General features: G+C 35.8%; 1 protein-coding gene across 2 annotated transcripts; it reads right to left on the bottom strand.

Annotated features, from left to right (window-relative positions):
* Positions 1-20823: 20823 nt before the first annotated feature.
* On the bottom strand, positions 20824-36485 carry LOC114103599 (protein-lysine 6-oxidase). Of its 2 annotated transcripts, XM_027949348.2 has the most exons (7): positions 35469-36485; positions 34993-35101; positions 33565-33702; positions 32163-32319; positions 28488-28583; positions 28027-28142; positions 20824-24309 (listed from the first exon to the last, which is right to left on the bottom strand). In XM_027949348.2, exons 1-7 carry the CDS (start codon positions 36097-36099, stop codon positions 24303-24305), a joined length of 1254 nt encoding a protein of 417 aa, XP_027805149.1. In that variant the 5' UTR covers positions 36100-36485; the 3' UTR covers positions 20824-24302. The 2 variants fall into 2 exon arrangements, with proteins under 2 accessions (XP_027805149.1, XP_027805150.1); XM_027949349.2 differs by lacking the exon at positions 20824-24309 and having other exon boundaries at positions 28023-28142.
* Positions 36486-72089: the final 35604 nt, after the last annotated feature.

Raw genomic sequence — 72089 nt, 5'->3', positions numbered from 1 at the left:
AGCCTCAGCAACAGAGAGGCTCTAAGCAACTCAATGAGACCCTGTCTCTAAATAAAATACAAAATAGGGGGTGGGGATGTGGCTTAGTGGTTGAGTGCCCTGAATTCAATCCCTAGTACCAAATAAATAAATGAATGAATAAATAAATGTTAATTTAAAAAGTTTACTCAGTTGTTGATAATGCTTTTTTAGAAGTTAAAATTATATTACTAAAAATAGTAATAATTTTACCTGCTCCTTTCTAATTTTATAACTTTCTCTTGCCTGATTTGAATAACTAGTAACTCCAGTAAATAAAATAATAGCATGAAAATGAACCTCCTTATGTTTTCAACTTTAATGAGAATGTTTCTAAGTGCTTCCACATACATGGATATTGACTTTTTGATTTAGATATGTATCTTTTAAGATATTAAGCTCTATTTCTCTTTCTGAGGTGTATTTTTATAACTCAAAAATGAATGTCGAGTTTTATTAAATGCCTTATAAGCCTCTCTGAAGTTAACTATATGTTCTTCCTCTTCAATTTTTAAAGATTTAGTGGAAAAACAACAAAAATCGTGCCTCGTGCATTTTGATGTATCTGCTTTTATTTCTCATTAACTTACCTGTTAGATTTTCATCTGAATTCAATTTGTATTTTTCTTAAAAAGTAATTTGTTCCATCTGTTATGTATTTTATTTATAGAACTAAACAATTTAATCTCTTTTGAAGTTATTTCTATAAATTTGAGTTATTTCACTTTTTTCTTATTTATCAAATTTGTATTTTCTTCTAGATTGTTTAACCAGTTGCTTAAGTGAGTGAAACATTTTTCTTTGTGTGCTTTTATACATATCCCATAGATTCCAATACATTGTTATTTGGGGGCCACAAATTTTTTTTTTCAATAGCACTTCAAATGATTTCTGAGTTTTCCTTCTCTGCTGTTTTGTAATTTTCTTTTATAATTGCCCTTTAAATTTTAAAATAATATGTTTTTAAAATCTAAATTAATCTCAGTAACTATGCATACATTGGCCTCAGAACTCTTTCATCATTTTTAAAATTTTGCATTTTTAATCATTTTTTAACACTTGCATTTGTGTCAAATATTTTAATTTGGCAGTTAATTTTATCTTCAAATTAGACATTGTCATTGTGGCTTTATGCAGTTAATTTTATATAGATTTATTCAACATGTTTATTGATTTCTTCATCTAATTTTGTCTTGCTTTTTCATATTGCTTTCCTACTTTCTAAAGTACATAATTTTTAATGACAGTTTGTTAATGCTAAACCCTTTCAGGTTTTATCTGTCAGAACAAGGTCTCACTCTCAAATGATAGTCTTGTTAATAATTATTTGCTTCCAATACTATGAAAACATCTATTTCCTGACTTCCTTTGTTTCCACAGAGAAGTCTGCTGTTCTTTTTGAGCACTTTTTGAGTAATTCTTTTACAACATAAAATAATATTATTTATTAAGAGGTTATCTTTATAGTTTAATTTTTATAGTATGCTTAATAGTACTCATTGTTTTAGAACAAGGGTAAGAAAGCTTTTTCCATAAGAAATGAGATGGTCAATATTCTATGTTTTTCGGATCAGAAATTCTCTGTGGCAGCTACACAACTTTGGTACTACAACAAAAAAACAGTTAAACATAATATGGAACCAAATGAGTGTGACTATATTTCAGTAAACTTTCTCCAGAATCAGGTAGAGGACCTGATTTGACCTGTGGTCCATATTTATTGACCTTTTCTTTAGACAGTATTTACTTACTGCCTTTTCTGATTAATGAATAAATTAATACATTTATTCTTTCTCTCAGCTCCCTTTCCTCCATGATTGAATATTAGTTGGTAGTATTATCTTTCTTAGATTTTTTATCTTTGCTTTCATTAATCTAAATAAATACAGGCAAATGAGTATATTTATATACTTTTGACTTCAGGTATAAAAATATGAAGAAATGGTAAACTTAACTTTTCTTTTCCTTTTTTCTAAGCACTTGTTTGTTATCCCTCTGTTTTATGAGGGCTTATAACATTTACATTCTGTACTATCACCCTAATCTTTGTGGGTCAAGTGACTTGTTAAAGGTCACATAGATGATAAGTGGTAAAGCTCAGATGTGAGTTTAGCCTGTGTTGTTAAAAATTATATCATACTGCCATTGTTTTAGCTCTTAAGGCTGCTATAACAAAATATCATAGATTGGGTGGCTTCTAAATTTTAAAAAAAATATTTCTTATAGTTCTGCAGGCTGGGTAGCCCAAAATCAAGGTACCAGCAGGTTCAAAGTCTGATGAGACCTGTTCCTCATAGATTGTGCCTTTTTGTGGAATCTTCACATAATGGAAGGAACAAATGAGATCCTTTGTTCCTCTTTTATAAGGTAATAATTGTATTCATAGGCATTCCACCCTCATGATTTCATTACCTCTTGAAGTCTCCACTTATTAAGAGGTTAGAATTTCAATACATGAATTTCAGGGTTAGTAGATTAAGATTTCAACACATGGATTTGGGGGAAGACATTCAGACAACAGCACCATATTTTTCTGACCTAGGATAATCCTTCTCCTTATATCTAATAAAGATTGTTGGAGTAGGATAAGCCAAATCATTTACAAATAAAGATGTGAAAATAGCAAAATAATGATGTAAACCAGCTTCTATACATTATTAAAAGTTGACCATAACTACCATGGTTATATTTTAGGAAGCAAATTATTTTTTATTTGTTCTTTTTAGTTACACAACAATAGAATATATTTTGACATATACATATACGAAGTATAACTTCCCATTCTTCATTGTACATAATGTGGAGTTTCACTGGTGTATATTCATATATGAACATAGGAAGGTGATATCTCATTCATTCTACTGTCTTTGTCATTCCCATCTCCCCTCCCTTCCCTACCTCCTCCCCACTCCAAATCCCAAATCTGTGAACTTCTACTCCTCCCTGCCCCCTCCCCACCTCGCTGCCTATTGTGAGTCAGCATCCGAATATCAGAGAGAACATTCTTGCCCTTTGGTATTTTGGGATTGGCTTATTTCACTTAGCATGGTAGTCTCTAGTTCTATACATTTGCCAGCAAATGCCATTATTTCATTCTTCTTTATGGCTGAGTAATGTTCCATTGTGTATATATACATTTTCTTTATCCATTCATCTGTTGAAGGGCATATAGTTTGGTTCCGTAGCTTAAGTATTATGAATTGAGATGCTGTAAACATTGATGTGGCTACATCACTGTAGTATGCTGATTTTAAATCCTTTGGGTATATGCTAAGGAGTGGGAAAACTGGGTCAAATGGTGGTACCATTCCAAGTTTCCTGAGGAATATCCATACTGCTTGCCAGAGTGGTTCCAGCAATTTGCAGTCCCACCAGCAATGAATGAGTGTGCCTTTTCCCCATATTCTTGCCAACATTTATTGTTACTTGTATTCTTGATAATTGACATTCTGACTGGAGTGAGATGAAATCTCAGTGTAGTTTTAATTTGCACTTCTTTAATTGCTAAAGATGTTGAACAATTTTTCATATATTTGTTGACTATTCATATTTCTTCTGTGAAGTGTCTGTTTAGTTCCTTTGCCCATTTATTGACTGGGTTATTTGTTTGTTTGTTTGTTTTGGTGTTTTTGCTTGTTTTTGTTTGTTTGTTTGTTTTGGTGTTTTTGCTGGACATTAATGCTCTATCTGAGGTCAGGTGGCAAAGATTTTCTCCTATTCTGTAGGCTGTCTCTTCATGTTCTTGATTGTTTCCTTTGCCAAGAAGAAGCTTTTTATTTTGAATCATTCCATTTATTTATTCTTGATTTTACTTTTGGCCCTTTAGGAGTCTTGTTATGGAAGTTGGGGACTAATCCAATGTGATGGAGATTTGGGGCTACTTTTACTTCTAGTAGGCACAGGTTCTGTGGTGTAATGCCTAAGCCCTTGATCCACTTTGAGTTGAATTTTGTGAGTTTTTATTACACATGGATTACCAGTTTTAGGAAGTGAATTTTATTAAATGCATCACTTCAGTAAAACCAATAAAAATCATTGTGAAAGTTTCTTGGATTTTTCACTTGTGGGTAGCCTGTTGTTTGACAGTCCTGGTAACCTATGAGTCAGTGGTAGAGTGCTGTAGCTCAATGGTAGAGTGCTTGCCTCACATGTCTGAGGTACTAGGTTTGATCCTCAGCACCGCATATAAATAAATGAATAAAATTAAAAAATAAAGGTCAATCAACAACTAAAAAATTTTTAAAAATAATTTTATCCCAATATAAAAATCAAGAAAGTTTTATTAATATTAAAGTTTTTCCATTTTTAAGCAAAGCACTTAAAAATCTAGGAAAAGAAAGATGGTTTCTCACATGAAAATGGGTGTCTTAAGACTAATAATATTTATTCAATGGATAAATATTGGAAGTTAAAAATATAAAAAGAGATAGCCATTACCATTTCATTTATTCTGAAAGTTAAAATTCATGCAGTTAGAAACAAAAAAAAATATGATAGGCTTAGCTAATTGGAAAAGAATAAATAAAATTGAGTCTACCACTGCCTCATTGTAGGAAAATTTCCCACTGATTTTATTTAGTTCCGATTTAATCAAGGGGTAAAGGATTTGCTGTATTCTGTTTATGCTCTCGTCTTCATAAAGGTATCCAACTCTCCTTACCCTTTTCTTCAGGTGGACTCATAGGTTACCAGGACTGTCAAACAACAGGCTACCCAAGTGAAAAATCAAAGAAACTTTCATCTTGCTTCTATAACTTCTAAGAGTTCTTGTCCTTCCTCTTTCTATCCATTCAGTTTAACTTCCCTTTCTCTTCATTCTCTGCCTCTCCGTTTTGTACACGTTTAGTTTTATTTGTCTTTTTGAAAGCAGGTGGGGGAAAAAAGCTCTATAAGACTTGAACAAGTGTTTGTTTTGCAATTTAAGGCTAAGGTTTTTGTTTTCTAAATCTATATTCTTGAATGCCTCTGATCTGGGGTAGAAAAATAACCAAGAGAATTAGTGAGAAAGAAGAAAGGATAGAAGATACCCAGAAAACAACAAAGTAAGTACTAATACCTAACCCTGCCACATTTTGCAACCAGGATCCTATACACATTACAAAGAGTTCTTTGACAAACAATCAGAAGATATTAATTACTAATTCTTGAGAAACTCATCAGGCTACCAATTAATCATTTTTAACCATTATCAATTTAGTATGGCTTTGGGTAGAATTAAACTTTTAGAGAGTTTGAAATTCAGTTTATCTACCTTGGGCTTAGAGCTACCTAATGCTTGATATTGGACATTCTGATGATATAACAATTCTCTGTAGGTGACATCTTTTCCCTAAAGGAAATTGGGTTATGAACTTCTTTTTAAAAAATAGGAAGATAAGGTGTTAGTAAAATAACAGAAGCTTTCCATCATAAGTGTAACAAGGAAAAAAATGTATATATATAAAACTATGAAAGAAGCAAGCACCTTTACAGAGAGTGAGGAAAAGTCCCTAAGTGTGCAAGGGACAAATACTTTTCTCCTAGGGAGACAATAGGACTAAAAGAAATGGCTGTCTAGTTTGACTGGAGGAAAGAATTCAAGAAAAGTGACAGGACATGAAAGCAGGGAAGTGGGCATTAGAGCCAGTTAAATGAAGACCTTGAATGTCATTTACGATACTTGAAATTTAGTTTACAGGAAATTGAGAAACCAAATTTAAAAGGAAAAAATTTGAGGAAGAAGAAAGTTATGCAAAGCATGTATTATAACCACCTCGCCAAATGTCCTTAGCTTTCTTGTCTTTCCAGTAACTACCCTCTTTGAAAATGTACTAGGTCAGAATTTTCCCATGATATTTCAAATCAACAGATCATTTGTTTAAGGTTAAAATTACACTTGACCATAATGGGAGTGGGGGACTCATGCACATGACAAAAACAGCTCCAAAAACAACATTTCGGCTCTTCTTGTGAAAGAGCACAGCACCTTTAATATCTTTGATGAGGTTCCAAAACTATCTCAAATTCTAAAAGAAAAAAAAAAGGTTTGTTATCAGGATAAACATTATTTTGTTTAATGAATGAGGTGCATTAATGAAGGAAAGAAATACTCTGTTCAAATGAAATAGCACATATTACTATTATGCAATTCACTCAGATCTTTAAAAAATCACTTACTTTGAAAATGAATCTAGTAGTAATCATTAATGACGTAAAAGGACTAGATAAAGTACTTGATTTGGAATTTTGTCATGGATGCATTAGACTGACAGCTGATCATTTTTTTTATTTTGTTCTTTTTAGATATATATGACAGAAGAGTGTATTTTGACATACATACATGGAGTGTAAATTATTCTAATTGGTATCCCATTCTTGTGGTTGTACACAATGTGGAGTTTCACTGGTGGTGTTTTCATATATGAATATAAAAAGTTATGACTGATTCATTCTACTGTCTTTCCTATTCCCATCTCCCCTCCCTTCCCTAAAAAGATAGACAGCTGGATACATGATGGGCGTCCATGTATGATACAGTTATGAAGAACGCAATCCAAGATATGAAGGACACAAAGCAAGTCATCTTAATCCTCAAAATCAAACTAAACTACTTCTGGTTGAACCTGTAGATGATGATTTTTTAAATAGTAAATGCAAAGAACAGAGAGACGTATTAAACAACACCACAGTATTATATCAGCAAAAGCTACAATGTGGATATTTATGTAGGACAAAAGACCTATTTATTTTTCACACATTAATAACAAAAATTTATAAGTGTTAAATGTATGTATTTTAGACACTTTAAACACATAATAACCAAATTCAGTGTGTAGACCTTGTTTAATCCTGATTCATACAAAAAAACCCTGAAAAAAATTACTGAGAAAACTGGTGAAATTTAAATACAAGCTAGAAAATATACTCTACTGTCATGTATAACTAAAAAGAACAAATAATAAATAAGTCCAAGCTAGATATTTGGAAATATTAAGGAACTGCTAATGTTTTAAGTGAGATAATATGGTAGTTTGTTGGAGTGATTCCTAACCTTTTAGAGATACCCACTGATGTGTACTAGATTTGCATTGAAATAATAGAATGAGGAAGAGGCTTGAGAAATAGTGGATAAAGGAATAAAAGAAACAATATTGACCATGTGCTGATAAATGCCAATGCTGGCTGATGTGTATATGGAGAGTCATCAGATGGTTCTAATTTTCTGTATGTTTGAAAGCTTCTGTTGGAGAATAATGTAGGCTATCACTGGAGAAAATTCAGAGTATGCAGGAAAAAATAGGAAGGAGAAATAAAATCTTTTACTTTCCAAGGCTTCAGAGTTAACCACTACTAAACTTTTGCTGCACTCTCTCAGTCTCATTTTTGAGGCAAATGCATCCAACATAAACATACATAAACACTTAGAATAAATCAGTTCATATTAGAACAGAGCATTTTGTAACATAAAATTTGAAACACAATCTTAAGTGATGCCTCATAATTCTTATAGTAGTATGAAAAATTAACATTTATATGGATATTTCTAACATGCTTAAAGTGCTTAAATAATGCTTCAGAAATCTTTTATCTGTGCATTTGATAATTTCAAGATAGGTTCCTCAAAGTTAATTATTGCCCAAATGGAATTATTTAAGCTTCTTTGTTTTGTTTTGTTGTTTTGGGGTACCAGCAATTGAACCAGGGGTGCTTAACCACTGAACTACATCCCCAGATCTTTTTTTATTTTCTCTTTTGAGACACAGTCTCACTAACTTGCTTAGGGCCTCACTAAATTGCTAAGGCTGACCTTGAACTTGCAATCCTCCTGCCTCAGCCTGGGATTACCACCACACCTAACTTAAGCTTTTCTTCTTCTTCTTCTTCTTCTTCTTCTTCTTCTTCTTCTTCTTCTTCTTCCTCCTCCTCCTCCTCCTCCTCCTCCTCCTCCTCCTCCTCCTCCTCCTCCTCTTCTTCTTCTTCTTCTTCTTCTTCTTCTTCTTTAGAGAGAGAGAAAGAGAGAGAGAGAGATAATTTTTTAATATTTATTTTTTAGTTTTCGGTGGACACGACATCTTTATTTTATTTTTATGTGGTGCTGAGGATCGAACCCAGAGCCCGCGAGCTACTGCTTAAGCCACATCCCAGCCCAACTTCTTGATATACACTGTCAAATTACTTCATGAAAAAAGGGATGAACTTATATTTAAATATTTTATTAAAATACTAATCTCTCAATTCCTTGATAGTATTGAAAGGTAATGTTAATTTATTAATTATAATACTCAATCTTCCCATAGAATAATTAGTATGTTTCTCTACTTATTTAACAAATATTTATATTTTCTTCCTATGAGCCCTATATCACGATTTTTCCTAGGTATATTTTAATACTTTTGAAAATTATAGCTCCTGATTATTACTAGCATAGGAGTTTTTTTTTTGTAATAGTGCCCAATTAATTTATTGGATTTAGATCAACTCTAAAGTATTTAATTGATTTTCTTGTTTTTTTATTTGGAAACATTGTAACTTTGACAGTGACTTAGTCCCTCAAAGACTTTCACTTATCTGTAAAATAAAGAAAAAAGATCTTCTCCTTCACAGTGTGAGAAAACAACAAGATGATCCATAATCCTGTCTAGAATATAGTAAGGACTCTTTCTCATAAAAGCTAATGCACTTCCTCTCAGAAACAGCCATTGTTGTCTTCTTTGAGACCGCATTTTCAGAAATCAGGCCTCTCATTTGACTTAATATTTTTAGATTAATCTCAAAATGGTGGTTAAGTGATTCAGTGAACTCACCATGAAACACTTAGGTAGCCTGGTTACCCAGTGAAAAAAGGATTATTGATGCCAACCCTCTGAAAAAAAAAAAAAAATGTCAGTGAAGCCAAGAGGTCAGTATTGATTTTGAGTGAAGATCCAAAATATTCTTATGGGGAAAATCAGCTCCTAGGTTTTTCTAAAAAATTCAACTGAGAGAAATGTTTGAGGCTAAAACACTCCCTCTGGCCATTCATTACCAGGGCACTGAGAAAGAATAAATCCCTGAGGACTCCCTGTAGCTAAACTGTGAAACTCTAGATGAGGAGTGAAAAAAGGAAAATATAATTTTTCCCTTTGTGTCTCTATTATTCAGAAGTACTCCCCTGAGAAAATGGCGAGGGACAGGAGGTCATAAGGCTGTGGGGTCCTAACTCCTGATAAGTCACCTCAAACAACAAAATAACTCCCTGTGGACTAAAAGACATCTCTGGTCAGTCTGGACCCTGGAGAATTTCTAGGTTGATCATTTTCCAGAGAGCAGATTGCCTAACTTAGTGAAGAAGCCACACCATGTGTGTTTTTCTTCCCATCCCTCTGACCTCATTCCCTCAGGTCTGTGATCTGCAAGACGAATTTTATCCAGATACTGATATTTTGGGTGCATTGTCACACCTTGTGCCACTCCAACATCACCCTAGTGCCTAGTGAAAATTTTCTATACCCCAAATTAAAAAGAATGGTGAGAGTGCATTGAGAAAATATTGGGACAGGGATAAGTACAGCTGACTACTCATTATTCTCTGTTGAGGGTCTCATTACCCCTGCAATTCCTCCAGGACATTGTTATTTTGCTGTGCTTTTCTCTAGAGTTTTTCCTTTCCCCTTATCCTAATAACTGGAGTGTATTCATTCTAAGGATCTGTGAATGTATTAAGACTACACAGTGAATAACTGGGTGAAGTGATGCATATCTGTGAGGCTGAGGCAGGAGGATCCAAAGTTAGAGGCCAGTCTGGGCAACTTAGTGAAATCCTGTCTCAAAATAAAACATAGTTTGGGGGTGTAGCTCTGTGGTTAGTGTTTGCCAGGCCCTAGGTTCCATCTCTACTCCTTTGGGAAGAAAAAAAAAGATATCATATTGTACTAATATAATTAGAGAGAGCAATGTACCCTAATGAATCCTTTCAGTGGAAGTTTCTCACTGGAAGTCAAATAAGAACAAGAAAGAAGAATGGTAGAGGAAGTCATTGGGAACAGGTAGCAATTGGAGGAGCAAAAGCTTGAAAGAATCTCTCTCCCTCTCCTCACCCCCTCCACCACCCTTGCTCATTCTTTCTCCTTTTTTCTTTGGATTGATGATCCTTTCTAGAGCTCCATTGTGACTGGTTGGATAAGAAGGAACTGTGGTCTTTCCATTGTAAGGATGGGCTTCCTTTCTGAGATGCCCTACCAGGACTTTATGAAACAGAAGATGGGGTGGGAGGGAGCAGACTATTAGACCTTCCAACAGGGGAAGGAAATGGGGAAAAGGAGAGGAAGGTGTTCCTGCTTCTTTCTGGAGGAAAATTCAGCACTTAGATACTGAGAACAGTGCAGGGTGGGGGTGGGGGGTTATCAACAGAAATTAGGTGATGAGCGAGTTGGAAGAAAACATTTGTTGTTGGATTGCGTAGATGTTATTTTATTCATCTCTTTTGCAGAACACAAAATTAAGTAATTGCTGGCCCCCAATAAAATTTTCATTGATAGTATCCCTAATAAATAACTCCCTTTCTGGGTAATCCCTTTGTCTCCATCATTCCTTACCCTCATGTGATTTGGGTGGCAGCAGCTCTTCTCTTACTTGACCCCCTCCTCCTTCACATCAGAGGCTACAAAAGGAAGAGCACTTGACTCCAGCCAGACCAGTCATAGAATTCACAAGAACTGGATCAAAGATTTACACATGATACAGAATGAGCCTAGGAAATGCCTTCCCCAAACTTTTCAAACTGTAACTATGCACTTATGCCATTTTCTTTCTGGTCAACAAGTTATATAGATGTGTAGCTAGGTGTTTAGGCAATAAGGATTCAATCTTTATGGAGAAATGAAACCAAGAGAATGGAGTAGATTCACAGATACACAAAGAAAGAAGTGGCAGAGAGATCATGGTCTTGACATTCCATTTTCTTATTCCATTGCTCCTCCAAAAAACTTCACCTTTGTCCTTTACTTGTATGAGTTTACAAATTCCTCTTTTAGTGCTAGGTATGGTGGTGCACACCTATAATTCCAGATACCCAGGTGTTGGAGGCAGGAGGATAGCAAGGTTGGAGGTCAACCTCAGTAACTTAGCAAGACATTGGATGTAGCTGTGGTAGAGTTCCCCTGAATTCAATGCCCAGCACCACAATTACTCTTTGACTAAACAAGTTTAACATATATCCCTGTCAACAAAAACCAAAGAGTCCTAAAATTAAAGTCAAATAATCACAACTATTTTTTACTCATGAATCTTAGCCCCAAGAGTAACCCAACTATAGATTTGTTTTAAAAGCCTTTTTTTCTCCCTAATGTCCTCCCTCTAAAAACAACCACTCTAACAGCAACAACAACAACAAAAAAGACTGATTCTAGTGTATCTCACTAGTTTGCAAAAACTTACTGATAATATTGGTTCCAATCTGCAAGGGATACATTCTAAAACCCACAGTGGATGCCTGAAATCCTTGATGATAATAAACCCTATGTATAGTATGTTATGTTTTCTGCATATGATACATACCTATTATAAAATTTAATTTATAAATTAGACACAGAGATTTAATAATGGCAACTGATAATAAAATAGGACAATTATAACAATACGTGATAACAAAAGTGTTGCTTTTACCTTTTTACTTCAAGGAAGCACATTATTGCTTTTCTAGCATATCTGAATCACCAACATCACTCAAAATTTATGCATTAGCTCAGTAAAAATGTGCATAATGAAGACCTGATATTTTTTTTATTCATTTTTTAAAAGGGACTATATCTTTTTTTTTTTAATTTTTTATTGTTGGTTGTTCAAAACATTACAAATTTATTGACATATCATATTCCTCACTTTGATTCAAGTGGGTTATGAACTCCCACCTTCACCCCATACACAGATTGCAGAATCACATCAGTTATACATCCATTGATTTACATATTGCCATACTAGTGTGTGTTGTGCTCCACTGCCTTTCCCATCCTCCACCATCCCCCCTCCCCACCTCTCCCCTCCCCTCCCCTCCTCTCTCTCTAACCCCTCCACTGTATAACCCTGAGGGTCTCCTTCCATTTCCATGCAATTTCCATTTTCTCTCCCTTTCCCTCCCACCTCTCATCCCTGTTAAGTGTTAATCTTCTTCTCCTGCTCTTCGTCCCTACTCTGATCTTAGTTACTCTCCTTATATCAAAGAAGACATTTGGCATTTGTTTTTTAGGGATTGGCTAGCTTCACTTAGCATAATCTGCTCTAATGCCATCCATTTCCCTGCAAATTCTATGATTTTGTCATTTTTTAATGCAGAGTAATACTCCATTGTGTATAAATGCCACATTTTTTTTATCCATTCGTCTATTGAAGGCCATCTAGGTTGGTTCCACAGTCTTGCTATTGTGAACTGTGCTGCTATGAACATCAATGTAGCAGTGTCCCTGTAGCATGCTCTTTTTAGGTCTTTAGGGAACAGACCAAGAAGGGGAATAGCTGGGTCAAATGGTGGCTCCATTCCCAGCTTTCCAAGAAATCTCCATACTGCTTTCCAAATTGGCTGCACCAATTTGCAGTCCCACCAGCAATGTACAAGTGTACCCTTTTCCCCACATCCTTGCCAGCACTTGTTGTTGTTTGACTTCATAATGGCTGCCAATCTTACTGGAGTAAGATGGTATCTTAGGGTGGTTTTGATTTGCATTTCTCTGACTGCTAGAGATGGTGAGCATTTTTTCATGTACTTATTGATTGATTGTATGTCCTCCTCTGAGAAGTGTCTGTTCAGGTCCTTGGCCCATTTGTTGATTGGGTTGTTTGTTATCTTATTGTCTAATTTTTTGAGTTCTTTGTATACTCTGGATATTAGGGCTCTATCTGAAGTGTGAGGAGTAAAGATTTGTTCCCAGGGTGTAGGCTCCCTATTTACCTCCGTTATTGTTTCTTTTGCTGAGAAAAAACTTTTTAGTTTGAGTAAGTCCCATTTGTTGATTCTAGTTATTAACTTTTGTGCTATGGGTGTCCTATTGAGGAATTTGGAGCCCCACCCCACCGAATGTAGATCGTAGCCAACTTTTTCTTCTATCAGACGGCGTGTCTCTGATTTGATATCAAGCTCCTTGATCCATTTTGAATTCACTTTTGTGCATGGCGAGAGAAAGGGATTCAGTTTCATTTTGTTGCATATGGATTTCCAGTTTTCCCAGCACCATTTGTTGAAGATGCTATCCTTCCTCCATTGCATGCTTTTAGCCCCTTTATCAAATATAAGAAAGTTGTAGTTTTGTGGATTGGTTTCTGTGTCCTCTATTCTGTACCATTGGTCCACCCGCCTGTTTTGGTACCAGTACCATGCTGTTTTTGTTACTATTGCTCTGTAGTATAGTTTGAAGTCTGATATCGCTATACCGCCTGATTCACACTTCCTGCTTAGCATTGTTTTTGCTATTCTGGGTCTTTTATTTTTCCATATGAATTTCATGATTGCTTTCTCTATTTCTGCAAGAAATGCCGTTGGGATTTTGATTGGCATTGCATTAAACCTATAGAGAACTTTTGGTAATATCGCCATTTTGATGATGTTAGTTCTGCCTATCCATGAACAGGGTATATTTTTCCATCTTCTAAGATCTTCTTCTATTTCTCTCTTTAGGGTTCTGTAGCTTTCATTGTATAAGTCTTTCACCTCTTTTGTTAGGTTGATTCCCAAGTATTTTATTTTTTTTGAAGATATTGTGAATGGAGTGGTTGTCCTCATTTCCATTTCAGAGGATTTGTCGCTGATATACAGGAATGCCTTTGATTTATGCGTGTTGATTTTATATCCTGCCACTTTGCTGAATTCATTTATTAGCTCTAATAGTTTCTTTGTAGACCCTTTTGGGTCTGCTAGGTATAGAATCATATCATCTGCAAATAGTGATAATTTAAGTTCTTCTTTTCCTATTTTTATGCCTTTAATTGCTTTCGTCTAATTGCTCTGGCCAGTGTTTCGAGAACTATGTTGAACAGAAGTGGAGAGACAGGGCATCCCTGTCTTATTCCAGATTTTAGAGGGAATGCCTTCAGTTTTTCTCCATTCAGAATGATGCTAGCCTGAGGCTTAGCATAGATTGCTTTTACAATATTGAGGTATGTTCCTGTTATCCCTAGTTTTTCTAGAGTTTTGAACATAAAGGGATGCTGTACTTTGTCGAATGCTTTTTCCGCATCTATCGAGATGATCATATGGTTCTTATTTTTAAGTCTATTGATGTCGTGAATAACATTTATTGATTTCCGTATATTGAACCAGCCTTGCATCCCAGGGATGAATCCTACTTGATCATGGTGCACAATTTTTTGATATGTTTTTGTATCCGATTCGCCAGAATTTTATTGAGGATTTTTGCATCTAGGTTCATTAGAGATATTGGTCTGTAGTTTTCTTTCTTTGAAGTGTCTTTGTCTGGTTTAGGTATCAGGGTGATGTTGGCCTCATAGAATGAATTTGGAAGTTCTCCTTCTTTTTCTATTTCCTGAAGTAGCTTGAAAAGTATTGGTATTAGTTCTTCTTTAAAGGTTTTGTAAAACTCTGCTGTATACCCATCCGGTCCTGGGCTTTTCTTAGTTGGTAGTCTTTTGATGGTTTCTTCTATTTCCTCAATTGATATTGGTCTGTTTATGTTGTCTATATCCTCCTGACTCAATCTGGGCAGATCATATGACTTAAGAAATTTATCTATGCCTTCACTATCTTCTAATTTATTGGAGTATAAGGATTCAAAATAGTTTTTGATTATCTTCTGTATTTCTGAAGTGTCTGTTGTGATATTGCCTTTTTCATCCCGTATGCTAGTAATTTGAGTTCTCTCTCTTCTTCTCTTCCCTAGCATGGCTAAGGGTCTGTCAATTTTGTTTATTTTTTCAAAGAACCAACTTTTAGTTTTGTCAATTTTTTCAATTGTTTCTTTTGTTTCGATTTCATTAATTTCAGCTCTGATTTTAATTATTTCTTGCCTTCTACTTCTTTTGCTGTTGTTTTGCTCTTCTTTTTCAAGGATTTTGAGATGAAGTATGAGATCATTTATTTGTTGGTTTTTTCTTTTTTTAAGGAATGAACTCCAAGCAATGAATTTTCCTCTTAGAACTGCTTTCAATGTGTCCCATAGATTCCGATATGTTGTGTCTGTGTTTTCATTTATCTCTAAGAATTTTTTAATTTCCTCCTTGATGTCTTCTATAACCCATTGATCATTCAGTAACCTATTGTTCATTCTCCAAGTGATATATGCTTTTTCCTTCCTTCTTTTATCATTGATTTTCAGTTTCATTCCATTATGATCAGATAAGATGCATGGTATTATCTCTACTCCTTTATATTGTCTAAGAGTTGCCCTGTGACATAATATATGATCTATTTTTGAGAAGGATCCATGTGCTGCTGAGAAAAAAGTGTAACTGCTTGATGTTGGGTGGTATATTCTATATATGTCAATTAAGTCTAGGTTATTAATTGTGTTATTGAGTTCTATAGTTTCCTTATTCAACTTTTGTTTGGAAGATCTGTCCAGTGGCAAGAGAGGTGTGTTGAAGTCTCCCATGATTATTGTATGGTGGTCTATTAGACTCTTGAACTTGAGAAGAGTTTGTTTGACGAACATAGCTGCACCATTGTTTGGGGCATAAATATTTATGATTGTTATGTCTTGTTGGTGTATGGTTCCCTTAAGCAGTATGTAGTGTCCCTCTTTATCCCTTTTGATTAACTTTGGCTTGAAATCTATTTTATTTGATATGAGTATGGACACTCCTGCTTGTTTCCGAAGTCCGTATGAGTGATATGATTTTTCCCAACCTTTCACCTTCAGCCTATGTATGTCTTTTCCTATCAAATGCGTCTCCTGTAGGCAGCATATTGTTGGGTCTTGTTTTGTGATCCATTCTACTAGCCTGTGTCTCTTAATTGGTGAGTTTAAGCCATTAACATTTAGGGTTATTATTGAGATATGGGTTGTTCTTCCAGCCATATTTGTTTATTTCTGTTACTAAACATGGTTTGTTTTCCTCTTTGATTATTTTACCCCCTTTTACTGTCCTACCTCCCACTGTTGGTTTTCATTGTTATTTTCCATTTCCTCTTCCTGTAATGTTTTGGCGAGGATGTTTTGAAGAGATGGTTTTCTAGCTGCGAATTCTTTAAACTTTTGTTTATCGTGGAAGGTTTTAATTTCATCTTCCATCCTGAAGCTTAATTTCGCTGGATACACAATTCTTGGTTGGAACCCATTTTCTTTCAGTGTTTGAAATATGTTATTCCAGGATCTTCTAGCTTTCAGAGTCTGTGTTGAAAGATCAGCTGTTATCCTGATTGGCTTACCCCTAAATGTAATCTGCTTCCTTTCTCTTGTAGCTTTTAAAATTCTCTCCTTATTCTGTATGTTGGGCATCTTCATTATAATGTTTCTAGGTGTGGATCTCTTATGATTTTGCACATTCGGCGTCCTGTAGGCTTCTAGGATTTGGGATTCTGTCTCATTCTTCAAGTCTGGGAAGTTTTCTCGTATTATTTCATTGAATAGACTGCTCATTCCTTTGGTTTGGAACTCTGTACCTTCCTGTATCCCAATGACTCTTAAGTTTGGTCTCTTAATGTTATCCCATATTTCTTGGATGTTCTGCTCATGGTTTCTTAACAGTCTTGCTGAGCTCTCTATGTTCTTTTCCAGTTGAAATACTTTGTCTTCATTGTCTGATGTTCTATCTTCTAAGTGTTCTACTCTGCTGGTAGTATTCTCCATTGAGTTTTTAAGTTGGTTTATTGCTTCCTGCATTTCTAGGATTTCTGTTTGTTTGTTTTTTATAACCTCTATCTCCCTGTATAGTTGATCCTTTGCTTCCTGGATTTGTTTGCGTAATTCATTGTCGAAGTGATCTTTCATTGTCTGATTTTGCTGTCTAATGTCTTCCTTGATACTCCAGATCATCTGAAGCATGTATATCCTGAATTCTTTATCTGACATTCCATCTGCTGCAGCTGTTACCTCTTCTAAAGTTGCGTTGACCTGCATTGCTTGTGGTCCTTTCTTTCCTTGTCTTTTCATACTGCTTGCGTATCTTTCCTGCAGGCGCAGGCGGCGGCTCTGCTCTCTCCTTATTCCAATTGGGGTGTTGTGACTACCACACCGGCAGGTCACTGGGCCTGTTCTGGGCGCTGGTGGCGGCTCTGTTCTGCCCCTACTCCAATTGGGGTGACGAGTGTACCACGCCCGGCAGGCCACCGGGCCTGATCCGCCGGTCGGTTGCAGGTTTGCCTACCCTGCAGGCGCGGGCGGCGGCTCTACTCTGCCCCTACTCCAAATGGGGTGACGTGTCTGTCGTACCGGCAGGACACTGGGCCTGTCCCACTGGTCGGTCGCAGATCTGCCCACCTTTCGGGCACGGGTGGTGGCTCTGCTCTGCCCCTACTCCAATTGGGGTGTCGTGACTACCCCGCCGGCAGGTCACTGGGCCTGTTCCTGGCACGGGCGGCGACTCTGCTCTGCCCCTACTCCAATTAGGGTGATGTGTGTACCACGCTGGCAGGCTCCTGGGCCTGATCTGCAGGTTGGTCACAGGTCTGCTCACCCTGCGGCCACGGGTGGTGGTTCCGCTCCGCCCCCACTCCAATTGGGGTCACGTGACCACCACACCGGCAGGGCCTGATCCAGGCGTGGGCGAAGGATCTGCTCTGCCCCTACTCCAGTTGGGGTGACGTGTGTACCACGCTGGCAGGCCACTGGGCCTGACCCGCGCCAGTCTGTCACAGGTCTGCTTACCTTGCAAGCGCGGGCGGCGGCTCTGGGGACTATATCTTTTATAAGGCTCTATCATTATACTTGTCTTTGGTTTCTATGATATACGATTAAGTCATGAACTCTGGTTTGTCTTTGTATATAAATAAATTAGGAATCAGCAATATGGTATTTCTAACAGAGACACATGTATTTTCCTCGTTATTGTATTTATGGTTCTCTTTTTGGTTTGTGGCTCTATTTTTTTTTCTCTCCAAAGTCAATGCTTACTTCCCATAGTTAAACAGCAAACAAATTATTGACAATAAGTTATAAATACATTAGTCCTCCTTATCTGCTGAGGATATATTCCAAGATACCCAGTGGATGCCTAAAATCTTGGATAACATGCTATAGTATGTTGTGTTTTTCCTGTACATGCATACCTATCATAAGGTTTAATTTATAAGTAAGGCACAGTAAGATATTTAGCCACAACTACTAATAATAAAATGGGACAATTATAGCAATATGTTGTAATAGAAGTGTTACTTACACCTTTTCTTTAAAGGAGGCATTTTATGGCTTCTCTTTGGCATATCCAAATTACCAACATCACTATTCTTGTACTTCAAGGTCATTTTTCAAATAAAATAAGGATTACCTGAACAAAAATTCTGTGGTGATATGACAATTGTGATGGTTCTCAGTGACCAATGAGCAGGTAGCATATACAGTGTGGATATGCAGGACAGATGAATGATGCATGTCCTCACAGGAAGGAATAGAAATACATGAGATTTTATTCTACTACTTTGAATGGTACACAATTTAAAACATATGAACTGTTTTTCTCTGGAATTTTCCATGTAATATTTTGCAATCATGGCTGACCCATGGGAACTAAAACCACAGAAAGTAAAACTGTGTATATACATGCATACACCCTTCTAAATTACTCATTCTGATCCTATTTCTCCCTGCTTCCTGTGTATAGCATCAAACTTTATTGAAACTTAAATTATAGAATTATGTATGATGTAAATAATTTTGAATGTACAAAATAAATGGTCTACAAAGAACATGATGGGTTCAATCTGAGAGTTAAAATCAAGTAAGATTTGAAAGAAAAAAGATTTTTAATAAGATTTTAATAAAAGCATTCAAGTCATTTGAGCAATAGGAAAGATCTCTCTCCTAAGATAGAAAATGCCTTAAAGGTTGGAAGGCTTTCTACTAAAAGGGTCCCATTCAACTAGTTTTTAGGAAGCAAGTCAGGTAACAAATTGGCAGGTTTTAGGTAACTTTGTGTCCTACAGCTCAAATGCTGCCACTATCATTTATTTGTTTTAAGTAATTTGCAAATTATCTCATTTCTATGAATTGGAAATTATTCCATATGACAAACACCAGAGTTTTCCAAACTCCCCCAAAAAGTTTGATTGGATAAATGCTATTAAAACCAAACCAAAACAAAAGGACTTACAACAACAACAAAAAAAAGTTTGCATAACACTGAGTAACAAAGATGAAGTGGTTTCTTTACAGTAGGACTTTGCAGAATGTTTAATATGGCAATATGTATTGGAAATCCCCACTATAGAGATAATATTTCCCATACTTACTTTGTTATGGGTGTGGTTCATGGCATCAAAGACCACTAATAACAGATATAATAATAAATAAAAAGTTTGAAATGTTATGAAATTTACCAGAGTGTGGCTCAGAGACATGAAATTAACACATGCCATTGGAAAATATAGCAATGACAGATTTGCTTGATGCAGGGCTGTCATAAACTTTCAATTTGTAAAAAAAAATATGAAATTTCTATAAAGCACAATAAAGTGAGGCACAAACAAGGTATGTCTGTATAAGTTACTTAGAGATGATTTAAAGTATATGAGATAAAGGGAATATATTGTAAGCAAATACCATGCCATTTAATATAAGGGATTCAGGCATCCTTGGATCTTGGTATCCATTGGAGTTCCTGAAACCAATCCCCCAGAGTGACTGAGAGACAACTGTATATGCTTTAGGAAATCAATATTTTCCAAGTCCTATGCAAGTACTATTTTACTTATGCAAATTTAAAAAAAGTATAGTACAAGGGTGTTGTTTAAATGAAAGTAATTTATTTAAAGTATGTTAGCTCTCTACTAATATATGTAGCAGGGATTGGAAATTTAGATAAATAAGTAACATAAAGGCAGCAAAGTTTTTCTGGCAAAAAGGAAAGATCTGCCATCTCTATCTTTGATTCATAAGCTAATAATGATACTGAATACTGATGAAACCCAGGAAACCATCTTTGGAATTAGTAACTAAACTATATTGAGATGCTCTACCTTCAGCGGGAGAGGGACACAAGAACTTATTAGTTTCAAATATCACTTATGTGATATTTGAGATCTGCAAATTTCCAGCCACAAGTTTACATCTGTTTTACTTGCAAGAGCTACTTAAGGGTGAATTGTTTTTGTGGATTCCTTTTACAGACTCTTCTCACAGTTTGGGACATGTTTGCCCTCTCAGGTTGCCAGCTCCCTGGCTAATCTGGTACAAATTTGAAGATTACTATGATAGCAATGTTTCTCTTTACATAAATAATTTTTAACTAGAATTGTGTGTCCCTTAGGTAAATATTTGTATGTCCATAGGCATTCCTTGTAAATCATAAAAGAAGAGTATGATTGTTTTTGCAGTCCCCACTCTGTGTCCTTAAAAGTAGCTGGTAATTGTGACAAAAGTTAGGACACATTCATGCATAGTATATATGATTCATGTATGATAGAATCTATTTTAAGACATCAGCTAGATTTTTGTTCATCCTAGATTAGCTTCAAGGCAAACAATCTTACTAAATAAATTATTAATTCAAAAAGCAGCTAAGCAAGACCACCAACCGCATATATAGCTTTTAATATTCTAACTAAAAATGAAATTCAGATTTTAAATTTATATGTAACAACAAATCTCCACCCCAAATCAAGGTTTGTTTGTTTAAAAAATAATAACAAATGATCACTATTGACACTTGAAATCATTTATTCAAGGCATTTTATATAATATTGCAATCATAGTATAGGCATATAATAAAAGAATATGAGAATGCAAAGAAGAATATAAAGCCAGTGTCTGGGCATTTAAAATAAAAGCTCTTCAAAAAGGTACAAAAGTTTTACAGATAGAATTCCTGAAAAATTTGGGAGAAATTAAAATTTTATTAACAATATTATAATACCAAATGACACTCACTTAGTTCCCAGCAAACAGTTTTATATTAATTGTTTATAACCCGTGAACTAAGACTTAAAGCATTTTACATTCAAGTTGAAATAAGTCAGCACCATTTTAGCTTGAAGGATAAATGAAATGTTGTTTTCAAAAATGACCCAGTACTTTGGGTGGCTGGGAATGAAATCTAAGTTGCGGGTTGCATGTATTTGATTGTGAATATGAATTTTAAAAATAAAAGATATAGAAAAGGGTACTTTTATCAATATTCTTGTTAGTATCAAAAAAAGTTATTTTTAAAAGGAAACATATCCTGACCAGGAAATAAACATTTTCATGTTGTCTCTTAAACATTAATTCTCAAGTTCCAGGAAAATTTTAGTGAACTGCTAATATCAAATATTGGGAATGTTTATAAATGTGATTGTCCTATGAGATTCCAAAGAGCAAAATAAATGTTATTACAAATAATGCCTAGTGAATAATTAGATAGAAATTGTAAATAAAATTATAGTATAAAAATATAAAGATTTTCTGGAAATAGGCAAGTTGAATATTCATATATGTTATGGCACTGTTGGGAGACTGACTCTTCACCTCAAAGGCCAAGACATCTTTAAGACAGATGTGGTCTGAATAATTATGAGAGCACTTAATAATATACGTCAGATAGTAGACTCACTAAATTATTTTCCATTTTCACAGGCTTTATTTCTGTAAAATCTAGTCTCTTCTCAGTACTCAACATTCTTTATATCATTTCTACTTCCTTTTTGTAAAAAATTTAGAGTTTAATAATAGATTGATAATTGTTACCAGCTAGTCATTATCTGTGAGTATTGATGGTTATTCAGAGACAAGACCCTGTGAGGTTAAAAAATATTGTGTGTTAAATTAAAACTTATCATTTATATGTAAATGTTGAGGGATGATGGAAAGGGGAGAAATGTTCACATAAGGAATAAGCAAGAATCTTTAGCTTCTTAATTGAAATACATTTTTTTTTTTGCAGAATCAACCAAAGAGTACATGCTATATTTAAAAGGTGGACATTTCAGGAATTCAAAACATATTTTAATTATTAGAAATATATACATTCATGTACTCATTAACTGTTAACTTATTTTTTAAAACATGGTCATGAAAAATAATAGTGCCTAAAATTGAAATGTTATAAACATGTACTGTAGGTTGTTAAAAAATGAAATAAAGCGAACCTAATGGATAATGACATTTTTCATATTTATTGAGGTTAGGGACAGTATTATTTTATGTATCAATGTCTTACATGTGAGTATCTAGCTTATTAGGTCCTCAAAGGGCAATGGATGGAGAGACAGATAAAGGGTCTCACTGAAATAATTGTAAATGTGATTTCTCTTATACATCCAAAGGTCATGATATTGGATAATTTATAATACAGGGGTAATAATCTTAATGAAACAATAGATGTTAAATCTATAGATGCCAGTCTGGCTCAGTATTAATACTGACAGTAGTTTTTGTTATTTAATAAAGCAAGTATATTAAAATATCTCTATTAGAAAAGATTACAATTGGAAAGGATCATTCTACCATCTTAAGACTAAAAAGCAATTTAAGGAAAAAAGAGGTACATCACAGAACCTATCTCATAGCTCAAATACTACCTCAATGAAAATTCTGTCTGTATTTGCTTTGTGTGCTCTGACAAACAAGGACAATGCATACCACTGTATCTGTCCCTTGATGACTGTCCACCTCTCATCCCTTTTACCATGCTGTGTACCCAGTGAGCGCAGAATGATTATTCGTAATTGGTGTTGACTTTACAACTCTATGACATATATGACAGGATGCCAACTCACTTTTAAAACTCTACCTAACATAGTCTAGTACTGGAAACATCTTACTTGAGATTTTAACACTGCTTAATATAGGAAAAACTTCTCCTAAAGCACCATTAACTTAAAAGTCTAACTTGATTTCTTCCTGCACTTTTTGAATTTAAGAAAAAGACAGATTTTCCAAATTCTGTTGTTGCACACAGTTTCACAGTTTAAAATAAAAATCACAGCTGTCTCATTATGGAGTATTCCTTGGTTTTGCAGAAAGTACTTTCTTTTCCCTTATCCACACCTCAAATATATAGTGCTATGTGCCTTGTTAATCTGGACTATATTTAAGACACACAAAAACATGTATGACCAATTCTGAATAACCTAGCATGATTTTCCCATAGTGCACACATACTATATCGTCTGTTCTGGATAATTTAAAGATATTTAGCATTACTCTTTTTAATAGCTGAAAATTTAAGACATGCAGAAAAGTTGAAAATCCTAACATGTTTTTCATCATTCTTTTTTTTTTTTTTATATTTGAGAGACAGTGTGGTTTTTGAGACTTTTTGTATGATTTTTATATCAGCAAGGAAATTTTAATTTGGCTTACACTTCAATATGCTTAAATGTATATCATGTCTGGATGTATCCTAGCTATCATCAGAATGACTTCCGAGTTACACAGATGTCCTATGTAGATCAGTCCTCAGAATGGTAATTTTAAGAATGCCACTTAAAATGTCTCTGCCTATAGAAAAACTAAGAGTGGAGAGGAGCATCAACAAATAACAGACAGGAATCGGGCAGCTCAATTACCTAATTCATTCCAAAACAAAAGTTGACTCAAATCAGAATGAAATTGTGCCCTTGACAGAAAGAAAGTTACCTACTAATTTAAAAACTGTAAACATAATTTTTATATAGGGATGTAACTATCTGGATACATATATTGCCATTCCTCTGCTATATAATATTTCTTGACACCAATAGTAATGTGTTTGTTCCTTCCACAGCACCAAATGTGTCCATATCTGTTTAAATAGTAGGATCATCATTTCTAAATTAATCTACACTAAAACACCTACAAGCGTATTACCATTATGTTTCACTCAAGTTCCAGCACTTTAGAGGATAATCAGTTCAAAGCAATTTTGGCTCATTCTTCAAAATATTATTTTCCCTTTTGTATCAGAATTTCAAAAGGAACATAAGACATTTGTATTTCTTTGAAAGAGCCAATTGTGCAACTATGGAATTGAAACATTGTGTTAACTCACAAGTACTGTGAAGAAGTATTTTAAATCTTTCTAAATAATTCCAACTTAAATGTTCAAATCCAGTTATTTGTTTTGTTGTAAAACAGTCCAAACAAAAATTCCTTTTTTTGTTTTCTGTTCTCTTTTTTTTCAAAATATGTAGACCCTACTGAAGCTAATCTATTTTTTCCCACTTCAGAACACCAGGCACTGATTTATCCATTGGGAGTTGAGCTTGCTTTCTAATACCTAGATTAAGAAAACAAAATAGGAGAAGTTATGAACTGGTTACAATATCATGAATGAATACAATAGATACATTTAAAGTCAACTTTAAAAATATCTATGTAGCCATTTCCCTCCACCTGAGCAATAATTATTTTGTGAAATTACCATTAATACATTATTTTAACAATTATTTGATGAAAGCATTTATATCAAGAGCAGAGAATGTATGCTGATGCCTACAGTCTGGACATCTAACATAAAAGATATAACCCCTGAAACAATCAAAAGTGAAGCAGAACTCATGAGACCCACACCCTAACCAGGCAAGTTTGTTCCATGGAACGAGAGTGGCACTCCACCAAGAAGCAGTCATGGCCTCTCACCATCTTGCATTCATCCTTATCCACATGGCTTTGAATGTTGAATGATGCATTAACAGGCAGAGACTGGCTAAGTACAGTCTATCCTATTCTTTTATTCAAATGGTTATCATACATCATCATTTAAAGAGGTAAAAATGCACTTAAATCCAAACCATAAACTATCAATTTCCAAACAGTAAGTCTTGTAAGAAGAGAACTTAATCATTAGTATATTAGAACCAAAAGTTGTCTGGAGTCACCAGGTCCTTACATTTTGTTTTTAATGAGAAAATGAGGTGGGGGGTGGCACCTTCGTGGCACATACTCACTTACTGGCTGCTTTTTACATCAAACAGAATGCCCTCAAGTATGTGCTTGGCATAAATAACAACCAGTGAACTGACAGTGATATGTAATTAAATTTTAAAAAATAGTACAATAATGCCAGCATGGGAATGACACACACAAAGCCACCAGGCTGACCACATGGCTTTAGGCAAATTCTACCTTTTGCTCAAAAAGTTCAAAAATTCCCCCATGGCCTCCAGAAAATAAAGTTCAAACTTCTTGCTCTCAGTGTTCCCTTTGATCTCGTCCCAAGTGATGTTTTTATCCTTTTTACCCAACTCTTAACTCCATGACACTTATGCTCAGCCAAACTAGAAGACTTGCTTTTTGTAAATATGCCCTTCATCGTCCTCCCGCCATGTAGCTGCCCGTAACTGGGCCTCCTCCCAAATGCTCTTCCTTATCTCCCCTGAGTGTGGTCTTCAGGCTTCAAGGCCCAATTAGAATACAGACCTAAAGCCACTACTGAATCTCAGCCCAAAGAAATCTCCCCTTCCTCTGAACTCTGATCTCTAGCAAAGGAGGCCTGAGATGAAAGTAAAAATATAGAAGAGGCAACATCATTCTCCTGAAGGGGACAGATTTTTCTCAACTCAAAAAGGCTACATTTTCCTGATTTCCCACTCATACAGGAAGTATGAGCTTATATTTTACTATGAGTCACTAACCATGGGTTATTTCAATTCTTCATATTTTCCTCTGATCAATATTACTTATTAAAATTCTACCTCAACTACCTCCTCTTGCATTTTAGTTGTAGTCAGAGATCATTGGTGAATTAAAAATAACTAAGCAGGTGGCCACAGGAGGAATACCTCTTATAGAGTCACAATATTGCTGGAGCAATATAACAGTTTCCATTTGTTTCAGATATTTGAAAATACTAAATGGATTCTACTGACTTAAAGCAAAGACACATCCTATGCAGTAAGAGTCTCCTCTTGGGACCTGCACTTACTGGAAGGCCCATAATCATAACGAGTCACCAAACTTCTTGTAGCAGAAGTCCTTCCAGTCTCAGTGCATATTAATTTACCTTCATGGGACTTTTTGTATTGTCTATTACATTTTTGGCGGGGGGTGGAGGTGTGTGTGTACTGGGGATTGAAAGCACAGGGAGGCACTCAACCACTAAGCCACATCCCCATTCCTTTTTTTTTTTGTATTTAGAGACAGGGTCTCATTGAGTTGCTTAGTGCCTTGCTATTGCTGAGGCTGGCTTTGAACTCCTGATCCTCCTGCCTCAGCCTTCCAAGCTGCTGGGATTACAAGAAAAATACCTGGCTCTATTACATTTTTGTGTGTATTTCTCTCACTCACTCTATTTAATTCTAAAGTCCTTGAGAGATAGGGTTATTTGTTTGATTTGTTTGTTAATTACGTATTGAGTGGGAGGCTGCAAGGTGACAGGCCTGTCCCAGGCAACAGGTAGGTATACAGTGCAAGACAGGCAGTTAGAACCTGGTCTTCATGGACTGGGGCAGGAGACAAACATTAACAAAGAGATTCATAAGTAATATACTGGAATCTCTGTAATATGTCTACAGGGAAACAGTATAGGGGCTTGGAGTTATATTTATTTATCTCTGCATTACTCTCTAATATCTACTTTGGGACCTTAACAAACACACACAGTACAATAGTGAAAGAACAAGTAAATAAGTAAATGGAGAATGAGTAAATAACTTAAGGAATGATAAAAATTAAAAGGAATTAACTAATCCACCAATTTCACCTTAAATCATTTGGGGTTAAATTACACTGATACTATGGGAATTTTGGTTATTCTATAACAAACTGCACACACAATAGGCCATAGAACCAGCATGTTCAGAAGAATATATTTGATTTTTTTTCAGTACCACTCCTTTGCTGTCATGGGCCTCATCTATCTCTAATGATGTGGTGATACTTGTAAAGCTCATGCTTACTCCTTTATGTGAATAAAGTGGCTCCTCCAGGGTGTATGCAACCCCAAATAATATTGCATTGCTCTGTGGACAGACCAAGGGCTAGTTTAGGCTCCACTTTCCTCCTGGCCAGGAGCCCAGGTGTAGGGCAAAATTGGCACAACCAGACTTCCATGGGCCTGGAAAAGCCACCAAATTACAGGTTCACGTGCAGCAAACCCCTGTCCCAACTTCCATATGAAATCATGCTATACATTTCTGCATGACTCAAAGATACCAGTACCACTCCATCAAAGCAAAGCAGATGCATGTTCAGTACCACCCTATGGGTCTTCCAATTATTTGAAGTATAAGGTAAGGGTGCATATACAGTTATGATCTATTACCCAGCAACAGTGGAACAGGCAGTATAATAGCTTGGGACAGGACAGACTGGCAAGCAGGCATCAAAATACCTCCTAGTTCACATTTGTAGATAGGATTCCTTCTATGCCTTCATTCAAAAAAGGGTTTCAGGACCAAGGGTTTCCTCTCCTTTTGTGAATATCCCTTTAATACCTGTGGTTCTAAAAATAAACCTATGAAATCTGGGTTTCCACAGACCAGGGATCTGGTCTCTTCATCTGTTCATCTGGTCTCTTCATCACTGTCTTGTACCCAAAGACAGTGATTTTCAAAATGTACTTTGAAGAACTCTAGGACTTTCTTCAAAGCTCCTTCACCGAGTATGAAGGGGCAGGAAACTCAATTGAGCTCCTATGATCTCACCTGCACTGCATTTTGAATACTTTAACATACTGAACCACACAAGCTTTCTGGGTAAACACTTTGTTCTATGTGTATGTCTTATTTTGAAAACTGAGCTTTAGGATGACTAAAACCATAGTATGTCCTCACTTTTCTGTACACACACACACACACAAAAAAAAAAAAAAATCAGTTCTAATTATGTGATAGCATTGATTCTATGTAACAATTTTGATCTTTGGTTTCTTTACAGTGAAAGCTATAGTAGTTGAAACACATGTTGTTGTATAATACCTGGCCAAAAAAAACACAAATAAATAAATAAAACTTTTTTGTAAAGAAAATTACTTAATTAGGCAAACAGGACTTACGGTGAAATCGTACAGCCTGAGGCATAAGCATGATGTCCTGTGTAGCGAATGTCACAGCGCACAACATTGTTGGTATAGTCTGATTCAGGCACCAGGTAGCTGGGGTTGACACTGACCTAGGCAACACAAACAGCATCTGTGCTAAAGATTTCATGATCATTATGTACTCATTTTCCCTTCTATTTCTGTAGAGCTACTATGTGGGAATCATTAGCAAGTGATTTAGCTAACACAAGCTGGAAAGGGAGTTTAAGATAAGCAAGTGGTTAAACTCTGCAGACATTATAGAAGAAAACAGTATAACTTCCCATGATGTTCTTTAAAATAAGAATATTTTCATATGTCTACGTTGCTTAGAAATTGTCTAACTATCTCCAAAATCATGATTTATCATCATCTGAGTCTACAGAATGGTGCCTATTAATTTCATTTAAAAATTACATATTTGCCAAGGCCTCTACCTTTAGAATGTAGTTTCCAGGTTGTACATCTGTAATGTCAATCCACTGGCAGTCAATGTCTGCAGCATAGGTATCATAGCAGCCAGGACTCAACCCCTAAAACAAACAAAACAGAACACCTAAAATGATGGTGAATGGTCAGATTGTGCTAAAGTATACGCTGTTATTTGTAAATTAAATTTTCAGTTAGTATTTATAAAGTGTTTGATATAAAACTATAGTATATATTACCCGGCTTCATAGCACCTCTGGTTAAAAAAGACACAGTACTAAAATAAATAGAAATATACCTGCCTTCTTAAAAGTGTCACAACTTACCAGTGATAAATACAATCTTAAGTGACAAAATAGTCCTCCACCAAAATTCTGGAATATTACCAGAGCAGGAATAAAGGTCACTTGGCAATTAACTCAAATGTCTTATTAGTGAAACCCTCTCCCATTTTCCCCTCTTAGAAATGACCTTCTTATATTCAGAGTACCCTTGATATTTTTGTCATGGATAGTTTTTGCAATGTTATCCATTTCTTCTCTGGGTTACGATCATACTATGTAAGAATATATCTAATTTAGAGGTTGTAAGTTCCCTAAGTGTAGAATCTATGTTGCATCTTTGATTAGCTAACATTTATTATTATTATGTGCCAGAAACTATTTTAAACATGCTGCATATGTAAATTAAATTCTCATAACTATATGAAGAAGGTGCTAGTATTTTCTCTAAATTATAACTCGTAAATGATTGAGCTTGTTTAAGTAAACAGGATCCAGAGTGCCTGTCATTAACTACCATACTATACCCTATTTCACATAATCACTAAAATATTTTGTTGAATGAATGGACATACACCTAAACTAGCAAATGCCACACATTCCACTTGCTGAGATATTCAGGTTAAAAATAAATAAGTGTCTTGGATGGCCCAGGATAAAAAGAAACAAAAATTGGAATCTGGGGAATATATTATTTCTATTAGCTCTTCACAAGAAATTTTAATTCTTGTATTTTTATTTTAAGATGCTACAATCATATTAACTCAATGCTGCCATTTGATTTCAGCACGCAAAATTGCTTTGATGCTTAAAATAACTTTGGCAATCAAACAGATAGCAAAATCACCTTAGTGTGCTTCACTGACTGGTTTGGCTGTAGCTAGATTTGGGAAGAGTGTGGTGAGAACTGTGCTGTCATATAGCACGTGATAGCACAGACAAGTCAAACTCAAAAGTATCTGAACTGCAGCAGGGAAAACCACATTCCACAGTTATTGTCCGGAATCCTACCTTGGTCCATATTTCATCTATGTTGAGTAGTAAATGTCATCTATGTGGAGTAGTAAATATATAATGAAGAATTATTTTTTTTGGTGTGATACTGCACATAGTTCTGATTCTGGTACATCATACGTGTGTTAGCTGCTGCTATTGTTGCTATTACTACACTACTACATTCATGACATTATAAAGGATTCATTGGATTAGATAGCTATTGAAGACAAATTTTAATAATACTCTTTTATTTATTTTTATTTATTTATTTTTTAGTTTTAGATGGGCCCAATATCTTTATTATTTAAATTTTTTTCTATGAGAATTGAACCCAATTCCTCACACATGTGAAGCAAGTGCTCTACCACTGAGCTACAACCCCAGCCCTTAATATTAGTCATTTAAATGAACAAAACTGCTTTGAAAACAATGGAATTAGCCAGGTGTGTGGTAGACATGGAATCTCTGTAGACCTGTAATCTCTGCTACTTAGGAAGCTGAGGTGGGAGGATCTCTTGAGCTCAGGAGTTCCAGACTAGCCTGAGCAACATAGTGAGATCACATCTCAAAAATAATACAACCAGAGATATGAAAAATTGTGCTGTATACATGTAACAAAATTTGTAATGCATTCTGCTGTCATTTATTTTTTTAAAAAATCAATAAAAAATAATAAATGAATAAACAAATATAAATGCTGGAATTGGCACTCTAGGATTAGCTAGCAGAATTTAAGCATGAGCTCTGGTTTTTTGAATTGGCAAACATAAAACTGGAAATGAGACCATTAAGCATATAGGCATTTCATATATTCAAAGTCAAAATTTTAAAACAGATTAAATATGAATCCTAGCCCTGGATATCTAAATTAGATATTTGGTTTTTGCAAAACACAACTTTTTACTACATTAGGGTAAAGAGATTAAGTGACTATTTTTAGTTTTGTATATATTTACTATATAAATTGTGGTCTAAGAACAGGAATTAGTAAGAGTGTAAATATATAGAAGCTATACATAGTTTTACACTTGAATACATTTCAGAAGGTTTATAATAAAACTAATCTAAGCCAACATTTGAGGTTTGTGAGAATGTTTTTTCCTTTAAATGAAGTTCAAGGGCAAGAGACACTGATCTACTGAAAAAAAAACAAATACATAAATCATTCATAATGCCAGAGCTGGTGCACAATTGTTGAATAATACATATACAGAGGATGACTGACAAGAAAGCTACCAAATAAAATGAAGTGGGTCACTCCAAGGAATGGAAGCACTAGGAATGCTATAAATACCTACAATACCAGATTCAAATACTTCATCTCAGAGTGAGCTGTCCAAACTGTTTATTTTTCTAAAAGGGAGAATAAACTCCAGGTCCACTGCACACCAGATGCTATGGGACTTGATAAATGAATGTAAATGAAATCTATATAAACACATGTAGAGTATGTGGGTAGGTTACATCTCCTTTTGCTTGAAGAATAAGTACTATCCCCCAACCCACACACATATGTCTAATTTAACCTTCTTCCCTTCCAATTGCTATGATGGTCTAAACTCAGAGAAAGAAGTAATGGTAACATTTAGGTCACCAGAAAGCTTCCTGCCGCAGACCTGAAATTTGCTTCCCAAGTTGCCAGCTGCTGATCCTTTTGTGTCCTGGATTATATGCATTTAATGCTCCTTGCCAAGATTTGGGCTGGAGTAAAATTATAATGTCCTTTTACAAATTAGGGTTTCATATGGAAATACTGGCATGGCTTTTAACTGACACACATTTTCCTATTATAAGACATACAAACTGCTTAGTTCAGCACTATTTTTAAAAATTCATCCAAAGAACATCTGACATCAATTATACTGTAGGATTAAATATATGTGTGTGGAGAAAAAAACGTGTCCTTCTGTTCTTACTTGCATTATTAAAAGAAAGAGTGTTTAAAGTGCTTTCTAAGAAACTTATTTCCTCTCCTTTTGCTAGCCTCAATCACTATTCTATTTTAAGCATAAAAGTTGGGGAAAAAAAAGAATGGCTTTTCAGGGAGCAGAGGTATATTTTTTTAAAGTTGTTTATAATCAATTAAAGACAACAGAATGGGTGCAGATGCTATGAACCATTCAGACATTTGCAGAAAGTAAAATTTGGCTTCTCATTGTGGAACATATTATCGTGGATACATATTGACCTCCCGTGACAATGAGAAGGGGTCAGGTGCAAAGTTGGAAACACTTTAAAAGTAACATGCATCAAGCCATCACTTACCTTTTCTCATATTATTTTTCATCTTGACAAAATGAACTCAGAATGAAGTCATTTATAAAAGGAGGTGGAAAGAAAGAAAACAGTATGCTACTTGTTTTGTCTCTAAAACCTGTGGGTTCTGATTTCAGGGTGCCAGCTTACCTGTGTGTGTGCTGTACATGCAAAGCGTCTGTGGTAGCCATAGTCACAGGATGTGTCCTCAAGACAGAAACTTGCTTTGTGACCTTCAGCCACTCTCCTCTGAGTGTTGGCATCAAGCAGATCATAGTGACTGAATTCGTCCATGCTGTGGTAATGTCTAGTGTCCCACAAAACAAAGAGACAGTGGTCAGTTGCATACGGAGAAAGCCAAGAGGACAGTAATTTGTTGGCTCACAAATTTGGATTCACATCGTAAATGGGGTCAAGTTTATCTTCTTTAAGAGAGATTCATGCTAGATTCCTCCACTTTCCTCGGACAGACATCTATCAAAATTATTAGCTTTTAACATTGCTACTAGGATAACAGACTTAGTTTGGGTAATTTTTTGCTTTTTATTTACACCCTGTTTTATCTTTGAATATTAAATATAAAGAGACAATTATATGTCCTTAAATAAAAATAGCCATTTTTTGCCATTTTTTTTTCTCTGATATATTTCTGTTGGCTGTCAATGCCGATGCCTCATTCCAAAAAAGAAGCAGCACATGACTCTAGAAGGTTTTTGGAGATTTTTAAAAATAGAATTCTCACATATTTAAAAATCATTATTAAAATGCAATAGGGAAATAATGGCATGTTTTACCCACCACTATTATTTAAACTGCATAAGCTTTTACTTAGGAATGAAATATTTCTATTTTATCTGAAAAATTAGAAAGCTCCTATCTATTTTTCTCATTTTGTTAGCTAGAAGATGTTGAGCTATTCATATTTTCACATAAGGAAAAGACACTAAGAAGTGGCTCGAATTTCAGAAAGTTTAAGGCCAAACATCAGGATTTCCTGGCAGTTAAGAACACCTGGGTAAGTCACCAAGGCAGATGATGGCATTACCTTATGTGAAAATCCTTATATTTAGTATGGATCAGGGGTATTCACTCTGGGATTGATATAGCTCTTTTGAAAGATGGAAAAAGTCACTTTCAGCTTATGGAGTATGTAATTTACATCTTCCTTTGAGAATGGTCTCTGATCCTTTTGATAACTATGTGTGGTTTTAATAAATGTTATTTAATGCTAACTGTAGATGATCTGGGCTGTAATCAACATTTTTAGAAATCCTAACTATATTGGAGTAAATGTTATTGAAGTCAATTGCTATGCCTTCTCAAGTCTTGATAAAGCTGTGCTTGAAGTTTTAGTTCAAAAGATAATGGTATCACTGGTTGAAGGATCTTAAAGACAGACTTATTTGATTGTGTCAAATTTTAGAAACAATTCTAAATACAAATCTTAACAAATTTCTCTTTTTGGATAAGACTTAAGACTTGTATTTGTCACATCAATAATCATCTGAAAAATGAAAGAGCAACTTAGAAGTCAGGAAGCCCATGTACTTACTGGTGACAACTGTGCCATTCCCAGGAATATCTTGGACGACTTGGTAAGAAATCAGATGTTCCTTGGTTTTTTACTCTTTGGGGAAATCTTAGCAGCACCCTGTGATCATAATCTCTTACATCTGCTCTGTAGGCTGAACTGTGATTTTGAAAAAAGAAACATTATTATATTCACAGACTTTTAACTTAAGACAAAACTTCTCCATCATATATTATATCCTTTCACCATCAGTTCCAAGAGGTTAGGGTGTTCAGTTTATTTTGTTTATTGCTGAATGCCAAGCTCCCAACAGTTCTGGGGTACTCAGAACTCAATGAATACTTCATGACTGAGTGAATGAAAGACAACAGTGAAAATTCAGAATTTAAAAGTGACAACACAATAAAACTTGCACTAAAAATCTATGTGTGAGAAACCAACTTTGTATCATAAATCAATTCAAGTTTAAACATAAGAACAACTGAGGTGAAAATTATCCCAAATTAAAAATGATCTATAATTATTAGGAACTTTGAATTTAACAAAATATTTTCTTTTAAACAGATAACTAAGAAATAAAGTGAGAAAGTGACTCTAAAAGAACACACATAACTTAGTTAAATAATTTTGCAACTTCACATCTTCAAAACAAGGAAACTACTGTAATATCATGAGGAAGACAATGGTGTGAGTGACACAAGACTTAGGAATGAAAATGAGGTTGAATTTCTTCTATTCCCTACCCTGACAATTGCAAAGGTACAATGTGGAAGAAATGTACAAGTGATCAGCACTGTGCTCCGACTAACATATTTCATGTGAGTGTATGTTCTAATACTATCCCTGACCTTATTTTACATGTTAACATATTTATGGGACCCATCAAAACATCTTTTGCTCCCTCTGCTGGTTCCTAAGTGCAAACTCAGAGAACCAATATCCTAATAGCTATTTTATTTTAGGACTAAAGGCAAAACAAAGCTGCTCATGGTCTTATTCTGGCTGAAGTAATATCAAAACAACTCAGTTAGACCTGAAACAAAAAGGGAAAACTTTGGGTTTACCAATGAGGGTGCCTCAATGACAATTTTACCTCCAATCTTCTAAGGGAATAGTAACAAGCCCTTCTTGTTACAATATGTTTTTCTACATTTCTGTACAGTTGGTTTATAAAAAGTTATTAGTTCTAAAGTTTAAGAGTCTTAGAAAAAAAATATGAGACTATCAGTCGCCAGGATAAGGATTAGGTCCACCATAATTTGAGGCAAATCTATAGAAACTTTAAAACTTTTAATTCTTCATGCAGGTCAACATGCCCAGAAGGTCAGGTATCACTTTATCTATTCCTAGCCCTTGTCCCATTTCCTAGGTCTGGTCTGTCTGAATAGAAGTAATAGAGAAACAGGCACCAAGGTATGAGAGCCGGGCCACCGAGATCCCAGCTGGTACCTGGCCAGACAGTTTTCTTCCGCAGCGCATCTCAGGTTGTACATAGCCATCTTCTGCACGTATGTGGATGCTTGGATGTAGTAAGGGTCGGGCACCAGGTCCGGGAGACCTAAATGACAGCACGCAACAAGCGCAGCAGTGATACAAACGAGCGCCTCGTTACCTCGGGTCTGGGTCCCTTCAGATCCCTTATTTGTCATCCTTAGCCCACCAGAACTGCAGAGTAGGGCTGGGGGAAGCCAGAGAATTTGCTACACCCCCCAACCCCCGCCCCTGGTTGCGAAGCAAAGCGAAAAATAAGCTGAAGGAGCCAGGCGTGCGGTTTGCACCAGATTCCAGAGCTGGCTCTGCAGGCTTGGGGGGAGGGGTCGAATCAGCAGGGACCGGGGCCCGCCGCGCCCAGACAGCCACGTAGAGGAGCCACATAGTTGGGGACCTGGTGCACTCTGGCTGCCCTGGGGATTGGGGGTGCTTACCGTACTGAAAATAGCCGGTGCCGTATCCTGGTCGATACCTGCTCCCAGGCCGGGGCCTCTCATACGTATCGTAGTAGTTGTAGTAAGGGTTGTCGTCAGAATACTTGTAGGGGTTGTACGGGTCGTCGCCCACCATGCGGTCCACGTGGCTGGGCGGCCGCAGGTTACTGAGCTCCGGGAGCTGTTCTGGCTCCGTCCGGTTACCTGCGCGCGAGGCGCCAGCGTCGCGGGTCCCAGAAGATGAGTAGCCGGCTTGAAACCAGTGGCGGGCGTCGGGCCTGGGGCGACCTGTGGCGACCCCTGACGAGCTGGCGGTTCGCGCCCGTGCTGCGGCCGTGCGATTGTCCCGGAGCAGCAGGATCGGCGTGCGCGGCTGCGGTGCGGCGGCACCGTCTGTTCCAGCGGCGGCGGCGCTGGGGCCCCGGCGGCGCTGCGGCTGGTACTGTGAGCCCAGACTCAGCAAGCTGAACACCTGCCCGTTGTTCTCCCATTGGATCCTCTGGCGCCAGGCTCCCGGAGCCGCCGGTGGCTCGCGCGGTGGTTGCTGCTGACCAGGGGCCTGCGGGGCGCAGCGCAGGAGGGGGCAGAGCTGCAGCGGCCCCAGGAGGAGCATGGTCCAGGCGAAGCGCATCTTCACCGGATTGTCTCCTCTACAGGAGGTCTTGGCTCTCAGAAAAAGTTAAAACGGGACTCAAATCACGCGAAGGAGGCAGAAATCTTTAAACAGGGAGGCGAGCAGAGTGCCGTTATCTCAGTACCCACAAAGCAGTGCCAACGGTGGGCTGCAGACCCTTTAGACAGGCAGGGCAGCTCCTCGGACGTGGCACCCGTCTTTCCCCTTTCCCAGTCCTTCTGGAAAGCGACGGGGAGCGGCGCGGCGGTCCCGGCGAGCGGGCAGTGTCTGGAGTTGAAGGAAGGAGGAGAGATTTTAAACTTTCTGGCACATTTGCAAAGTTACACAAGCCGTTCTGGCCCTGCTGCCCCTCCGCTATTTGTTCGCGTAATGCGATTGGAAACGTGCAAGGCGGACAGCTCTTCGTCTCTGCCCCTCCCTCTTCTCCCTGTCCTGTCCTCCTCCCCCCAGACACGTTGCACTGGGAGCGTTAAGGGGAAAGAACAAAACGGAACACACATCCTGAGACACGCTTGGCTTAATCTGGGGCGAACATGCAGGAATTTCAAAAGACTCAGACAGACGGAGGCAGCCAGGCCATGGGACGAAGCCAAAATATGCATGGAGAAAAATGCTATTAGGTCACCAGCCCTGGAGAGGCGGGAAGTCAGGAGGTGGGGAGGTGCTGGGGGCGAAAGTGTGTGTTGGGGAGGGGGGGCGGTTGTGACTAATGCACATCCATAAAGGAGTTAACCAGACAAATTTCCCAATGTACACTCAACTCGATTTATGGGCAGAGCCCTCAGCAAATAAACCCCAGGATATCAAATTTTGTTTTTCTGAGGGTAGGTAATATGAGAAATGGGTTACAAATCTGTTTCCTACAGTGAATATTTTAATAACAAAAAGTCAAATTTTACAGAGAACAAAGCTTGCTAATGCTGAACCGCTGAATAAACCTCTTTTTGAAAATGCCGGCCTGGTACTTGAGTGAAATGAAAAATCATCCTTCATTTCCACCACAGACCAGGGAACTAGAGCAAGTCTGCCTAAGAGAGAACACAGAAGGCATTCTCAAATAAACATTTTTATCTGACTTTTTTCTTTGTCTTTCCTACATCTAATTAGACTTTTGATTTAAGAAATTTAAATCACCACTGTTAAATATTGAAGGTCAATAACGTATACCATGGTGTTTGATTTATTTTCCAACCCAAACAAATGGTTTGTGAAAGAAACAACCCTGGAGTTCAGAGTTGGTAAAAAGAAGAGAGTGGGAGTGGCCACAAGGAGAATGGGAAGGCAGATTAAACTATGCTGACTGGAAAGAGATGCTTCATAGACTAGTTATTCACATACCATTCAATGTTGGGCAGTGCTGGAGTCATTTCAAAGAAAAAATGCTACTAAGTAGTTTGATTTAATACGACCGGATTTTTATGACATTTTTATTGATCTCATCTCTGGGCTGTCTGCATAGATTTGGATATTCACCTGTTTCTGTTGGTCTCTGTCTTTCCATAACAAATCACCATATTTTGGTAGTATGGTATACATCTGCTGATTTGACCTCTTCACATCCATTTTCCTTTTCTTTCTGTTAAAAACAACTGTATGTTCTTTGGGTAACTTCCCCTCCCCAGTCGCATAGTGGGACTGTCTGAGCATTCATGATATTTTCCCCTTCAAGCAGGAGTCCAGAAATCCTAGTTTTGCTAATCAAACCATCTTCCTAGAATTTAAATCTCAAGTAGAAAGACACATGGTCAAAATTATTGCTCCTGTCATTATGAAAGAAAATATATGTTAGGACTTGAATGTAAATCCCCCCTGAGCAGTACATTCCAAGACCTGATTCTTTAGCTTTTCTTTCATTTTTTCCAGTGCATTACTTTGTGGCTTAACATGGTCAGAGTCAATTTCTGTTGTTTGCCACCTACGAACTCTGACTGACACTGAGGGGGTTGTGGTTCTTTCAATTAATCAAACCACATGATTCTGAGTCCAGGATGATGGTTTGGCTCTTTTTGAGTCAAATTAGATTTGCTTTGCTCATGACCACACAGCCTCCTTGGTCACAAAGGGATATTAGACGGAAGCTTGCCAATGGATTGGCAAATCTATTGCTTGTATGATGAAGATAAAAATTCAAATACAAATCCTCTCATGTCAACAGTGAATTCTTTCTAAATAATAGTCAGTGGCATCCCTAGCTGTCATTTTAGAGACTTGCGGCAGTGCTTAAAATTACTTTCTCCAAACCCACTAAGGAGGATGGCATAAAAAAAAAGAAGAAACAGGTGTATACAATTTAGACAGACAGATGAAATTATAGGAGAAGCAGGAAGGGATAGAGTGTAATTATCTCTCAGCTGAAAAGGCTCAGCTTATTCTCCAGAAAAAAAAGCCTGAAGCTGCTATTACTTGACCACAGACTCCTAGGGGAAGACTTCTGCTATGTAAATCATACCGTTAGAGTGGCAGACAAAAGCAGTTCCTGGACAGGCACAGTGGCATATACCTGTAATCCCAGTGGCTTGAGAGGCTGAGGCAGGAGGATCACAAGTTCAAAGGTAGCCTTAGCAACTTAGTGATAGCTGTCTCAAAATAAAAAAGAAAAAGGGCTGGGGATGTGGCTTAGTGGTTAAGCACCCCTGGGTTCAATCCTTGGTATAAAAAAAGTTTCCTATTTTGTATGGCTGATTCTCTATTTCTTAGTTATCTGTAATATTCAAAGATTAACTTAAATCTTTTCAAATGAACTTTTACTAGTTTAAGAATATCTGATTTTTATGAATATTCCAGTTATTTGCACTATTTTCAACTCAGTCATTTCAATGTTTGATTGTGATTTTTAATATTTAATTAAATAATTCCTTTAGTTGGACTTTAAAAACATCAGGTACACTGTTTTTGTGAGTTAAAGCCTTCATGCTACAATTTTCATTTTTTTTACATATTGTCCAGCAGTAAAATTCTATATACATTTATTTTGGTTACAAGCATTTCTTTGGACACATTTACCCTTAATTGTGGTATACCTTAGTGATGATTTCCACACATAAACACTAAAAATTGATAACTGAATGAGGTTGACCTTTTTTTTTTTTCAAATTAGCTTCAACAGACTTAAAAGAGTTTTATCAGAATATAAATAACTGATTAGAACAGTAGTGGTGAACACTACTCATTTTCTTTTAAAAACAGATACACATATACACATATCTCAGGGGAGATGACACATAACTCATTGTCACATACTCTAATGAAAAGCTTAGTTCATTTTCTCTCTCTTTCATTTCCTCTAAACTCTCTCTGGCCTACCCCTCAGCCAGCTGAAAAACAAACATGTGGCTACCACATTGGGGACAACAGAAAGTGTCTGCAAGCCCTGAGGGAAACAATCTAGCCACATCATGCTTTTTGTTCAATGGCAAAACTATTATTTACAAAATTAGAGAAACTCTAGTTTCTTCACACTCAACACTGAAATAAGTAATAATAATAATACTAGTAATATTAGTGATGATGATAACTTGTAGATATATAAAAGATACCTTTAACATGTTAGTTTTGGTAAGATACACAGCTGATACAACTTTTGGCCATGGGACTCGCTCTTTTTCAAAATTTTAAAATTGTTATTATTTATTTTTATTGGTATATTATAGTTATACATAAAATTGGGGTTCATTTTGACATAATTATACAAAAGTTAACTACAATCTGCTCCAATTCAGTCCCCAGTGCTTTCCCTTTTCTTCTCCTCCTCTCTCCTCCTATTACTTTCCCTCTATTTTATGAGTTTTTTTCTATTCTAGTTTTTTAAATTAGTGCAGTATAGATATACATAAATGTTATGTTCACTATAGTATATTAATTTTGTGGACAGTTTTACAGTGCATATCATAAAAAGAGAGATGGAATCATTCTGATTCCCTTTTTTGAGGTTCTAGCTTATCAATATCCATGTTTAAACTGCAACATCTCTACTAAACAAGAAATAAAAGTTGTCAGAAGGTTGAATTCCTAGAATTTGCAAATTAATTTACGTTTGTGGGATAGTTCATATATGTGGAAAATAGAATTATGCAGAAAGCCCAAACTGTAAAGCTGAGCCTCTGAATTACCAAAACCAGAATAGTAATGCCATAGTCAAAAGGACTAGGATTCAAGCGTAACTCTTCTGTTTGGGGCTCAGAAAGCTCATACAAATCTTGTTTCTCAGTGAAGACAATATATGTGTGTGCTTTGGTGCCACTATGTAATTTAAATAAAATAAGGGAAGTGGAAAGTTAGAGATTTTTAAGGTGAAAATGATTGAGAAAGAGATAGGTAAAGCATCTTACACATGGGAATCAATTGAGGATTTATAAAGACACTATGCACACACTTAAAAGTACTTAGGAGAGTAATAGGAATAAAGAACCAGCAATTGTTTTTTTTCACTTGAGTAGAATGGAGGAGAAGCAATATTCAAAGTCATTAGCATGTTTGTATTCCTTCCTTCCTCTCTTCCCCTTCTGCCACACATTGCTTCCAGTTATTCACTCAAATATAAAAAGGAGACAGTTGGCACACATTTGTCTATGTGTATCAAGCCTGAACTGAAAAAGATTATCTGTAAACAAAGTATATAGAAGAATTTCAGAAATAATCAATTTTAAATATAACAGTTTGGATTACCCAATCCTACTGAAACACCCAAGGAATAGAAAAATGGAATTTAACTCCAAAGAATGAAAAAGTATTTCATTCTGATTTCTTTAATGCATATTCATATGTGATTAAATAAAGAATTTTAGTCACGTTAATAAAATGGAAAAAATGAGAAGACATGATACTAAACAGGTGAATGGGTCTTGGAAATGCAGTGTATCAAAGTAATTTGGTAGTTGGCAAAATTACCTATAAGTGAAGACCAAGTTATTTGATTGAGCTGATGGAAAGTCCCATGATAAAAAGACAGCTCTTCTTCAATCTATGTGGTATACTAGAATCATTTCTGTGACTAATCAATAGGAGAACGCGTACTACAATTATGGTTTAAATATGAGGTGTCCACCAAAAGCTTATGTGTGGGACAATGCAAGAATACTCAGAGGTGAAATGATTAGATTATGAGAGCTATAACCTAACTAGTGGATTAATCCACTGATGTGGGTTACCCAGGTGATAACTGTAGGCAGGTAGGGTATGGCTAGAAAAAGTAGATCACTAGGGGTACACCTTTAGGATTTATATTTCATCTCTGGTGAACAGAGCTCTCTTTCTGCTTCCTGGTTGCCATGTCCTGAGATGCTTCCTCCTGCCACACCCTTCCATCATGATGTTCTGCCTCACCTCAGGTCCAGAGCTATGGAATCAGTTGACCAAAAATCAAACTGCTGAAACCATGAGCCAAAATAAACTTTTCCAAGTTTCTCATGTCAGGTCTTTTGTGATGCAAAGCTGACTAAAACAAATATCAAGTCCACATCTTAGCATATTTGTTTGCTACTCTTCAGCTCTTCATGCATCCAACTTCACTGTCCCAGTACCCTAAAAGTTCCTTAATTTAACATAAGCAAGGCATGATCCTCTGAGCTGGTAGCAGATATGTTAAGAGGGCATGTAGGCTTAACTTGGGCATCTCTTTCACCTGCCGGTCACAAGCACGGATTGCAATCCCGCCACTAGAGTGTCATCCCTCTGCTTGAATGTCATCTGATGTGTGTTAGTGGTTATTAATACTTTCATTTTATTTGACAAGGTCTAGGAAGAACAAGATAACAAATGGCTACCAAGTAATGGGAATTAAGTGGAGTTTAATATTTCCCCCCTTTTCTTCTATAAAATGATAGATCTCAGAATATCAGAACCTGTTCCTAATTGTGCTTAATGTCAACTTTGAAAATCATAATTCTTTCTCTTATGATTATAATGATACTCATTTTACTATCTTACTTCTTGATTACATAGCACCTAGAACAAAGAATGAAAGATTTTTTTAAACAATAGCTCTTAAAGATATGAATTTTTTTTTCTTGCTTTATCTCCATCTACCTGCCTGCCTTCCTATTTTCCTTCTTCCTTTCATGCTGGGGATTGAACCAGGATCTTGTGCATACTAAACATATGCTCTACCAATAAGCCACAAACCAGTCCTATGAGAGTCATTTAAAGGAGGCCCTGTTGGTTATAGTTAGTACTGTAACTATAGTAAACATGGATTTCTCTGGCTTCTACCTATTCTCTTGCATTCAAATTATCTCATAGATCATAGTCATCTTATCCAGAAGGTACAGAGAAGGAGATGAACTACAGCTCTGTGTCATAAAATTTGTGTGAACTCTGTCTTCTATAAGTCACATAAAGGCACTGGACATTTGGACCACTATTCTAAGTTATTTGTGGAAACAAGACAGGCCCATCTGTCAAGGACATATACTTTATTCTCAAAGGTCTCTAGAATCTTTTACAAATAGTTAATACAAAGGACTATTACACAATGACATATTGGAAGGTATAAAACACATTGATTAAATGAAAATATTAAATGGATATTAATTGAAAAATGACTTCATGCAACTTAGAATGATCTGTAACTAAGAAATCTTTGATGCCTGAATATTGAGTCGAATGCACAGGGCTTTAACAAAACTTGCTAAATGGATCTCTAGTAGAGGAAGGAAATAATAAGAAAATGAGCAATAATTTAAAAAAATAAGAAATTTAATCACCCTCATTCTGGACAATCCTGTCCTCTCATTAATAGCAATCATTTCTATTTCTTGTCATTTAGTATGCTCCTGGCACTTTGCAAAGTACTTGAATGCATTACCTCATTTTATCCTCATGACAACTCTGTGAAGCAGTTATTAATACTTTCATTTTATTTGACAAGGAACTGAAGGTCAGAAAGATTAAGCAACGTATTCAGTTAAAAGTTGGCGGAAATCTGGGTGTGGTGGTACCATCTATAATCTCAGCTTCTTGGGATGTTGAGGCAGGAGGATCAGAAGTTCAAGGACAGCCTGTATGACTTAGGGAGAGCCTGATGCAAAATAAAATAAAAAGAACTGAGATGTACCTAAGTAGTAGAGCACTTATCCTGCCCAAAGCCCTGTGTTCAATCCACAGTACTCTCACCACAAAAAAAAAAAAAAAAAAAAAAAAGGCAGAACTGGATCTTGAATTCAGGTATACATTGTTATAAACTGCATTATTAAACTCTTGCCATATGAAGTAGAAAGAGCATATGTAATTGTTTTTATTATTTTCTTAATTTTTTTAATTGTTGGTGGAAATGAACTGAGTGACTCACTAAAAGTTACATGTCAAGAAGACAGTGGCTGAGCCAATTAAATGATTAGACTATTTTAGACTATTAACCTAGTGCCTATGGGCAAATGGCTTTGGGAAGTTAGCTAGCAAGGTGATAAACACAAGAACATCAGTGATGGAGGTAGTCCTTGCATTACTGTGCCCTCTGTTAATTTTAACAGTGAGTTCTTGGACAAATTACTTAACTATTTTGAGAGTTGATTTTCTTCATCCAAAATAAAGATATTAAGACCTATCTTACAGGGTTGTTATGAGGATGAAATGTTTGTTAGTATATGGCAGAGAATCTATCTTAGGCACTGAATAGATGGTAAATGTTATTACTACTTGGTACTTGAACATTATGATTTAAAACAGACAAGGTTTGGGCTAGAGTTGTGGCTCAGTGGCAGAGCACTTGCCTCATACATGTGAGGCATTGGGTTTGATCCTCAGCACCACATAAAAATAATTAAACAAAATAAAGATAAAAAAAGTAGACAAGATTTATTTCCAGGTAGACAATTACAGAGAAAGGCATTTTCTTTAACATGGAAAAAGAGCCATTTGTTACTCTTTGAAGTGTCTGTTTTGTTACTTTAAAGCAGGAAAATTTTTAAAAATAAATCAACATTATTGAGATATAATTTATATAAAATAACATTCACAACTTGCAAGTGTACAGTTTGATGAATTCTAACAAATATATTTCATTGTAATCAGCACCACAATCAAGATGTGGAATATTTTCATAATTTCATGAAGTCCCTTTGATCTCAATTCATCCTTAACCCAGGTAACCACAATTATGTTTTTACTTGATTTATTTTTTCTTGAACTGCAGATAAGTAGAAATTATACAGCTTCTGCCTTTGTTTGTCTGTTCTTTTGCTCAGGATAATGCCTGTCAGACTCATCCCAATATTGTTCAACCAGTGGTTCATTTGTTTTTCTTGAAAATAACACAATTTATTTGGTAATTTTTGGCACTATTATGGAAACAGCTGCTATGAGTTTTCATCTACAAATTATTCTATACATATATGTATGTTTTCATTTCTTCTTGGTAGACACTTAGTGGTAGAATTGCTATATCTTCAGAGTAGGTAGATATTTAATTTTATATGAAACTGTCAACTCTTGTTTTATAAGTGTTGTCTTAATTTACATTCATGCCATCAAATAAAGTTCATTTGCACTCCTTTCCAACCCTGATATTTCAGTCTTTAAAATTTTATCCATTGTATTTCCTTAATGATTAGGGACTTTGAGCATTTTTTAATATGCTATTTTTCATGTGTTACATATCTTTGAATTATCTTTTTTAAATTTTTGAGCAATTTTATTTTTTAAATTTTTATTACATGTTCTATACATTCTGAATAAAAGTCTTATATGAGTCTTATGAATTATAAATATTATTTCCCAGTTTGTGGGCTTGCCATTTCATTTTCTTAATGATATTTTTAAAGAACCGAAGTTTATAATTTTGAGAAAATCCAGTTTATCAATGTGTTTTCTTTTATACTTAGTGCTTTTTTGTATTCTAAGAAATTTTACTCTAGCCCAATGTCACAAAGATTGTCTTCCGTGTTTTCTTCTAGGAGCTTTCTAATTTTAGCTTTATGTTTAGGCCTGTAACCCATTTCAAAATACTTTTGTGTATGACAAGAGATAGGAATTGTGGTTTCTATTTTCCTGCATGAGTATCCAGTTAATCTAGAACTATTTGTTAAAAATATTATTCCTTCTCTAAGGTGCCTATTACACTCTGGATGTGAGATGTCTCCCAAAAGCGTGTGTATGAGACAATGCAAGAAGGTTTAGAGGAGAAATGATTGGGTGATGAGAGCATAACCCTATCAATGGATTAATCCTGCAATGGAATTTACTGAGTGGGGTGTGGCTAGTGGAGGTGGGTCATTGAGGGGGGCATGTGTTTGGGGTATATTTGTATCTGGTGAGTCGAGTCTCTCTCTTTGCTGCCTGATCATCATGTGAGCTGCTTTTCTCCACCACAGTCTTCTGCCATGATGTTCTGCCTCACCTTGAGCCTCAAGGAATGAAGCCTGCTGTCTGTGGACTGAGACCTCTGAAACTGTGAGCACACAAAGAAACTTTTCCTCATCTAAAATTGTTCTGGCCAGGTCTTTTAGTCACAACAGTGACTAAAACAGTGAAAAAGCTGACTAACAGTGCCCATTTTCACCTTTGTCAAAAATCAAATTGCCTTATAGGTTCGTTTCTGGACTTTCTGTTTTACTGATATGTTTATTTTTCCTTATGTCAATGCCACACTGCCTTGATTACTATAGCTGTATAATAAATCTTAAAATTAAGTAGTGACAGTTCTTCAATTTTATATATTTTCCCAAAGGTATTCTTACTGTTTAGGTTCTTTGTATTTCAACATACATTTTTAGAAATAGATGATTAGTTTCTATTTTAAAGAATACCTATTGAAATTTTGACTGAAGCTTAATTGAATCCATGAGTCAATTTGGAATTTTTACATTTTAACAAGATGAATGTTCCAAACCATGAACAAGGTATATCACTCTGCTTATTCAGGTCTTCTTTAACTTCTCTCAGTCATGTTTTGTAGTGGTCAGTATAGAAAACTTGCATGTCTTTTGTGAAATTATTCCTAAGCATTTTGTGTATTTAAAAGTTGTTGTTTCCTATAATCCCAGAGGCTCAGGAGGCTGAGACAGGAGGATCACGAGTTCAAAGCCAGCCTCAGCAAGGCAACTCAATGAGATCCTGTTTCTACATAAAATACAAATAGGGCTGGGGATGTGCTCAGTGATTAAGTTCAATCCCCAGTACCCCCCCCCCAAAAAAAAAAAAAGTTGTTGTAAATGAGAAAAAAAAGTTGTTGTAAATGTATTGCTAGGTATGGGAACATAATTTATATTACATACTGACTTTATATCTCCTTAAAAACTTTTTCTCATCAAAATTTAAGGAAAGAAATAATAAAAGATGGCAAAAGAGAACTAGAGGATATTATTAATAAGAGAAAAAAAATCAAGAAACAGGGAATGATGCTATATTGTTTAGAAAGATGGTTAAAAAATGCCATACTAGTTAACTTTTGCTGTATAATAAACCAACCCCTAATTTAGTGCCTTAAAATAATACACATACTGTTATTCCCAATCCTGTGTATTATCTGAAGAGTTATTTTGCTATTATCACCTGGACTCAATCATATAGCTACATTGAGATGTTTGTCTTAGAAATACATAAAAACACATTTTGTTCTGTGAATAGATCAATTTATTGGGGAAAATAATTTTGGTCACAAAAAAGTTATTGAATAGAACATGAATAAGTCCCCTCACATACTCACAGTATTAAAAATAATCAGATATTTCTCATCCCAAAATATTCACTTGCTATCTAATATAAAGGATTAATACTTCTTCTTAAATTATAGAGATTCATAAAAAACTTCCAAAGGTATAAAGAAAGTTTAAAATATTTAATTTACTTTTTAAACAATTTAACCTGTACAGAATCAATAACTGAAGTTCATAGGAGGAGGCAAAAATAGTATTTTAAGAGATGAAAGTATTCTTTATTTACTCATAGATAAAAGGGAAATAATTTTTAAATAAAATGATATAATTTATAAATAAAATATATAAAGTCTCTTGGAGACTTTCCCTTAACCCCAAGACAGCATATATATGAGTGTGTGTGTGTGTTTATTCCAAAACTGTTAACATGTAACATAAAATGACCCAACTGATTCTTTTTCTGCATCAAAATTTTCCTTTATTGTTCTCTTAGAAGCCATTACTTCCAGATGACTGTTACCGAAACCTGAGATTTATCCCTTAGGTCACTTGGTATGTTATCCCAACCTCTAGTAAATACATCTCTAAATACAGCCCATTATATATCTTATGTATTTATTTATGGGACATTTCTATTCTTTCCTATTTTTATCTCAAAACTCTTCTCCAAATCACCAACTACCTCCCTCTTAACCAGTTTCTTCAGATTCACTTGTGCCCATCACTCAGATATTTCACACTGTAGCCAGGGTGATCTTTTTGTACACACAAATTTGACCATATCATTTGTGTCATCATGACAATTTAGGAGGATTCCACTGTTCTTAGGGTCAAATAAGTATCCATACTACAGTCTAATCAGTCCTGTTCTTGCCTGCTTCTGCAAATTCAATATCACTGCCACCCTAACTCCCCAGAATCTCAGCTGCTTTGCACTGCCATACCTCATTAAGTTTCCAGATCAAACTGTCATGTCTTCTCCTCTCTTAGGGCCTTTATTTTGCCATCTCTTTTGCATAAATCACCGTTTCCTCTACTCTTTTGCTAGCCAACTTTGTCTGATTCTTCAAGTTACAGTTTAAATGTCATTTCTTCTTGGAGACTTTCCCTTAACCCCAAGACAGCTCTTTTTCTTTCGCATATATATAGCATAATACTGTGCTGCTTCAGAAAGCTCGTCTCATCTGGAATTATGTATTCAATACTTTCTATAAGGATATAAACTTCATCAATAGTATATTCACAAAAGTTGTTTATTTCCATTGTAGGAATTAGGACTTCCTTTATGAATTGTGTGTGTGCCAAGTACAATATCTGTTCTTAATACATGTTAATAAGTACTAATCATAAAAATCTTTGACCCAGCCCAGCATGGTTTCAACAAACATGCATTACAATCTTGGGATCAGTGTGCCAAATGAAAAGTAACTTTAACTGTCTCAGCATTAAGTATTTAATCACTTAGGAGAGAAATGGGAATAATTTAACCAGAATAGCAGAATGGGTTTCTACTCCAAAGAGGTCTTGAGGTAAAGCTATTGAAACTTAAATCTTATTAAAATGACAGGGTCTTGGCAGAGGTGAATGGGGAATCTTGTCCAGTGCTTGACCACATCAATCTGGCTGTAGTCAGGATATCACATTCACATGTACCCAAAATCTTCCTGTTCCTTAATTTTAAAGGGGTAAAGGTAACATAATTGTAAAGTTCTATAGTAAACAGATTAAAGGTACACCATTTTTACTTGTAAATTGAATAGTTCATTTAACTTGAATTTTTCACATCTTCTTAGGACTCTATTTTTTGGATGAACTGTGTGTGGCACAAGAATAGGAAGTTATACGCCACGTATGTATAATATGTCAAAATACATTCCACTATCATGTATAACTAAAAAGAACAAATAAATATTTTTTTAAAAAAGAATGAATAGTGTGTAAGTATATGGACAATGACTAGATGGTGATCTGTGATGAAATGCTTTGTGACGATCTAATATTACATTCCAATGTTTGGGAGGCAGAACTCAATGCAAGAGCATTAAGATAGGGCTTCTAAATATTCTGTGACTTGTTCTGGGAGATAACAGAGCCCAGCCAAGTGTAGCAGCAGCTGCAAGCCAAATGGTGATATTTTCATAAGCAGAGTGCTAAGTGATCACTTAATGATCTTTCAAGCAAACCACAGAGGAAATCCACAAATTACTATAGCAGACTCTGTTTATGTTGACACTTAAGCACACAAATAGACTTTTTTTTTTCCTTAAGTATATCCAGGAAAGCTTTCAAAAAAGAGAATAATTCCCCAACAACTAGGTGTAGGAACAAAGACTCAAAAAAAAAAAAACCCCAGAAAATTACCATTTTTATTTGTCAATATATTTTACTATGCTATAACTATGAACTAAAAATTAATTATATAAACAAGTGATTAGTAAAAACAAAATTGATACACTCATTTCCTTATTGGTAATGGATATTATCAAATTGATTGGAGGAGTAAAAAATATATCCTAATGATACTTAGGGACCATTAAATAAAATAATGCTATATATATATATATATATATATATATATATATATATATATATACACACACACACACACACTATGAACTATATATAAACATCTTTGTGTATATATAAACATCTATATATAAACATTACACTATATATGAACATATATGTAGCATTGCATGAGGCTATCTATTAAAGAAGTCTAAAAAAGTTCACTAGGGTTGTTATGAGACTGGTTTTTTAACTATTCACAAAATTTCCAGTATTCTGAAAACTTTCTCAATTTATTTCCCAAGAGGAAAGAAAACCATAATAGAAATGTTCTTATAAGTTTAATGTATCTATTCTCCTTCCAAAAACTCCACGTCTTCAGAACATTATTTTCACTGAGAGACTTGAAATCAAACCATTTTTGGATTTACTGATTCAAACTGCTTGCTACTAGGAATTTGAGAAATTCATGGGAGGTGCCTGACCAGGAACCAAAGAAGTGGAATTTTAGGTGTGTTAGTGAATGACTTAAACTCTTTAGTAGACAGAAAAAATGTTCCCTCTAGGTCTAGTGGAATCAAAGCCACAAAATACTTTCCTTCCATAGTGGACTTCCTTAGTTTTCTAGGATGAGAGTGTGGCAAGATGGAGAGTTGCTGGAATTCGTATGTCAAGTTCCTGTGAGTGGGTAAAAGCTCTGGTTTTGTATTCCTACAGAGAATTAAATGAGTCACCCTCTAGAGGGCAACAGAGTATGATTCAGGCTCAGAATTGCATGGATCAAGTTCTGAGGGAAGGATTGATCATGAGGAGTTATTAAAGTCTCAAATTTGAGAATTAAAAAAAAAAAAGTAAGCTTCCACTTCATTATAGTGCTTCTTGAATTTTTGGTTAACCAGGGCTGAGGTGGACTGACATAGGTAACTACTCTGCAAGAGGACTACAGATGAACGGATCTGGGCCAATCTACAGGCAAAGCCACTCAGGCTCTTGAAGGTCATCCTCTGAAGTGAGATTTTTTTTTTTTTTTGCCTTGAGGAGCCCCTTGTCTTGCCAGAAATGTACATTAGGAACTCTGTCTCCAGATTTATCTTTGATATGATTTGATATTTTTAGCTGCTTACTCCCCTACATTTTATGGTACCCAAGACTGAAAAAATTTTTTTTCTGGGCCACTTAAACTCCCCCAAAACTTTAGTGGCTTGTCGTGTCCTAATTCTGCCTCAGGTTGTATTTGTACAAATTTCTCAATAGTCAATTGCCTGTTTAATAGGAAGAACTCTGAAACTACCTTCATCCTCATTATAAAAATAAGGTCCTTGGGTGGGTAGGGATTAAAAAATCTAAGCCAACAGTAGTGCCTTCCTGATTTTCTGGAAGATGCAGGTATAATACACTTTCCAAGTACCCAATGGGAAACCTGCCTAACTCAGGTAAAAAAGAAGTTAGAATGTGATGAATGATAGGAAGGGTTGAATAAACATGGCTTTCTCCTCTCTGAAAAGTGGGAAAGGGTAATGGAGAAAATAGTATTAATCTGCAGACATCCATAGATTCTCTCACCTCTTTTTTTTTTCTCTAAGAAAAGTCCTTACTGGCTGGATCTCATTTTCTATGCAAAATTTATATAATGAGATAATTTATGAGAAAAACAGTCAAAGCATCAGAGAGTAAATTTGGCAGAGGTTTGCACACAACAGGGAAAGTCATGAGAGGCAGCTAGCGCTGTTGGTACAGGTCTGGTCTTAGTAAAAGAATATCTCTGGAAGCAGGAAAATAAGAGAGAAAGGATAGCAGTGAAAGAACCATTTTAAAGGACAGAGTTGAGTATTATAAAGAGATGAGGAATAAGAAAACTATGCAAAAAAAAAAAAAAACCCAAGAACATTAAGTCATATGGCTTATATTAACAATACACTGTCTGTTTTCAAGCCCTTTTCCCCCTCCAAGAAACTTAGTAAAAATTCCAAATGCTTTTATTTACTATTTGAAAATAGGCCATTTGGGGGCAGGGATTTGGTTCTATTTAGATTACAGTTATGTACTATGTTGATTTGGAATATTGTTATGTTAGCTTAAATTGCTTCTTTTAGCTCTTAACTTTGTGTTTTGGTGATACACTTTCCTAGGTATCTATAAATCTAAAAGTATTTTAAAAATGTATTTTCTAAATCAATAAAAAATAAAGTCCTAGCTGGGTATTGTCAGGCTTTCTGCCAAGTACAGTAATTGTTACTTGTGGAATTTTCTTAGAATGGCCAAGGCATTTGACTCAATAACTATAACTGTGGAATGAGTATCTGGGTGGAGACACCAGTCTGTTAGAAAGTTGGTGGGCTAGTACATGCCCATATGCTAGGAGAGATTTATCAATATATTCACTCAGCCTATCCAAGAAAATCACAGGGTTTGTTTTGTTCAAACTAAGCATTGAATTTCATTAAACTTAATGGCTGTTTTCCTTTCCTTCCAACCAATTGCTTTTCTCTTTTTTGCCTACTCTTATTGCTTTTGTTGTTTTATACCACAGTAATAAATTATTAATTGAATTATATTCCTTTGAACATAAAAATATGAAGACCACACTCAAGTCATGTTAAGGGGGACTGTAAGTTAATTAAGAGCACACATATACTGGAAACAACCACAAAGTTGTGAAAAATAGGCAAATTTAGGGACCAGAGGGACTACAGGATCATGATCATGGCTCAAACAAGCAACAGAGCAGGCACAGTTCAGAGTCACCATGCCCAGATTTGGACTTTGGCATTCCTCTCTCAATGAATTTGAGTTGAAGTTCAATGTCTTTGTTGTTGAATCCAAGATAGGAATGTGTGGAACCAATATGTAGAAATGTAGAATACAAATATATGTAAATAAATTGCAAATGGGATATTCTAAGTACAAAAGTTATTTTTTAAAAAAAAAAAATACATAGATGAATGGGTTGGTTCATCTTCAAAATGTTAGTTAGGATGTGTCCTAATGCTTAGAAAACTTAAATAAGAAATTTTAAATAAATTTTACTACTACACATATATTAGCTTCCAAAAGTGACTGCAATAGCTTTAGTTTCTTCCACTCTTTTATTCCAATCCATTGAATACATGTGTGCTTAATTCATTTTTGCTTTTTAAATTCCAACCATTAATCTAAATAATTTAAAAGTATAGTTTTATTCCTCTTTGATTAGACCATCATTAAACATCAACTGTGGTTGTGAAGATCTCATCTGACATTTGCAGGATCTCAACATACATTTATTTGCAGGTATGTTGCAAATGGGCCAGCAACTGTAGAGGAACTTGCAAGTATGTCAGCACTCTCAACCACTCTATTTTGTCCTTTCATGTATAAAGACACTTTAATATTCATTATTTTGAAAAATAACTTTATCTAATTAGGATATAATTTTCTTTCTTTGTCATTTGATATAATAAAAAGATAAGCACATTTTTAAAGAAACAAAGAAAACACAATAACATATTGAAGGAGATAATATGTCTCTGATACACCTATAGTAACTAAAATCAACTGAAACTGATTTTAGACTCAAAATTTAGCCTATTAACATTTTTAGAATATGACACATCCCAAATCATATTTATGGTGAATCCAAGAAGAAGTGAGGTTATTTACTTCAAGCTTTTTAGAATTTTGGTTTGAAACTTTAGGGAGGATGTGGCCCAGTTGTGTTCCTTCTGAACTGCAGAGGTAAAGAAGTTAAATCTGTGCCTGTCAGACTCCCCTGAAGCTAGGATTCAAGAATTAGGTTCTGTAATCAAATAGGATGAAAAAAATTTGCAACTGAAGTTTTCCTTGAATTCCTTCTGGTTTTGCTGACAAATACAACTGTGAAAAAATTACAATTTCAGCTGCAAAAGAGGTCTCAGGGTCCATTCAATAGCTTTGTAAGTCTAGGATGCAGAATAGATCCTATGAGGTGCAGAATGGCCCTGGGCCTCTTGAATGTACCTTCCAGGTCTCTGGATTGCAGTTAAAGTACACATTACAGGATCAACAGTTCCAGACACACCTTAGACTCCCTACTTATCTGTGGTTGAGTGAGCAGCTCTCTTGGTAAACCAACTTTTCAGAATCTTTTGGCAATTATTTCTGGAAACCAGGCTGCATTCTGATTCTCCATGTCTTTCATTGATTTTGTAAGGACCTATTCCCTTATTTTCTGCATAAATATTTTCTGTTATTCACAATTGAATCCAGCTTGATAACAATGTTTGTAGTAGAAGGTTAGTCTTTGACCTACTTAGATTTGAAAAAAGTAAACATCTATTTCCCATTAAATGATGGGATAATAGTAATCTCTTACAGCTGTTGGTGAAACAGTTAAATTATTACCTCTCTTCACTCAGAATGAAGTGCCTATAGAAAATTCAGACTGAGTGACAAGGGCCTTGGCACAGTGTAACATGATGGACAGGGATGAACTGGGTGCAGCACACTGCACTGGAGAGATTTTAAAAACAAATTAGTAATCCTGGACTTTAAATTATCTGCTTAATGTGGTTAGGAAACCAAAGAAATTTTAGTCTTAAAAGAATTTTTTTTTTTTTTTTTTTTTTTTTTTTTTTTTTTTGTGGCTCTTGGGAAGACATAGCCAAAAATCAATCACAGAGCCTGACTTATGGCTTATTGAATTACAACATAGGTTGAATTCAGACATGCCAAGTTTCTTATATGAAAATTCATTGCTTGGGAAAGAATAAGACTCTTAGAATTGGAGAAGTGAATCTTGGGAAGGTTTGGAAAGACTGGCTTGTCTCAAAGCTAAACCTAATGACCTTCCCATGCCAACAGACAAGACTGGTCTCTCTTTGCTTTAAAAACCTGTAGTGACTTTTGCTGATGCAATTACCTTATCTGTAATGCTAATTTGTATTCTGTTCCACCCTACCCACATTATTTCCCAAACTCATAAGTAGAAACTGATCCAAGATATCAGAGAGACTCAATTGCAAAGCCATACCTGGAAAGAAAATGCTTTTGTTTTTTTTTAAGAGAGAGAGAGAGAGAGAGAGAGAGAATTTTTTAATGTTTATTTTTTAGTTTTCGGTGGACACAACATCTTTATTCTATTTTTATGTGGTGCTGAGGATCGAACCCAGCGCCCTGCACGTGTGCTACCGCTTGAGCCACATCCCCAGCCCCAAGAAAATGCTTTTCACATCAAAACACTAAAAATTTTGCAAAAAGAAGCAAATAAATGTACTGATGATTTGTAGATCTCATCATGTAGCTCATTGCAGGGAAGCAGCTAACCTCCTAGAAAAATAGAGGGGCCCATTGAAGATGGTATATATGATGGTAGTAGAAGACAACTTTCTTTGAGTTCAGGGCTCCGAAAGAGATGAAATCTTTTATCCAGTGACCAACATACATGAGTCAGGGCAGGAAGACATGGGAATAATGCTGTTGATAAGTTAAAGACAATCATACAAAATTCTTACTTTCTACTCTCACTATGACTAGAGGATGAAAAGCTGATTAGTTAATTCTTAGTTTCATGTCAATATCCAGTAGGCTTTGAGAATAAGAAGATAGTAGTTCTCCAAAGGAATATCCAAATATGATGCCAGAAAAAGGGAAAGGAATACTGGGTGACAAAAACAACTGTCATATCATTTAGGAAAGCATTAGCTTAAGTATCCTATATCCCATCATAATGCCTAAAAATCACACAAGCAAACCAGTACTGTTGTTCAAGATTTGCCTTTTTACAGGAGGATCACAAGTTCAAAAGCCAGCCTTAGCAACTTAATGAGGCCCTAAGCAATTTAGGCAGATCCTGTCTCAAAATAAAAAAATAAGATGGGCTGGGGATATAGCTCAGTGGTTAAGTGTCCTTGGGTTTAATCCCTAGTTCCACCAAACAAACAACAATCAAAAAGATTCCCTTTTTAAAAATGGTAAGTATGTAAGTACCTTGTAGGTAGGGAATTATTCTCATTATAAATATGAAAGGCTACAAGCATATATAAATTTAAAACAAAAAATATGTTTAAAAATAAATGAGAGCCTAAGTATTACATCTAGAGTCATAGAAATGGGACTTCATACAGAACTGTTTGATTGCAAAACCACTATTTAAAAAAAAGTAAGTAAATTATGCATATAGCATATAATTCAAAAGGTAAAGGGATATAGTGAAAAATGTTTCCCTTGAACCCATCAGCCAGAAACCAGTTAACCCTGGGTGTCTTGTTTCCAATTTCCTGTGTCTCCTTCTATATATATACATATATTTAAGTATATGTAAAAGTTTATAATAAAAACACAAAAAATAGTTATGTAACATTGTATTCTATAGCTTTTCCCCCTATATCTATCTACTTTCTTGGCAATCATTACATATTAGTATAAGTGGAGTGGTCTTGTTGTTTTTGCTAATTCCTACAGTATTCATTATCTGTATGGAGCTTTGTGGAACTAGCTAAAATTCTTTCCGATATTTAGCTGTTACAAGAAAGCTTCAATGGATATCTGTTTATATATCTTTGAGCTCATACTCATAAAAGCAGGATAAATTCCTAGAAATAGAATTTTTAATAAAAGGATATGTATGTCTTAAATTTGCTAGTCACTGCCAAATTGCCTTCCAAAAGGATTATTTCAGCCTGCACTCACATCAACAGCATATGAAATCACCTATTTTCTAAATCCTCCTGAACTCAGGCTGTTGCCACATGTTTTGATCTTTATGGACTTGATAAATGGCATTTTATTATGGGTAATTTTATCTTTTCTTGAGAATAAAAGTAACTTGTATTTCCATTGCTGAGTGTTCATATCCTTTGTCTTTTGTGCTGTTAGTCTATTAAATTTAACTTATGATAATTAATTGTGTATTAATGAAATAAGTTTTTTTATTGTCCTGTGTGTTGAAATATTGCTCTTTGATTCTAGGAATAAATTAAGTTTTACTTCACTTTTGTGTAAGTGACTTTATTTTTAATTTTTAAAAAAATGATCCTTGACTTTTCTGACAAGCTTAAGAAAGTCTTTCCTATTCTGAAAATGCAAAATATTCTTCCATAATTTCTTCTCAATATGTTTATGTATTCCATTGCTGTATTTAAAAACATGACATTCTTTCTAGTGTAAAGAAATTGTGATCCCACTTTATTTTCTGTTCCAGATGACAAACCCCTCAATTTTAATGACTATGCAATGTTGTCTTCTTGAGAAGGTTCTCAAAGATGACATCTGACAAGTTCTATTTGCCATGTGTCTCTCAGGATCCAGTAATTTGGCAGTGCCTTTTGAGCTGCTCCTTCACAAGGCAGAATTTTTTTTACTTTTCATACAGCTTATAATTAAGAGACAATGATCTCTGCATACCATGCAGAGACAGAAAGAACACCAGGAAACACATATTTTTACCAAGTCCCATGCTGCTCAATCTGATGGGGTATGGGGGTTACTCAGATCTGCAATAATGCTGCTTCTCTATAAGGTCATGTAGATTGGCATTTTTGCCCTACTTAATCATATTAACCCTAGTATTTGTTATGATTTGGATGGAGTTTTCCCCTAAGGGTCTATGTGCTAAGAGTTTGGTCCCCAGTGTTACAGTGCTGAGACAGGGAAAGCTTTAAGAGGTGGGGCTTAGTGGAAGGTATTGGTCATGGGGACATCAAACTCATGAATGGTTGAATGCTGCCTTTCAAGAGCAGGTTGTTGTATCTAGAGGCCACCCCACACATGTGGCCCCTTTAGCATGCAGCCATTTCCCTTTCTTTTTCTCTGCCATTTTGTAACACAACCAGGGACCCTCACTAGGATGACTAGGATGCCAGTGCCAGTGCCTTTATTTTTTTAACCCAAGGCCTTGCACATGCGAAACAAATGCTCTAACCCCTGGGCTACACCACCAGCCCTTATTTTTATTTTATAAAGGAGAAAACTCAGCCTGAGAGAGGTAAAGAGATTTCCAACATCACACAACCATTAAGTGTAGAAATGGGTGTTGGAATGGCTCTATCACATTGCTGACAGAAGGCTAGAGGTCCCAGAGGTCATAGGTCTCAGAATCAAACAGGTTGTTGCACAGAGGATGAGAGGTCAAGGAAGCTTCTCTCACAGAGGACGTGGGACATCCTGTGGGAAATCTCTCTTGTTCCCACTCCTGAAGCAACCCCCGTGTAGAGGACAGTGCTGTGGTAGGAGGTGGCGGGACCTGATATAGTAGATTCCTTCTCTGAAGGCAATGGCATAACTCCTCTGAAGAGAGCAAGCAGAGGGACTAGTTAGAAAAAAAAAATGCAATATCCCATATTCCCACTAGCAAAGCAGCCCTTGGACAAGTTCCCAGCCAGAAGGCCAGGAGGTCAACCAGATCCATAGAGAGGTGTCAAGTTAGCCAGGACACACATGAGTTCAGCATCTGCCTGTGCACTCTTGCACTCTGACCACACAGCAGGCCCTACACAGACTTCTTCAGATACAAGGCGAGGCTGAGGATTCTCTTTTACCAAATGGAGAGAAGGAAGGAGCCAGAGATGGGACGCTAGTCTTGAGATGGCTTGGAGCCCCTCAAACTCTATCTTCTATCTGTTCATCTTCTGTGTAATTTCCCAAAGGCTCAGCTGATCCTGCACAGGCCTGCTAAGAAATGGCTCAGGCAGCCCATGACCACATGGAAAACCTTGCCTGTTGTTTTGACACTAACAGCTTTCAGGAAGTTGGCAACTGTTCAAAAGAATTGTATGTGTTTCTGAGATTTTAAGTACCTAATCTTTTAAAAATAAGCTTTCAAGTATATTGTGTCACTTTGTTTGGACTTGATAAAGAACATGAAAGCCATTTTAAAAATTGTGTTGGAGGCTGACAAATTTTTAAAGGGTATTTACTTAAATTCCTGAAATTTGAATTTCATTACAGGTAACTGTACGTTGCTGTCTCAAAAACTTGAGTATGAGACTACTAGGTGTTGTATCTAGGAACACAATTTTTACTTGGGTTTAAAATGATATATTTAAGTAAGCAGAAAACATGCCCTACTGTTTTATTAAATACCAAAATCTTTTAGAAAATATATGCTCTAGTTTGCAGTCAGCCTAGTAATCCAGTTGTGCCTTTTATAATACAAATTCCTAGTACTTTCTGGATTCTTACTAAAAAAAAAATTTATTTGTAAACTTTCTCTGTCCAAATTGAAAAATAAAAAAAGTAGGAAAGCAGTTATTGTGATTATTAAAATAAAATGGTATTTGTGTTTTAGCTTGGGAATATAACTTATGCAATGACATGGTGTGGTCCAGGAGACAGTGCCAATTCTGCTTTTGCCACTAATTGCTCTGTACTCAGGAATAGTTTCTTAATTTCTCTGAATTCCCTTTGTCTTGTCTTCTGGGAGATAAAAAAACTATTTTGGATGACAGTTAAGAGGATAATGGCACAGTCACTTACTAATGGTATTGGGTATTAATGACATCAAAGCTGAATTATCAGCCAAGAGCAAAATGTATTTCTGTTGAATGGGAAATACTTAAGCTCCTGGACTGAAGTTGGTACCAATTGCTATAATGTGAATTAAACCATAAACTATTTGTATTAGAGGGATTTCGTAACAGAAAGATTGGAATTTGTGGGTGACATCACAGTAAAGCAGGGCCTTATTACCTTCAAAGTTGAAACAGCGGGTGTCCTCCAAGCAAGTCCCTTAAGAGCCACCCTTGGCCACAGCTTTATTATTTCTAAAATACTGAAGATGGGGAGCCACTTTGAGGCTAAAATTAAAAGGCATGATGATTTTGTTTTGGAAAAATCAATTCATCAATATGTTTTTTTTTCCAAGGCTATAAAAAATATTTGAAAATGAAACAAAATAAAGTAGTAAAATCTCTTGGTATGTATTTTTCCCTTGAATAATGAGGCACTCATTCAAGTCCTCTTGGAAAAGATTATTTTGTGCTCTGGTCAAAGTGGCCTACTTTCTTTTTGTGTTGAAGGGCTTTGAAATTAGAAGTTATTTTATTTTCCCAGGGAGTGTCCACTTTAGGAAGAAAGAAAATTATATGCCTGAAGAATATGGTTGGCCAATTTATTGTTGTTTATGTCTGTGCTACTCCTGAAAGGAAATACATAGAATTTGAGTTTCTTTTTTTTTTTCTTGGAAAAACAGTGTTCCATTTTGTTTCATGATACTGTAATATTCTTCCCCCTATTTGGGAGTGTTCAAAGACAAATTCTCTAAGCATGGTTTACAATCTGAACCAAACCTCAGACATGTATAAGAAATGAAGGAAAAAGCAAATAAGAAATCTTTCCTTATAAGAAGGAAAAAAACTTAATAAATCTATAAAATTGTCTTAAAAAATAAATTCTTCCTCTGTAATTTCAGAGGCAAATTCACATTCGTGTGAACTTGCTCCTATGTCCTATATAGAAAAATTGATATCTAAGCCATCTGCAATATTCTATCACAGGTAATTTTCACAAGAATAATGTGTAATTTCAGTTATTCTTAGAATAAAATGAATTTTTCAGTGGACACATAAAATAGATTGATTTGTAAAGTGCACGTAGCAGAGTCAAAGAAGATTCTTTAAATAAAACCTGCTGTTTATTGAATTACCTCATTTATTTGTGCTAGGTGCCCTCTTCTGGTCATTGTGAGTAAAGTTTGGTAAACTCACTTTTTCTAATTTCTGCTTATGTGTAACTATACACAAGCTTACATATACTATGTACTATTCAGGTAGGAGTGGGGGGAAACATAAAGTTAAGAGGTGCTTAACTTCATAAGATTCGGTCTCTTATTTGCCTCCCTTACTCCAGCACCTTTGATCATCAAGGAGTATTTGATTAACTCTGGGTGGGGGCTAATGAAATAATTAGCCTCCTTGTTAATGAGATGTTCCTTTTTTTCCTTGTGGCTTCACCATTGATGCCTGGAGTCCTTCGTATAGACTATTTATACTTGACAGAAATGACATGTGGAAAAGGAAGGCATCCTTAAACTTTAGCAGACTTGGAAATGAATACCTTCCTCCCCATACTCATTCACACCACAACAGCAGTTTGTAAGCCCCAGTCACATCACACCTCTGAAATATCTCTGAAGACACTGTATTTAACACATTTTACCTAAAGTTTTTTAGTATCAGATAGAATGGAGAGCCTGGAACCAGAAATTTATTATTCTTTTGTTACTGAAAAATTGTATCTTAATAAACCTGTTTAAAACCTATGATTGAATTAGGGAACCTTAATACCAAATGGCTTCACTGGAAAATACACTTGCAGATCACAGAGCATGGCACTTCAGAGTTGAGAGTGACTGTAAATGCCCTCTAGTTCAGTATGGATACACTTGAACTTTCAATCTCTCTGAGAGATGAGGTAAGTGTGTTCTCCCAAATGAAAACAGACTTGCTCACTGTTATAAAATCAGTGGCCCAGGTTCTGTAGCTGTGATGCAAATCCATGTGAATATCAAATCCATCTAAATGTATTGCATCATGCTAGTGGGACTGCAGGAAGAAAGTCCAATGTAAATATGCCAGCTGTGCCATGATCAATAAAGACCTGTGTCAATGTCTTTGGGGGGGTCTCTCCTCTGCCAGCGAAACATTAACAGGCTAATTTACTGGTTTGTAAGTGGGGAAAAATCAAAACTCAGACTGGCCCACAGCCTCCCACTAAGTTGTGGATTATTATTGTATTATTCTACAATTTCTTTTTACCTTCTTTATGTGTGAGATACAAGGCCAACTTCAAACATGAACTAGAACTAATTTATCTTATTGATCTATCCCACTTTGCTGGTAAGGTAGTTTAGACATCTATAAATTTAGAAATACTCAGAATATAAAAGTATGTTGTTCTAATAAGTAGCATGTTTCTTGACAGAAAGTTTGTCAATATCTTAATAATAGATGCTGTTTCCCTTGATCCTCCAAACAAGAAAACAACTTAAATTTTTGTTAACTGTGACGGTGAGTCTAAAGAAATTTCTCCAGTTCTCATAAAGATGACTACCATGAGTAAATAACAAGTAATGGCTAGTGGGCCTTATGAAAAAGGCTCATTATTTTAGGATTGATCTTTTTTAAAGGTGCATTTAAAAAAATTATAGTTGTAGATGGATGTCTTCATTTGCTTATTTTTATGTGGCGCTAAGGATTGAGCCCAGTGCCTCACACATACTAGGCAAACACTCTGCCACTCAGCTACAGGCCCAGTCCCTTAGGATTGATTTTAGTTTCATTGTATATACACTAGTCCAATGACCTTTTATTTTCCATTTAAAAAATGAGGAATGAGTTTATTGAAGGGATAGGAAAAGGGAAAGGGGATACTCTCAAGGGAGACAGTAGGTCCTCTCAGAGAGGAGAGGGACAACGTGCTTCTCCTGCACTCCAGTCTTATTGGGAATCCAGAGAAGTTTCCAGAGAGTTCTGCCCAGGTCCACCTCTTGTCTTTTGACTGACAGAAAGATGACATTAGACTTTCAAATATACCTTGCCATGGCAACTGTAAGTGACCTTGGCCCATGCTGACCAATTCTAATTGGATTCTTAACTATATATTCTTGCAAATGTTATGGTTAGGAGGAACTATCCTTATCTCCCAGAGTTTCAGGATCTGGTGACAAAAATCTCCTAGGTTCCTCCCATAGACATTATCTGGGCCTACATTTCTCTTGCAGTTAACAGGAAATTGCTGAGGAATGTAACATATACTGTCCATTGAGGGCAGGCAGAGCTGTAGGTAAATGCTTCTTGGAGAGTAAGCACCGTGGACCCATTTTATGAAACTGTTCTCTTCACTTTGTGTTCCCACCATCCTCACCTGTCTGTTCCCTAACATTCCTACTCCTCCAATCTTTCACCAGATTCTTTGGAAACAAATCCACGATGCCATATCAATTTATCTGTAACTATTTAAGTAATAAAAAGTTTTGATGAAAAAAAATTTATAGAAAAATAGATGACTTTATGAATTTAATATTTTCAGTTAAAAAGAAATATGACTTGAAATGGTAATTCACACTAAAAATACATTTTTGTCTTTGGTATAGTCAGCTTATAGGCTCAGCTTATGCAGGGATATTTTAAAGCTCTTCTTCTCTCTCTTTCTTGCTTTGAATTAGCTTTACTGAATTTAGGAGGTATTGATGATTTAACTAGATCCAAACTATTAATGAAATCATAAAAACATTTGAACTGAAGTAAAGTTTTCCATCATAAGTAATAATATTTTCCAGCTACCACCACTTTCATAGTGTAATTATTAATAACTGACTGTTAGTTATGGAAAGTCTAAACAGAATTATTCTGTGTACTAAAATAGTCATATTGATTTGTTTTTTTCAATTCCTTATGTGATTTGGTAGTAAAAGAAGTTTTTGAGAATTTGTATGTGTGTGTTTGTGTATACTGAAAATGTAAATTGTGAGAAAATTCTGTAGTTTGTTGACTTAGGATCAGTCAGTCTGTACAGATATAGCTGTATTTGCTAAAATATTAAGATGCATGTGGATAAGTAGCTGCTGTTATAAGCCTCCCAGCTTTGTTCCTGCTGCCTAGGCCACCTGGACCTCTCCATGTGAGATAGGCAACTAAAATATTTAAATTTAGCATAGTAGAGACCTGGATGGCCTATTTTTAACATTAGGCAGTCTCCAATTTGACAGGTGCTCATATGGTCATGATCTACAGAGAAACAGAAACTATAGAAGAGAGACACAGAGACAGACACAAAGACACACAGAGAGAATTATTATAAGGAGTTAGCTTGTGATTATGAAGGCTGATAAATCTCACAATCTGTTCTATGAAAATTGAAGACCCAGGAGAGCTATGGGCATGTTTTAGTCCAAAGTCCTAAGAGCCAGGAGAACTAACAGTATAAGCTTCAGTCTGAATACAGGAGAAGATTGATATCTCAGTTCAGAAGCAGATGGAGAGAGTGAATTCTCCCTTATTCCATTTTTTATTCTATTCAGGCTTCCAATAGATTAGATGAGGCCTACCCACACTGTGAAGGGAAATCTGCTTTACTCAGTCTGATACAGATACTAATCTTATCTGGAAACACTCTCACAACACACCCAGAAATAATGTTGAACCAAACATCTGGGCATCCACAGCTCAGTCAAGTTGACACATAAAATTAACTGTCACAATATTCCTGCTTACTAGATTATTAAAATCTTATAAAACTTCTCAAATTCAGAAGATGTAGAGAACTGATCCAGAGAATGGATAGTCCCAGAAGAGCAGGATGGAACCAACAAGAAAGCCTGGTTTAAAGGTCTTTTTATATTTCTGTTAAAGAAACAGAACTTACTCAGTATCTTAAAGCCAGAAAACCAGGTAGTAAATAATGTAAATACCATAACCAAAACCATAAGAAGGTTGCATGAGAAGTGCATAACTGAAAACTACAAACAGTAGGTGAACATGGAGGTGACTTTGTCGTTAAAGGATGAGGTTGGTGAGCATTGTTAAAAATGCTTTTGTTATACAATAAGAATGTTCTGGAAATGATTTCTGCAAGAAACTTAACCAGTGGCTACTTTGTCAACTTGTGGTTGGCATATTTTCCATTCCATTATCCTGGTGCTCACAGCTTGTTGAATATTCATAGTTGGCAGCTTTTTCTCTGCCAGGCTCCTAAAGTTGAGGTGTATGTGACCAGCACAATGGTCAGTTGTTTGTTCCCAAGCTAGTTTATCTCTATTGTACTTGCAACTTTAAATATATAAGTAAATATTATATAAATAAATGAAATAGAAGTTGAAAATTTTACCATTTCTATGAAAATTAAACCTTTGTCAAAAACTTGGTAGAGGTTTTTAAACAGCAACCAAGTTGCTGTTGAATTATGTGTCAACCATTAGTGTAAAAAAAAAAAAAAACTGGGGGATGGGGAATCATCTTTTTTTTTTAGAAATTTTCTACATTCAGATTACTTCACACCTGTTTATGATCTCAATCCACCATGAAGAAATAAGAATTAGAAATTATAAATAATGTATAATGATGTAGTTTAAAAAAACCCAGCATGTATTGCATTATTTGGACTATTAATGTTACATTAAAAGATCATCAAAAGATTAATAAATAAATATACATCCATTGGTACTGTGGTGAATAATAGTTGAAATAAAAAGTACAGCTGAGTGTGGTGGTGCACACCTGTAATTCCAGCAGCTTAGGAGGCTGAGACAGGAGGATTACAAGTTCAAAACCAGCCTCAGCAACCTAACAAGTCCTTAAGCAACTTAGCAAGACCCTCTCTCTAAAAAGAAAAAGGGTTGGGAATGCGGTTCAGTAGTAGAGCACCTCTGGGTTCAATCCCTCATACCAAAAAAAAAAAAAAAAAAAAGTACAAAGTATGTCTAATTTTTTTATAACTGATATTTTAATTTATAACTAATTATTAATCCATATACATCACGATTTCTACTGTATGTGATTATTTGAACAAACTAGAAGGTAAATTTTAAATATTGTTTATTATTTTAATAAATATTCTATATAAAACTGTTTATAAGACTAATGGAATAGAGTAAGATACCTGTAGAAACCTTCATATCTCGTTTTCAGTTATGCTATCCATATCTGAAGAAGAGTCAGAGAACAAGGATCTAATTCTCTTGCCTTCCCTGGGTGAAAAGAACCAATTATCTGCAATTACTTATTCCTGGAGACTCTTGTTCTACCCAACGCAGCAGATCCTTTGCTCTGAGAGGGGAGTAGCCATGGTGCTCTAGCTGTGGCTCAGGGAGATCAGAGGCATTTGTATGATCCTAAGGGATCAGGCTCTCCCTGGAGAGTTCTGCATAAGAGATGACTGCTAACACATATGAATGTGTAGTGCAGTGGGGGAGGGGTTAAAGCTATGCATCAATTCAAATCTGCAATAAAATGCACTTTCTTTATTCCCTAACTAAAACTGATCTCATTTTACCTTAGAACATCTATTCCTGTTGAGGGCAGAAAAAATAATTGCACTTGTCAATTAGAGGGGACTTATTCTCTCAAAGTTCACTTTCTTATCAGGATTAATTTTCACTCTCGGGATATATATTCTCTTTCTTTCTGCCCACACTGACATCTGGCTATTTGGGGAAGGCAGTCTCTCTGGTCTTGATGACTTCTTTTTGGGAGTTGTGCCGGCATCTCATGAATTATGGCAGGTCTTGCCTGGGCTGGTGCTATGGATTGTGTTGGAATTCACACATCACTGATCATGAACTTCACCATTGACCTTATGTGCAGTGATCTCTGTACGAGTCCTCTTCGGTCTGCCTCAGTGTCCTCCTGGGAAGCCCCAGAACCTTTGCCTGCTCTTTCCACACCTCTTAGCAGGTGCAGGATTTTGTGAGACAGCTCAAGTTCCCCCCTCAATAACTGCTCTTCCACTCCTAGGAGCCCTGTTACTCCACTACCATACTGGGCTTTGCTAAGGGATGTGGGCTCCTTGACTGGTTCTACAAATATAGTCTACCAGCTCCAGTGCTCTTGAGAAGTTCCTGTTTCATTGCCACCCTCCTCTCACCACAGAATTTTGACCTCTGGAGAAGAGATAGGAGGCTGGCATATGACAACTTGCCCACTTCTTACTCTCCCCTGGCTCTGATATATAGCAATGGTAAATCTTTATTTCTCTTAGATGGATTCTTCTCTTAAACCATATCGTCCTTCCTTTATTTATTGTGTCTTATAATTATTATTTATGTTCTAACTTTTATATTTTATTCTTAACCTATAAAAGGAAGCTTAGAAGTTTTTTTTTAAAATGCTACTTCAATAAAGTCTATACTTCAATGCTATTATTTCACAAAGGATTCAAAAAAAGTCTGTTTTAAGACTCAAATTTGAGCAAAGATATTTTTGATCTAGGGAGTATTTATCCACTGCTTTTTTGCAAGCACAATAAAACTCTGGATCTATCTTTAATTGCTAAAGGGCAATAGAAGAAAGGAAAAAACCGGATTACTGTGAGGGAAAACAAATCAGATACTAAAATTGCCCCTAGATATCTTCTTCCCAAGTGAAATACTATCCACTGCTGTCTTCAGGCCTGTTATTTCTGTCTGGCTATCCACCTGTCCAAAGTTATGTGATCCAAGGAATAGCAATAAAAGGTCCCTGGAAAACTGGGTTCCTGGGCAAGTTAAAAGGGACTGAAAAATGTGTAATAAAAACATGAAAAGGTAGGGACTACTCAATATTTGTTACAGCTGGTGAATTCCAAAAGAGATACCACTTACATAAGCCCTCTTGTTCTGAGACTGGGCAATCAGGGGAACATGACCCTAGGTTCTCAACACCTCCTTATCCTGATCCATACAACTCTCCCACAAGTCAAACACCAAAGTAGCTTTAATAACATCTTCTTGATCTCCATGGCCCATTAACGCACTGACATAAAGAAAACAGTGCTACAGACAGGTGTTTCCTCATGTAATAGGACAGCCATTCCATGGGCCTTCTCTAAAGAGAAATTGACAGAAGCACTATGAGCCCACATTCCAACAGTGGATGCTGTGACGCCAACAAGGTGATGAGGAACTTCCATGTAGCTCGTGCCTTAAGCTAATAGCTATGCCTTTTAAGAGTAATTTTATTTCTTTGTGTTTCCTGTTCATTGTTTTATGATTTTGAGTTCCGCCAGAATTCTATAGCCTATGACACTGTATATTTATTGTTAAAGATGCCGTTTAATGTAAGAGGCAGGAAGGTTTTCTAACAAGTTAGGATTTGAGTATGTGACCCAAATATGACTGTACAATGAATGTTTAAATAGTGAGAAGTAAAGAAAACTCACATGGAAATGTAAATATATGAAATTTCCAAAAGCCTTTCCCTTTTATCTGGCAGCAGCAGGGATTTGAGAACATGTAAAACCTGTGGTTCTGGTGAGAGTGAAGGTGCCCGTCCCTCTTTTGAGGTGACATGGATATCAGTTCTCTGAAGCAAATATTATTCTCATTTCAGCTATCTCTTTTGGCAGGGATGTTAAGTGAATGTGAAGCCTTCCTCAAAATAATTTAGTTACCAGTCAGAGTGTTGTAGAGGGCAAATTCTATTCAAGTGCTCTTGTTTGTCAAGTTCTTGAAACAACACGTATTCCTATTCCGTATACCTCAAGTCATTGTGCCTCATCTCTCTCCTTAGGAAAGTTCACAGCTTGCATTCTTGGCTCCTCAAAGGTCATTTTCACTTTCAGGTTCATGGTAATAGTCTGAATAGTTCTCAGCCACACTCTATTATGCCTGAAGGAGAGAGCCAAACTTAATTTCTTCAGATTGGAAGTCAATAGCTTTCACACATTAAATAAAAGGAGAAAAGCTGAAGAAATAGATAAGCATAGGACCTGGACTGAGTATATGAGAAGTGAACTGTGAACATTGACAGAATGATTAATATGAGAAAATGGAAGACACAGAAGTTCTTAGAATAATAGCTTAGGCAAATATATTCTTTATTTTTTGACCTGGGGCATTTTTAAGAGTGAAGGCATACATTAATAATTAGCTCAGTACAAATATTAACTAGAAATGTCCCAATCAAACTAAGACATGGACTTCCTAATAGCCAAGTAAAGTACACAACACCAATAAGAAAAAAGGCTACTTCATTTTAAGATCCTACCCCTAGGATTAAAGAACACTTTGTAAAACAAACAAACAAACAAAAAAAAAAAAACTGAGGGGCTGGGGTTGTTGTTCTGTTGGTAGAGTATTTGCCTAGCATGTGTGAAGCACCAGGTTCCATCCTCAGCACCACATAAAAATGAATAAATAAAATAAAGGTATTGTGTCTGTCTACAACTAAAAAAATAGTTAAAACAAAACAAAACAAAAAACACTTGAGCACTCTCTTGGGTTGCCAAATAATGACTTGTCACAGTTCCTCTAGAATGGAGCCAGAAGAAGTACAGAGTAGGTACAGCAGAAATGAACTTCAAGACAAGAATAGACCCCACACCCCCACAAAAAAATGGGGGGGGGGGACAAATTTTAAATACATACATTTTCAATATATAAATTAACTATGAGAAAACTTCAAGCATGACTTTATATTCATCTATATTTTATATTCATATTTCATATCAAAATAAATAAAAATTGGAACTGCTGGTGATTGTTTCTTTGGGTTCTTAGGGAAGGGGGACTGAATCCAGGTGTGCTCAACTACTGAGCCACATTCTCAGCCCTTTAATTTTTTTTTTTTAATTTTGAGACAGAGTTTTGCTAAGTTGCTTAGGGCCTCTCTGAATTGCTGAGGCTGGCCTTCAAATTCACAATCTTGCTGCCTCAGCCTCCCTACCCACTGGGATTACAAGTGTGTACCACTGCCTCCAGCCCCTGGCTCGCTGGTTATTCTTTAAGATTTTATATATATATAATATATACAAAATATAAAAATATGTGAATTATATATTCAATAGCTTTTATATATTAAATAAAGGGGGAAGACTAAAGAAATAGGTTAGCACTGGACCTGGCCTGAGTATATGAGAATCAAACTGTGAACACTGAGAAGATAATATGAGAAAATGAAAGACATGGATTTTCACACACACACACACACACACACACACACACAGAGAGAGAGAGAGAGAGAGAGAGAGAGAGAGAGAGAGAGAACTGGAGTCCTTGAAGGAGAAAAGAGGACAGAAAAAAATATTTAAAGAAACAATGGCTGGAAACTTTCCAAATTTGGTTACAATGATAAATTTTTGTAAGTCTAAGATATGTAACAGTCCTAAACACAAGAAACATGACAAAAATTACATAAAGATTCACATTAATTAATTTATGTAAAATTTGTGATTAAAAATGAGAAAATTTTAAAGGGAACTTGCAGGGGGACTTTACTTACAAAGGAAAAAAGATAAAATTTTCATCTGATTTCTCAAATATGCAAATCACATGAGAGAACAGAGGAACAAAAAAAAAAAAGGATTTTTTGTCAATTTAGAATTCCACACACAAAATAGTTTTCCAAAAAAGAAGGTGAGTCAAGTATGGTGGCACATATCTGTAATCCCAGTAGCTCAGGAGGCTGAGGCAGGAGGATCACATGTTCAAAGCCAGCTTCTGCAATTTTGGGAGGCCCTAAGCAACTTGGTGAGAACCTGTCCCTAAAAAATAAATTAAAAAAAAAAAGGTCTGGGGATGTGGCTCAGTGGTTAAGCGCTCCTGGGTTCAATACCTGGTACCCCCACCCCCCCAAAAGGAAGGTGAAATAATAAAATAATAAAGACTTCCTAAGACACAAAAATCTGAAAGAATCATCAGCAAATCTGAACTGTGTAAAATGTTAAATGAAATTGCTCAGAAAGAAGGAAAATGGATCAACAAAAAGAAGAACATCAGAAAAGGTGCAAATCACCAGTGAAATACATACAATTAAAAATTTATTTTTTAAATATAATGAACTTTTAAACAAAACGATAGCAATGTATTATGAAGTTTATAATATATGAGAAAATGTATAAAAACAATAATAAAAGGTTGGAGGGAAGAAATGAAGTATGCTATTGCAAGATTATTAAACTATATAAAAATGATAAAATATCACTTGACATTGGACAGTGATTAAATAAAATGTGTGTTCTATAAACCCAAAAGAAACCACAAAACAAAAAGTTACAACTAATAAACAAAAATGAGACTTAAAATATAAGCATAAAAATAATTAATTCTAAAGAAGCCAGAGAAAGGGATAAAACAAAAATATATTATTTACAAAACAAACATTATATGATCAACTCAAAAGATACAGGACAAGCATTTGCAAACTCCAAAATTCATTTCAAGTGGGAGAGGTACCTCCCACAAAGCAGTGCATAATTAAGTGTCCAATGAACATTCCAAAAAAATAGTTGCCATGGGATATCATAAGTTAAAATTTGGGCTAGTGGGGAAAAGCTTTTCTTCAATGGGTAGGGCTCAAGTTTGGTCTTGGAGAGTTGTATAACATACCAAATGTTTGGCTAGACCTAGGAAACACACAATTGCTTTTAATAAATTGTGGGCTGATGTTCTGTGTTTGGAGAGTCAATATGTTCAGGGAATGTGCTCTGCCAGTAAAGTCAGTCCCTTTTGACAATTATGCGGACTCCCCTGCCAGTGGGCTCCCTTCTCCCAGGCCAGACACATAGTGGGACTAGAAGTCTCTAGGGGTCAGTCAGAAATAGCCTGCTTGTTGGAACTGGGATGTGTTTGTGGAACTCTTGAAGCACCTGTGCCCACCCATGTCTGGACACAATTATTAGTCCCTTGTTTTCCCAAGTGGCAAACTTGTTCACAGATGTTACTGGAGGGAAAGAAAATGTTCAGTGTTTATGCAGTGAATCTGCTCTGAAGAAATCATTATGCTCAAGTGAGGAAATGCCATAGTTATTTTAGTATTCCTTTAATTTTGGAAGTCTTTATTATTTGCAGGGCTGACCAAAAACCTTTTTAAAAAAAAATCCACAAGTAAACACCAAATTCCTGTTTAATATGGTGGATGTTATTGGTTTTGGGAAAACAAAGGAGCAGTCAGTCACCCAAGAAGAGGCCTTTCTGGTATTAACAACTCAAAAATCTTGAGATATAAGCTTTAATCTTATGCTGAACTGGAACGTCTATCTCAAAATGTAGACTCTGCCGGAAGGATTTTCTATTCCAAACATTTCTGAAAGTGGCAGCAAAGAGCAGGCAGAGAATAAGTAAAGCTGAGAAGCAGCTTCACCACCGTTCTCTCATTGACAATCAAGAAATTTACCTCTAGTGAAAATTAACTCTAGGTCCCTTAAGTTTAAGCTTTTTCTGACTGGATAAATATAGGAGAATGAATGCATTTGGGTTCTTTACCTTATCCTTCTTAATGTCTAAAGAAATGTTGTTTCTCAACAAAGACAAAGGAATGGTAATTTATGATTTTTTCATGTATCTAAAATCTATGTCAGTTGAAGAATTGAAGTAATTTCAGAATCAGTGTGTGTGTGGGGGTCACCTTTGAGTAGTTTAAATAAAATTTGCTTTAAACATCTTTCTGGGGTTTCCTTCTTGTGGCTATTTTGGGGTAATGGGGCTGGCAAGGTAGATGTCTTCCTGGTCACCTGTGATCTTTAGGTTTTACTTCTATTTAATTTCTCTAAATTTCACATACTAAGTATTGTATTTCTTTCCTCAACAGAAGCATGTTTTTTTCTTTCTACTTGGTAATGTCCAATATGGTCTGCGTCCATGTGCACAAATGTTAGCCATAAAAAATCTAATGCTCAATTTAGCTATATATTTTCTATTACCTCAGCCTTGTGTTCTTAAATACCTTCTTTTAAGTGTATGCTTTATACATTTGTAAAATACAACTGTCCAAATGTAAACTGGTAGATCTTGACTCTGCATTGAGGTATCTGACAAATGAATTTTCAATGTGGTCAAACAATTTAGTCTAAGTTGTGATTTTAAGCTATACAATCTCTATTACTAAGTTTTAGGATACACTCCAGTTATATATTTTTTCTTTTGTCAGTCATATTCAAGGAAGTTTCACATTTTATTGTGTGGAATCATAGGTTTGATTTTTTCTGCTTAATACCATTTTCTCTTAAACTGAATACATCTGGGCTATTATGGTGTCTTGCATCTCATTACAATTTCTTTTGGTATATAGAATAAGCTCTAGAGTACCGATATTCTCTCAGAGGAAGTTTTGCTTATCCTAAGAGTGCAGATTTTGTTTTACAATATATATTTGTGTTCTACATTCCTTTCTTTAGAATGTTTATTACAAATGTTAATCTTAAACAGATGGGTTTTATTTCTGAGATGGAGTATGCATTTAATAGATGCTGTGAACATTTCCTCTGACCAAAAGACTGTTTTCTTTGAGCCAGAGCCTGACATTGATA

This window comes from Marmota flaviventris, assembly GCF_047511675.1.
Source record: "Marmota flaviventris isolate mMarFla1 chromosome 5 unlocalized genomic scaffold, mMarFla1.hap1 SUPER_5_unloc_3, whole genome shotgun sequence".
Classification (NCBI taxonomy): Eukaryota; Metazoa; Chordata; class Mammalia; order Rodentia; family Sciuridae; genus Marmota; species Marmota flaviventris.
This window is presented reverse-complemented; position numbering and strand designations above follow the sequence as displayed.

Coding starts and splice junctions, on each gene's coding strand:
- LOC114103599 (XM_027949348.2), bottom strand. CDS start 36,099: ATGCGCTTCGCCTGGACCATGCTCCTCCTGGGGCCGCTGCAGCTCTGC. Junction 28,584..32,162: donor CATGTACAGCACACACACAG/GTAAGCTGGCAC, acceptor TGTTTGTTTTAG/GGGTTGAGTCCTGGCTGCTA. Junction 28,143..28,487: donor CTGGAAACTACATTCTAAAG/GTAGAGGCCTTG, acceptor TGTGTTGCCTAG/GTCAGTGTCAACCCCAGCTA.